General features: G+C 46.6%; 4 protein-coding genes across 6 annotated transcripts in view; 3 read left to right on the plus strand and 1 right to left on the minus strand.

Moving 5' to 3' along the window:
* The first annotated feature begins 8564 nt into the window (after positions 1 to 8564).
* On the plus strand, positions 8565 to 23453 carry cbc (protein CLP1 homolog). Of its 2 annotated transcripts, XM_077659439.1 has the most exons (13): positions 8565 to 8716; positions 9010 to 9087; positions 9169 to 9282; positions 10073 to 10198; positions 10964 to 11077; positions 12348 to 12375; positions 13697 to 13867; positions 13949 to 14038; positions 14293 to 14393; positions 14739 to 14877; positions 16813 to 16893; positions 19239 to 19332; positions 23280 to 23453. In XM_077659439.1, the coding sequence occupies exons 1-13, from the start codon at positions 8687 to 8689 to the stop codon at positions 23389 to 23391; spliced, it is 1278 nt and encodes a 425-aa protein (XP_077515565.1). In that variant the 5' UTR covers positions 8565 to 8686; the 3' UTR covers positions 23392 to 23453. The 2 variants fall into 2 exon arrangements, with proteins under 2 accessions (XP_077515565.1, XP_077515564.1); XM_077659438.1 differs by having other exon boundaries at positions 13697 to 14038.
* A 3367-nt stretch (positions 23454 to 26820) lies between these two features.
* Lsm12a (LSM12 homolog a) lies at positions 26821 to 36524 on the minus strand. Its single transcript, XM_077659440.1, has 5 exons — positions 36355 to 36524; positions 35484 to 35620; positions 31757 to 31866; positions 28742 to 28874; positions 26821 to 27928 (listed from the first exon to the last, which is right to left on the minus strand). The coding sequence occupies exons 1-5, from the start codon at positions 36482 to 36484 to the stop codon at positions 27845 to 27847; spliced, it is 594 nt and encodes a 197-aa protein (XP_077515566.1). The 5' UTR covers positions 36485 to 36524; the 3' UTR covers positions 26821 to 27844.
* A 183-nt stretch (positions 36525 to 36707) lies between these two features.
* Prosbeta3 (proteasome subunit beta type-3) lies at positions 36708 to 37549 on the plus strand. The gene has a single exon (XM_077659441.1). The coding sequence runs from the start codon at positions 36849 to 36851 to the stop codon at positions 37464 to 37466; it is 618 nt and encodes a 205-aa protein (XP_077515567.1). The 5' UTR covers positions 36708 to 36848; the 3' UTR covers positions 37467 to 37549.
* A 7410-nt stretch (positions 37550 to 44959) lies between these two features.
* Positions 44960 to 71137, plus strand: part of HDAC4 (histone deacetylase 4) — a 256523-nt gene continuing 230345 nt past the window's right edge. The window contains exon 1 of one of the 2 annotated variants that reach the window (XM_077659443.1): positions 44960 to 45414. The gene's annotated coding sequence lies outside the window, so the exon portion shown is untranslated. The remainder of the gene's footprint in view (positions 45415 to 71137) is intronic. The other variant, XM_077659445.1, reaches the window with a different exon arrangement.

Consider the following 71137-nt stretch of genomic DNA (forward strand, 5'->3'; position numbering starts at 1 on the left):
CGCTGTCCGCACCTTTGTCCAAGCCAACGGACTCTCCTGCTCCCCTACTTTTATAAGAGCGATTAGTCATTCGCGACAGACGTCCTCGCATATCGGACACAAATACCCCGGCTCCTATTCACCTCCACATTGGCGTGCACCCCATTCCCTCAGTGCCCACCATCGGAGTACTCGGCATGCTGGTGCAAAACAACACACACAACTCGGAAGCATTAAAGCGCCTCCGTACCACTGCGACACAGATCACTGATCTCATTCGGCGCATCTCCACTCGACACAGAGGCATGCAAGAAGCTGACATCTGTCGCCTCACCCAAGCCTTCCTCATTAGCCGCATCATCTACACCTACCCCTGCTATCACCTTCGAAAGAAAGACATAGACGCGGTAGGCAGTGTCATCCGTGTGGCCTACAAGGCAGCCCTAGCACTGCCCTCCTATGCCAGCACATAACGCCTCCTTCAACTTTGCGTACACAATACACTCACAGAGTTGATCGAGGCCTACAAAACAGCTCAAATCCACCACCCCTCACGTACCTTTCATGGTCACCACATTCTCAACCAGTTACATATATATCCTGTGGGCGACTTTCACTCCCCCACACCCCTCTCACAAATATCTACAGTCGCCTGGTGGTCAGACCCCTGCCAAAGAATATGCTACCTGGACGAAGTGACACACGAAGGTGCCTTAAAGCCCAAGCCCTAGACGCCAAGTAAATGGATGACACCCACGTAGTCTATGTAGGCGCCGCCAAATACAATACCAACAGCTAAGTACTTAGCATGTGCTGCCACCCCTCGCGCTACCCTACTCAACGCTGCCACGACGCGGGTTTCGTCTCCCACTGCTGCAGAAGTTGCGATAGCGCTGGCCATCGCTCTCCCTGCCGCTCGTAGAGCCCTTAGCGACTTCAAAAAGGTAATTCGCAACTACTCCAATAACTCCGTTTGGCCTGTCGCGGCACGCATCCTCAATAACTTCGTCCCTCTGCGACAGATCAGCCTAGTCTGGGTTCCTGCTCAGGCTGGGAACTCCGGGAACGAGGGAGTTGACCCCTCAGCCCCTGGTTTTACGAACCGGGCGGCCGACGCGCCCTTTTCCCCCGGGACGCCCCGGCGGAGACTCCCCAGACGTACACTGAAATTACTAAACTATACAGAGAACAACGCCGGATACACCCTTCCCCCTATGCTGACCTCGACAGAGCGCAAGCCACCCTGCTCCGTCGGTTACAAAGTTATTCCCTTATCACCCAATGCTGTTTGGCGCTTATCACCAACGATGAATTCGACCCTTCTTGCCCAAATTGTACCAATGGCGCCACCGGAACAACGGCTCACGTCTTATAGGGATGCGCGAAACAACAGCCCCCACGAGCCCTACTGCCAATGGAGAGGGATGGAATGGACTGCTGACAACCACAGACAAATTGCAACAAGTGCTTCTCACGTCGTGGGCCCAGGCAGTGCCCCCACCTGGGTGCCACGCCACCCCACTATACCTCACTAATTACAATTATGGCAATAGTTTACTTACTCACAAAGCATGTGTTTAGCCTGGCTGGCTCATGCATGTTTTGCTTTGCTGTGTCCTCGACACGTTTTGGCGACGATATTAAACTCAACTTAAGCTGTGGTCGAGGTTAAGCTGATCTAATCTGTCCGCGCCGCAGGTGGAAATTGGTGAAGACTACGATGTGCAATGCACAGCGCGAGTGTGTGTTGCAGTCCAATACGAGGCGTGATAGGCTGCGGAGATAGCATAGTGCTCTCGTGCAGTGGCCAGCGAAGCTGATCTGTTCGCGCCGCCCGAATGGAAGCTGATAAGGCGACGATACCCAAACACAACCCTGTCGATGGTTTGCTTCTCAGCGAACAGCTTATCAGCAGATTCCCCCTGCTCGATTAGGGCTTCCTCTTTCTATTCCGGTTCTTCTCCCCTTTGGGGAAAGCGCCTGGAAATATTGCCTAAATCCAGTGTGCGATTATCTGCATAATTTCATCATTGCGTCTGGGAGACTCCTTTGTTAATTATAATTCACAATTTATTTTCAAGCACAAATCAACCTCGAGTAGCTTAAATGGGTCATTGTTTCCCACTTGTCTGACTGTACGAGGCACCCTGGCCAATCCCTCACTGTCGGTATGTGCCACTCCAACAGAGGACAACAACAGCGACCGGCAAGAGCAAGGTCGGCTCCTGGCGGGTCAGTGACACATCCCGTCCCGAATTTCAGCCTGCTGGCGATTTCCAGGTTTCAGCGGTTCCTACACATATCAGCCAGGTTACGTGATCCCTTACTAAATGTCACTGATTATCAGCACTTAGCATATAATTGGAACATCCGTTCGTATAAAACCGGGCTGTGTGAGGTATCAATGGCGTGGTTGCGGTGCAGGATTCCCAGTTTGATTTTATGTCTATGCAGGTGTGGGTCGGCACCGACAAACCTATGTGACGCATGAGGGGAGGTTGAATCTGTAGGCCATTTTCTCCTCCACTGTCCACATTTCGCACTTCAGAGAAAGATTTACCTGGAGGTCCCTTTCTCCAGGTTAGGGCTCGCGTTATCTCTGCCATTGTTGTTATCGTTCGGTGCGAGCTCCAAAGGATTTGCATTGGGTTCAATTTGTGGGATTCTCCATGATTACATAAATGCAACTGGTAGGTTGATTCGCTAATTGTTTTAAAATTCTTCGAGCTCTTCTTTTTTCACCAAAATGCTGTCTGTTATTCTACTTTAATTATTCTTCTGTCGTTTTTATTGATGCATTTTTTTCAAAATTCCCGCTTGGTGCTAAAATTTTGTCGTAATCTTCCATGGAAATTTCCATGTTTATGCCACTACACATTGGCCAATCCCCCACGTGGGTAAGTGCCATGTCTTAAGAGGACGAAGAAGAAGAAGAACGGCCGCGTTTTTTTATGTTCTCCGCTTAAATAGGTATATGGCACTAGGCCGAGGTGCTGTTGCGGCGTCTACTGTTCTGTCGCGCCTGTCTGTTGGTAAGCTGGTTTTCTACTCCGTTTTTCTGCATGCGTACCTTGCTAGACGTCCCTACATATCGCGCCCAGGACTTCAGAGATGCCTTATGTGCTATAATAGACCGTAGTGAAGTCAGTTTCACTGGAAAGTTTTAAATGTCCCACGGGTGAATGATAATGTGCAAGACAGCGTTAGCCATAGCTAAGCTCGTCAGTTTCGGAGAGTTGAAGGTGAAAAACTGTCGTTGCCTGCTGACTGATCCAGAAACGAAGGCTGTCACACTCAAGCTTCTTTGGCTCCCAGAACATCTGGAGGATATTTACACATCCTGACGCCCTTCGAGCTGGCGGAAAGGTTACTTCCATCACAGTTGGAGCATGGAGTATCGGGAATCAAGGGGATGCGTCCTTTGAATAGAGACGTTGCTTTGGCTCTTGTTGACGGCGCCACTGTCAGCGACGTGCCTCCTCATATTTTGACAATTTGTGGTCTACAGTGCCTGGTTTTACTTACAAGGGGGGAGGGGGGGGGGGGGACCTTGCGTCTCCGCTGCCATAAGGTCGGGCACATGCGCCGTCACAGCCGTACTCCTCGGTGCAATGGCTGTCGGCGTTCCGTCCATTGTACAAGGTGGTGCGTCGTGTCGTATGCTGATAAACTCCACAGTGGCACCTATGCAGCGAATTGGATGCAGAGGTAGCCCTGCAGGCCTTTTAAACAGATTTCGATATATGTGTGTCGCATCGGCGGGCCTTTCGGAGAGTTACTTTCTGTTCTTCAAAAAGAGTATCTCTGTTTCTGATGTGCCAGGCTGACACATAAGAGTGCCTGATATGTTGTTACCTTCGGCTGCATGGCGAATTGTGGAGATTCATCAACGTACATGCGTCAAATAATTGGGTGCAACGAGCAGTTTTCTTTCACGATATTGCAACTCTAGACTGTGATCGGTGTGTGGCATTCATGGGCGACTTTAAACTGCGTGTGCGACCCACGCGACCGTAGAGGGCCTAGCGAAACGCCGATAAGAGCCCTGGTATTTCATCAGCTACCACTGCGAGCGCAGGCTTAATTGATGCTGGATCGTCGTCCGCCTTCACATACATTACAGGAGCCTCACATTCGCGTCTGGATCGGACTTACGTTTGCGCAGGTCTCCTTAAACGGCGCATTACATGCGATCATCATGCCTGTTTCTTTCTCCGATCATGCCATGGTCATTGCACGAATTGGAGAATCTGCCCGTCCCAAGTTTCAGCCCCAGTGGGCTCTATGGAAGCTTAATTCTTCGTTGCTAAACGAGGAAGACTTCAAGCAGCAAGTCAGCACAACTTTGGAATCATGCTTTACCATGAGAGTCCCATGTTTGCAGCTTGGGAGATGTTAAGCAAGAATTTCGTGGTTTAGCTATTGAGATGGGCTTCGCGAGGTCTTATTTTAAACATGGTGAGGAGGAACGGTTGCTTTGGAGTCTTTTTAACTTCCATGAACTTGGGTGCGAGGTTCCAGGCATGTAAACGGAGGAAATCGCAACTGTTCAGTATCACCTTTCGGGCGGCCCGTGTACGATCACGCAGCAAAAATCATGCTTTGCACTCTGAGGAGCCAACTAGACAGGCCTTGCTTGATCAGCGCCGCCACGGGGCTACCAAGGGAGTCTCTGAGCTCTACTGTGGTGGCGCCCTGGTCACAAGTAGAACGCAACAGTTACTGAGTTTCCAAATACCTCTCTTTCTGCTGCCACTTCAAGCACGGCTGATGATGTTCTGGCTATCTATGATTATTCCGCTTTCTGAGGATGATTGCACGGCAACAAGTGGTCCTTTAACCTTGTGTGAATTGCAAGACGCAATTGATCGAGTGCCACTTTCGAAAACCCCGGTATCTGACGGCCTCTCAGGGACATTTTACACGACATTTAAATTTTTATCCCCTGTCCTCCTCCAAATTTTTAAGACCGGTACTGATGTGAAATTTTTGCCACCGCCAATTATCAAAAGTCATTATTGTCCTAAAATTAATACAAAAAATTGACGATAAAGAAAAACTACGATTTGTTTATGCATTATATAGACATATAACGCTTTCTAATGTTAATTACAAGATTTTCGCTAAAGTATACTGTCAAATCGGCTACAGCTTGTAATGTCTAGTTTGATTGGGCCTCATCAAACATGCGGCTTAATTGAGGGGACGGTGAGTGCAGTCCAATTTACATGTTGCGCGCACGGTGTTGCAGTGTTGCAGTGACACTCGTGAACAACTATAGCACTCCTGCAAATTGACGTATAGGCGTTCCATTGAGTATGCCATTAATTTTTTTCTCTATTTCAAAGCACGTCAATGTTGGCTCAGTTCTTTCTTCTGGGATACGCCTATTGTTACAAAAACTGTTCCACGCGCCTGATTGTAAATGGCTGTCTCTCGCAGTTAGTGCGCATTCAGTCCGAAACAAGGTTGTCCACTGTCTCCGCTCCTATTCGCACTATATATACTTCCAACCACTTTGCCTAAGATTATAAGCAGTATTGCCGTCAGCGGTTTCCGTATTATGGGTCACGAACTGACCTCGCGTTTTTCTTTGAAAAGCCAAGCATGGATGAGGTCATTCGTTTAACGGAGGACTGCAGTTCAGTGTCAGGAACTCGTATGAATCTTTCTAAGAGTTGCGATATCTGGTTTGGAATGTGGGGATCGACACCTGCTGAGTATGCTGGTATGCAATGGACACGAAAGCCACCCAAGTACATTGGCGTCCCTTTGAGTGTCTATAAGCGTGTAGTGCACATTACTGGAAGGGCCTTGTGCCAACTCTTCAGCGCTATGCTCAGACTTAATTTTGTCCGCCATGGTCTCTCGATTTTTGGCAGGGTGACCGCATGTAACCTGTTTCTCGCCACTGAAACTTATTGCTTGCTCCAAATTATTCATTGCTCAGGACTATATCCAGCGTCCTCGTAGGGTTTTCGCCACTTTGATGTGGGATTCGCCTTTTGAATCGATGGGGGCATGATAACCCTTTCGTGCCTGTAAGCGCTGGCGGCCTTGGTTTAGTCCGCCTGTATGTCCGACCGACAGTTTCGCGTTTCATGTTTTTCTGTGACACTGCACGCCCAATAGTGCGTGCATTCTTGCAAGTTAATTTGGATCATGTTTTAGCGACCCTCAATGTGTCTTTAATGTTTCTGATCGCCCGTGTTTGCGGGGCTTAATGCATGAGGTGTATTTGGCTGTTTATTTCCTGCTTGTTCGTTTGTACCCTGAGTTCCCTGTTTTTAGTGTCGAGGAAATGGTTGTACAAGGATTTAATTTGTATGCTGTGCGGCTCTGTGTATTTTGGTTTACCGGCCGGGACATGGCGTACTCGAAAGAGTACGTAAAATGCCCCTCTCGCATTGTACCACGACATTTTTCTATAAGCTACAGAGCGAGACATTGCCCGTTAAGACATGGTTGCAGAAAAAGGGCATTTCTCGGCCTACGGCAACCTGCCGCCTTTGTAATATTCCAGAAACGATTGAGCATTAATATTTTTTTAATTGTTTCATCAATTGCAAAGATGCAATACTCTTGTGGAATATCTTGCAAAGAACATTGAAAAAAAAGACTTAATTTGACACCGCATCTGTGCGGTATCTCACTGCACTGTCATTCGTTTATGAACCTTTACACATGTTCTTCTGATTGGGTTACACAGCCTTTGTAAAACACGCTCGATGGACCAACATTGAGAATCGGTTTTTTTCTGGGAAGGACTGTTCATCTAAAGGAACTGTATCCCCAGACCGAGTTTGAACTGGAGTAGAAACCACTCCTAGTGTTGTGCTCTTAATTCCCTATTTTCTAGTGCACCGTGCTTGGTTGTGTACATATTTCATGTACTAGAACATTCCAACATTGTAATAAACATCATGTTAAATAAAGCGGTCATGGCGCTGTGCTCTAATGAAATGGTCAGCGAAGTTAGTCTGTTCGCGCCGGCCTAGGTTCGAAACTCACCTCTGGAGAAATCTTATTTTTCTTTCTTTCCTGATGTATGCACTGTCGATGACGTCATGACGTCACGTGGGCTTTTGGCCCGTCTGGCCACATTTTCCAGATCAGCTTCACTGTCCGCTGCACGAGAGAAATATATGCCATCGCCGCAGTTTCTTTTTCTTCTTGATTGCATGGAAACAGTGCCTAAAGGAAAAATCTAAGCATGTTTAAGCCACAAAACGCCAGGCCACGACACCTCTGCACAACCCCACCTTCCAAAACATCAAGTCTGGGAGGCACACACATGCATCCGGATAGGGGAGACAGCTAGGCGGCTCTTGCTGGGCAGCATATACTCCCCGCACCAAAGCGCATTGCTCACGAAACAAGGATTTCGACGACCGTGGTGAATCAGCGTGGCGGTTCATCATGCGGCTCTTCCAGAGACTGAATAGTCCCAGCAGCATAAATAGATCATATGGCACAACACTGTTTTTCTCCACAGGCAAAAAACGGATACTGTGGGGTGTGATGTCAATGTCCTTCTTAATTGTTCGTTTTAAAATGTCCCAGAAGAATATAGCATCAATGCACAGAATGAAACAATGGTCAATTGTCTCTGATGTATTGCACAGGCGGCAATTATGCTCTATGCCAACGCCGCAGGCGGTCACGCCTCGTGTTAAACTGAAACACACACTCGCGCTGTGCATCGCACGTCGTTTTTAACTTCTACCTGCGGCGCGAACAGATCAGATCAGCTTAACGTCGATGAGAGCTTAACCTGAGTCTAATATCGTCGCCAGACGTCTCGACTTCCCACCAAACCAAACCATGAGCTAATCAGACTAAACACATGCTTTCGCACATGGTTAAAACCCTACCATTTATTTTTTTCTTCATGAACCGCGAACGGAGTCAAGCGGGACACGACGATACAACCATTCCCCTACTACGCGATTCGGGTGTCAACCAAAATATGTGAGACCATGGATTTGTGAGGGACACAACTATACAACCCTTCCCTTACTGCGCGATCCGGGTGTCCACCCAAATATGTGAGTTACTGCGCCATTTCCTTTTCTCAAAACCACGCGAGATCATGAGATCGCCCACTACTGGAGGCCACCCTGGGCTCGCCCCAGCCCCAACAAATCCCTTCCCTTTTGTGGCAGTAATAATAATAATTGGTTTTTGGGGACAGGAAATGGCGCAGCATCTGTATCTGACACCTGAACCGCGCCGTAAGGGAAGGAATAAAGGAGGGAGTGAAAGAAGAAAGGGAGAAAGAGGTGCGGTAGTGGAGGGCTCCAGAATAATTCGTTGTAACCGAGGAAGATATAGGTTGTAACCACACCACCTTTCCTCAAAACCTCTTTTCAAGGATACAACTTCAAGAGTCGCGCGCTAAAGTTGGTTTTAGTTACAAATTCAATTAAACTTCAGAACAATTTATTATAATTCGATATAAGAACGATAATACATAAAAACATAAGCTGTATTATCTGCTGCAGGTGTTGAAAACTGACGTAATCACGTTTTTTTTTTTCTTATCAGAAATGTCGAGTGAGCTAGCTTCAGTCGGTTTACTAAATGCCATCGATATCAATTATAATGTCTGCGTTCGTGTGTGGCTGTTGTGAGAGTACAAACTCGCATTAGACTCGTTTTGTTGCGTACTTAGTTGCTTCATTTGTTTTGTGGACCTCTCTCAACAATGAGCGAAGAAAAGGAGACCAAGGAAGAAGTATGTTTACGCGCGAAATTCTTGAAACAGTTCTTGTACCCATGCTTCTTACGTCCTACCCATGCGTGTGCCTTGTCGTGGAAACTGTTCTTTTGAAACACGTGACTTTTTGTTGTTCACCAATTCCTTGCTGTATCTAGAAATTGGCTGTGCGAACTGTTGCAACGTTGATTCAGAAAGCGTCAATTTTCAGAATGCTGATTTCTTAATAATAGCCATTACAAGCATGCTGACACTTTTCTGTTCAGCTTCAACACCGTCACGCGGTGATTCTGTTTGTTGTTGTTTTACAGGCGGCGCAAGAATTTCGGATAGACCCCGAGTCTGAACTCCGGTTTGAAGTAGAAGGGAAAGAGAAGGTCACCATTGAGGTAATCGTGTTTTCTTTAATGTGATGCTGCTTCTCCTTGAAATCGTGTCACAGCTGGTTTGTTCCCATTTGCTCTCATTAGCTCAAGTCTGGCCTGGCCGAAATATTTGGCGTTGAATTGGTGAAGAATAAGAAGTTCACTTTTGGACTTGGAGCCAAAGTTGCAGTTTTTACTTGGCACGGATGCACGCTGGAAATATCCTTGTTGTCTGTATTGTTTTCATTCCATCGCAACAAGTCCGTGTACTTTTGGGGGCTGTCGTATGCGTTTATCGCCGTGTAAGCAGATTCTGGGAGGTGTGTGCGACTGTTATGTTATTTGGGCGGTTTATAGTGCTGTTAATCATAATAGTAAAAGGGCCCTTGCCTTTATTTTTGTTCATTTTGCGATTCTGTTCTCTACCACAAAGACAACTGAAAAATCGCTGGAACTGTGTTGCCATTGGAAACCCTTCCTATGCAACTCGGCAAATGATGCCCCTTTCCGTTGGTTGCAGAGATGTTGTTGCAGAGATGTGTTGCTGTTGAATTTCATTGTTCTTGTACAAAATTTTCTACAGCATAAATTCTAAATGGAAGAAATTAATCTGGAGTCCTCCTTCACATTGCTGCTCCAATCCCATATGCAACTTTGGGTAATAAAAGTACATGCTTCCAATTTTTTAACAATGTCATGCAAGCGTAGACCTTTCACTTTATCAGCACCCAATGACATAGCACGTTAGGGCGACCATCATCTGCTAGGCTGTTCCTGAAGTTGTGTGAAGCCCAAGCAGGGATTTCATTTCTGGAAGCTTCGTAGTCAAGTCATCAATGGTACAAATTAAAATATTTGCCATGTTGCTTCACCTTAATGGGCTGCCTTATCTTGGCATATTACCGTGACGGTATTGCATGAGTGCATGTGAATTTTTTGTTGCTTTCTGGTTTTGTAAAATAGCCACAATCAAAGAGCCCGCAAAGCACATTTCCTTAGCCTAGCTTACCTGTGTGGAAAGACTGAAGTTGCTTACGTGGCCAAGGAAACACCTATGATCTTCTATGCCAACATACATGCAGTATTGGAACAGATGCGGCAAAAATGCGAAGAGGATGATGCCAAGGGACCCACAGTAAGCAATGCATTTAATTTTGTTGCTACTTGCTTACATGTGCAGAAACTGCAGGTATTTAGAAGTGGTGTTGCTCCTTGTAAGGCACTTTGATAATGCAAAAAAAAAAAGGAGGGTTCCACCTTCACTGGACTAACTTTGTTTGAACTTTTGACATTGTACAGTTCTGGATAAAGTTTTGTGTTGTGCACCAAAAAAAAGATTGATTTATTTGTGGTCAGGTAAACCAGTGCACTAAAAAGCTGGAAGTTTGAGGACTCGTATGCTTCATCTACTGGAACAAATACTAGCTGACTGGGAATGAGGCAGCACAACAATAATTTCTTTGCTGCATACCCACATCTCGTAAAGTAGCCGCCACGGTAGCTCAGTGGTCATGGAACTTGGCTGCTGAGCCAAAAGATGTGGGTTCGATCGCGGCCGCGGCGGTCGAATTTTTGGAGGCGAAATTCTAGGCCCCGTGGTACTTTATGATGTCGGTGCACGTTAAAGAACCCCAGGCGGTCGAAGTTTCCTGAGCTTTTCACTACGGCGTCCCCTATTGCCTGAGCCGCTTTGGGACATTAAAACCCCATAACCATACACCAAACATCTCGTAAAGTTTTGTTCAGCACTGTACTTGGTAGATCTCATTTTCGAGATGGCTTTAAGAACCTGGTTGTAGTGCAGTCTTAGCATCTTAATGGGATGCGTGTGTTCCAAGTGCATGTTTCGTGGGCTCTTCTATGCTGTGTTGCTCATTGCTTGCTTGTGTGCCCTGTGTAGGTGTTGGTTGTTGGCCCCACTGATGTTGGCAAGAGCAGCCTCTGCCGAATTCTTTTAAACTACGCTGTTCGTCAAGGCCGAAGACCAATCTTTGTGGACCTTGATGTTGGGCAGGTAGGGTCCACATTCCCTTTTCAGAATCTGCTTTTACAATGAGTCTGTTGCAGGTCCTAAACTTTTGATCTCTTTTAGAGCATCAGGAGCATTTTGAAATCTTCACTTTTGCTTTTGTAACAGCAGTGAACATTTGTGTGCTTTTTTTTGTGACAGGAAAACTTCACTCATGTTTAGTGGAGTATGCTGCTAATTTTCTGGGAACCTTTGATTTCTGTGAGCTTATATGGGCAGGAGGAGTCTTAGCTTGCATGGTGTAAGCAAACCTTATCTGAACCAATTTGAGTACATTCAACCCGTATTTCACACTCATTCCTTGTGATTGAAGACTAGCATGATTCTGTCATGCCTCTGGCATAAGATTAAATTTTTGCAAGCTTGTGGGTGCGCAGTAATTTTTTTGCCATGTGTTTAATATTAAATTTTTGCCATCACATGTACGGTCCCATTTTTTATTTGAGCTGGGAGTAATGAGAACACATCATATTTTTAGCACTTTTCTTTTTGCTTTAAACAGCCTTCATATTTTCTAAGTTAAAATGTAATTGTCCCTGAGTATTTATTATCGCACAACATTTACTCTCTTGTTCATACAGTTGTATGAAATACAACACTACTGGCCAGGATGGTCCCTGGGCAATAAAAAATTGTTCTAGGTGCGGAAAAGTTAATGAATAGTGGCAGATAAGAAAGACATCACAGGATGGGTGGGGGATAATAGCTAGGATTGATTACAGTGTAGGTAAAGTCATGCTTTTAGTGTGATTAGTGATATTCAGATTTCATACTTTCTCATCATTTGCAAGACTTGCTGCAGTGCTGCAGTTATCTGCTGCTTTAAGGCACAGGTTCGGTACCAGGTTGAGGCAGCTGCCTGTCAGGTCCGACTGAAATGCATGAACACTATTGTACTGATAATTTGGGTGATGTTAACAAACTTCGAATTGTTGAAATTTTTTCAGAGCCTGCTAGTACACTTGTCCTGCATAGTCTGAGTGGGACACAATGTGTTAATATATATATGCCATGTAAAGCTCAAACAGGTGGTGCTTAATAGTGCTAACTGGTTTTACGAGAAATTGTCTTATGTTTGTGCACATCTTCACTCTGAAGCTGGAAATGCACTAAGCTCATTCATCTTGTATTGACACATAGCACGTGCGATGCATCACAGTGTGCTGTCATTTGCTGTGTTTTTTTTTTAGCTTAGCTTCATGTAGCATGTTTCAGTGCTGATCTGCAGTAATGTGTTTTTCCCTTTACTTTACAGGGCCATATATCAATACCGGGAACCATAGGTAAGTAAGAAGTCATAATCTGTCACACATTTTGTAACAGGGTTGACAGGCTCTTCTACATACAAATTGGATTGTGTTCATACCCTGGAGTTGTGCCTTTGCTTAGAAAGCAGTGAAAATGCAGAACATTGCGAACTATTTTGCTATGGTACAGCAAAATTTCCAAAACTTTTTTTTAGTTGAATCTTGGAGCAGGGAGTCACTTCTGTATGTAGGTGTTTTAAATATAGATTGCCTTCGATGGACGCTACATATTTTCAGAGTCTGTCTCAAGATGAATTTGAATTGTTCTGCATGAAGGAACGATGTCACAGGTGTACTGCGAAATCAGAAAACTGGTTTGAAACCTTTTGCTTTCATGTATTCCTATGGGTGCTAAGCTTACTTTTCACTTCCAATCAGAACTGCCTGCCGAAAATCCCCAGTTTGTTTGTAAGCACGGTGTTGGTCTATAGGAGACACATTACTCTTATAGGCCTCAGCTAAATGTGTACCACATAAAGCTTCCTTTTAATCATACCCACTTAGGCTTTTAAGTACACAGCTAATCTAGCCATATGTGTTCATACAGCATAAAGTTCCGCAAGGCTATACCTGCTCATACACATTACACCAGTACCATTGTCACTGCTTTGTAATTTGTGCTGCCAAGTCAAGCCTTATGCCTTGCATAAAATTGCTCTTGACATCGGTTTTTTTTCCTTATCTTTTTGAAGTATTCCTATCATTATTTGGTTTGCGTGCTAGTGTAGTTAAATTTAAGGCCAAAGCTAAGTATTAACGGTGCCTACTAGAGGCTACAAATAATAATCATAATCAGCAGAAGGTGATTAGTTCAACGTAACGACAACAACAGATGCCGCAGCAAGCATGTGGCACCCACAAGAAACATGAAACGTTCACTCATGATTGAAACTTCTCTCTCTCTCATTTCTAATAAATTGTACTGTGACCTAACTTTCATCGTGGTTTGCTTGCTTGCTTGTTTGTTTGTTTGTTTGTTTGTATTTACTTTGCAGAGTAGTTCTTTTGTAATGCATGGTGCCTTGGTGGCACTTGTGTGCTTGTTCTAAAGCGTGCCGTGACAGTTGTTGAAGCTGTTTAAATGCTTTTTAAACCAATGTGAAGATTTTAGTTTTTTTACGTGATCAAATTTTGCCTGTCATTTGTGTTGAACTAGCTCAACAGTGACCAAAACTTTTTTGCTGTCTTTTGATTGCATGATGACCCCGAGGTTAAGTCAGTACAGAACTGTGTATTTCTTTTCTCATGCTTTAGAAGCCTGTGGCACGTGTGTCGAAATTCTTGGACCTGCTTTCAGGTGCCCTTCTTGTGGAGCGACCGGCGGATGTTGAAGAGGGCTTTTCTCAGCAGGCACCCCTTGTGTACCACTACGGTCATAACACTCCAGGAACCAATGCCACTCTTTACAATGTTCTTGTCTCACGCCTTGCGGAGGTTATTAACCAGCGTGCTGAGAGCAACAAAAAAGGTCGGCCTTCATCATGCACAACCAAATTTGTTCAATTTTCACATGGTACTCATCCTTGTGCATCTCTCCTTCGGCCTTCAGCTAGCGTGAGTGGGACCATCATTAACACATGCGGCTGGGTGAAGGGAGCTGGCTACAAGGCAATTACGCATGCGGCCCTCGCATTCGAAGGTACTTGAATGCCTGTTTTGAAACAGACTTGCTGCTTCCACTTGGAGCTAGTTTTTGTTTGCATCTCATTGCTGTGGTTGTCTACCAATGGTACTACAGTTTTGTTGCTGTTTCTTTACTTTTGATGCTCTGAATTCATGGTAAGCATATTGAAATGTCTCAGGTGGTTGCACTAAGTTTGAAACGTCTCGTTGCCAAAATACCCCTTCAAGAGCATTGCAAGTAACTGACATGTTTTTCTTCTTCTTCCTTAGTGGATGTTGTCCTAGTGTTGGATCAGGAACGCTTATACAACGAACTAGTCAGGGACATGCCAGGGTTTGTCAAAGTGGTCTTCACACCAAAGTCTGGAGGTGTAAGCACACTTTATTTTTTTTTTTTAAGTTGACACTTGGTATTGTTGCGCCAAACAAAAGGGATTGGAAATACCCACCTAGCACATAGTACAAGTAACAGAGTACAGAGGTCAAAGCGCTTGTGTCTGTCATTCTGTTTTGAATTTTCGGAGCCATCTTGTAATGGTATGAACTTAGTGTAAATGTGGGTACATACCACCAAACACTGCTTTCTCATCCACCCTTATTCTGACTGAAGTTCTTTGCTGCTGAAATCAGAAGTAAGTGTACTTGCCTGTATATTATCTCAACCTTATTGAAACACTTTTTCACCTCTCCTCTTAATGCTTTGCCTCATGGGACAGGTTGTAGAACGTAGCAAGTCCATGAGATCTGAAGCAAGGGACACAAGAGTGAGAGAGTACTTCTATGGCCTGAAGACACCCTTGTACCCACACTCATTTGACGTAAAATTTTCTGACATCAAACTGTACAAGATAGGTGGTAAGTATTTGGTGGTTCCGGCACTGGGTTAACAGCAGCTTCTTTTTTTATTGTTATTATTTTTGAATTGAAGGAACCTTCAACTAGTTTATCCATTCATCATTGCTAGGCATAAAAGCTTTCAGCGCATTTTACCTTGCTAGTTATAAAATCTATGTTTGCTGTGCAGCTATGTTATTGCAGAATCTCGTGTCTGGGTGTATCTTTTGAAGTGAGCGCAGGCAAAATTTAAGTTTAAAATAGCTATGTTCTTTCTTTTTGTTGTCCTAATTTTTTATTTTACCAGTGTGAACTCAGCTTTACAATACCATATTTGTATTTTTTTTTACACGAATATCTGTTTGTCAAGTTTATTTAACCTCATAAAACGCTGCATTATTTTACCAGGATGTAATCTATAAATGCAGCATTCCTTATTCCTATGTTTTAATGGCAAAGCGGTATATATAATATTTGCATTCAGGCAGTATCACAGTCTGCATTAGTGCATGCAAGAACAGTCTTGACTGAGGTGGAGTTTAAAAGCATAAATGAAACACTTTTAATGTATTCAAGATATTTGAGCAGCCTGGTTATTCTGCACAGTGCTTATCCACTGTCCAAGAGAAGGACTTAAGTTCTTTCTCTGTGTAACGTGACTGGTAGTCGCACATGCCAGGCATGTAGGTCTGGATATTTTTGTGCTGGGTGGAGTAGACAGCTAGGCTGCCCGACAAGGGTACAGCTAAGAGTGTCAAGAAGCGGTGGAAAGGAGGTTCAACATTCATCCCTCTGGCTATTAATCTTTCTGTTTGGTGTTACATGCCTACTTCATAGTTACATGTGCCCTTGCCAGGCCATATTTTCTTCATAACCAAAAAAAAAGCACTTGCTACACTGAAAAATGAGAACTTGTGGTCCACTCCCGCTCTGTTTTGCTGTGTAAACAGAAAAATTAATCTTGTCGGTGCTTCAAAAGAGTGCATAAAATACCTATAAATAAGCTCATCTTAGTCTTGGATGCTCTATCTTAGGAGTCTCCAGAGATCGTGCAGAGCACCGAAGGGACAAAATAAATTAATGCCAATATTTATTTACTTTTTGTCTGTTTTTGTGGTCCTCGAAATATTTATTTCTTATTTTGACATTTTTTTATGTAATTGGAAGAAGCTTCAAGGAGTAGCGTATTTACTTGCGTAATTTGCCCAGTCGTAATTTATCATTCGGGTTTATATAAAAAAAAACTTTTACCAGCATATCTTACGCTCCCGCTGTGCCAGACCACCAGCATGCACATGGGTGTGTGCAGTGTAGGCTTGGTAAGATTGGCGCGACCATGTCGCCATGTGCGGCTGCGAAAGGTGTTAGTGGCGAGGGGCCGAGTTGCATGCCATTTACCCAACTCGCTCGCGCTGGTTAATGCTTTCCCGGACGAACAGTTGGGCGCGCTGAAATCCGAAACTACCCAACCTTTGCTGTTTGGTCTACTGCTTTACTGTTTTATCGCCTGTTATCTCCATTTGCGTCTGACTGCTGGCTTCGCGATTGTATCGCTGAGCGTTTATTGCTTTGAGCTGGCACGCACCGTCATGCCGTTCCGTGAGGCACACAACGTGGGGTTGTGCGGGAGGTGGGTAGGTGTCATATATTTGGAGTCAACATTTTTGGCCAGGAAGGGGTGGGAGTAGGGGGGTCAATGTGTAGGCAGCAATATATTGTATACATTGCATGTTATGACCTTTGCAGAGCCTTTTAGGGCATGTTCGCAAAATTTTCGCGGAATTTGTGATTCCCTCTTTGAAGCCTTGATTTTTTTTAAAATTAAGAAAATTACGTCAGTAAATATGGTATTATGTGCAAAAAGTCTAAAGGCCCATGTAGATCCTTTAGATATTTACCTAAATACTTGTTTTTTGCATACCTGAAACCGCCAAATTAACATCTTCCTTTTTTTAGCGCCATCTCTGCCAGACTCTTGCATGCCTCTAGGCATGAAAGCCGAGGACAACTTCACTAAACTAGTGCCTGTACCATTAGGTAGGTGGTGGTGGTGCATCATCTGTGTATTTCTCTGTTTTATGTGCTCCATTTGGTGATCATTTCATTCATGTGCAGTGCCTACAGTCTCTTCCTCTGCACCAGTCTGTCACTGTAGGAACCTTATAATTTGAACATAGTACTAGTACATTGCTGCTAAGGATGATCATGCATCTTTGAGGCTAACCAATTGTGAATATATATATATATATATATATATATATATATATATATATATATATATATATATATATATATATATATATATATATATATATATATATATATATATATATATATATATATATTGATTTTTTGAAAGTATAATTTTGAAATGGGGGGGTATTTATCTGTTTCACCATGTTTTGCTTTTTTCAGGGCTGTATTTGTATTTCATTTGTAATATCAGTTTATGGAATGTATATGCTGTTTGGCTAAGTCCTCATAAGAACAACTCTTTCATCGTAAAAACTTTACACCTCTAATAACTGAGTAATTACCCATTAGCATCCACCCATGCGCTGCCATACGGCTACAAAGGAAAGCTGTGGAGCTTTTAGAGAAACTTCATAGTTGAAAAAAGTTCGTCCTGGTCTGGGGTTTGAACCCAGGACCACCGCCTCACAGGAGTAGTCACTCTACCGGCTGAGCTAGCTTATGCAAGAAATATTGCTAACTTTGCACTGAATGAATCACAGGTCATCCACATTTTGAACACCTGAATCTAGTGCTATATTAAAGATGTATAGACGCCTGATTTTGGTGCCATGTTTTCTTCTTTGCAGTGATGTGTAACACATTGCTATGCATGCATCACCATGCAGTATATTTGCCTACGACTGCTTAATAATTTTTCTCTCATGCTGTTTCGGTATTGGTTTCAACCACACCACTCTGTAACGTTAAAGTTGTGTTAAGGTCACGTGAGGCACGCAAAAATTGCAATATAATTGCTGCTTCTTCATTCATTGTCATTCCAGCTATTGAGTTAGACTGGATTTAGCAGTGTAATGAATTAAAATGACAAAGCAGTGATTATATTACAGTTTTTTCATGCCTAGTATGACCCAAACACATACTGCAATGCACATACTGTAGACAGATTGTGGATCTCGCAAAAACGTCATAGTTTTTATCTCCTGATTGCACGGCCCACAGCATCGTGTACCCATCTGCAGTGCCTCAGTGGCTGTAGCATACAGCTACTGAGCACATAGAATCGAGTCCCAGTTGCAGCAGCCACATTTCTTTGTAGGCTAAATGCAGAAATGCCTGTGTGCTGTGCAATGTCAGTACATGTTTGAGAACCCCGGATAGTCAAAATTATTTCGTAGTCCGCCACTGTGGTGACTTTTAATGCGGCAGCTGTATTTCAATCGAGGCAAAATACAAAAACACCCATCTGCTGCACGATGGTAGCACAAGTTTAATATCCCGAGGTGGTCTAAATTAATATGGGGCCCGCCACAACAGCATCCATCATTATGCCATGCCGATAAGTTTTTATTTCCCTTCTCTCTTGCGTCTTACGCACAATATCTTATCTTTTATTACCTATGCTGTTGTGCAGACTATGACTACTGAATAAACTAAATCATTTCAGTGGAAATTACTGCATCTGATCTTATGTAGTTCTTAGCGAACACTGCGCTGGTCTGCTTTGCAAATTTGTAAAGCTAGGCTTGCCAGCTTAGCACATGAATCAGCGAAAGCTATCACAGCTTTGGTTTAGTCCCATAGCCGTGCGTTCTGCCGTGGAACCACTCTCAGGTTGCGCATTCTTCCGTCCTCATAACCTCCTCCTTCCACAGTAGCCACTTTCAGTTCTTCCTATGGCAGCCATCCACTCTCGCCATAACCTCCCAAGCCACTGGGCCACCCGTCACTCCCACCCCCTCCCCTCCTCTCTTCTCCGGTGTCCCTCGTAGCCTGAGTCGCTTTGGGACGTTAAACCCTCATAAACCATAAACCAAACCTCCTCTCTTCTGTAAAGTTAAGAGGTCCGAGCGCGCGAGCGGCAGAGCAACATCTTTCTCCACGGATGCAGGCGCTTTTTCTTCTTCTTCCACAGTGGCACGTATCAATATCGACACGCACTTGAATGACAAATTAGACAATTAATAGTGCTGAGCAGCTATGGTAGCAACATGCAAAAGTTGCCACAAGTCTGTTATGTAAACGGACAGTGGCGGCACCAGCCAATTTTTTCGCAGCAGTTTTTTCTGGTCGATGGCAGAGACAGAAAGCGTGTCACACTTTGTCACCCTCCCTAGAATTGATAATTAGACACTGGCATTTTTTTCTCTCGTAATGACCTTGGATTTATTTTTATATTTTGCTTCTAGGGCCAAATGTGTTGCATCATATTCTCAGCGTGAGTTTCGCAGCAAGCAGTGATGAGGACATTCTGCAGACAAACGTGGCTGGCTTTATCTGCGTGTAAGTGGCCTCTCTCTGCTTTTCTGACCGATTGTGTGAACATTTTTGTCTCAGGTCTCATATTGATGAATCAGTGGTGATTTGTGCTGCTTTGACTTGTGTGATAGTTGTGTGCATGGTGGAAGTGAGAGGGTTAGTTGTAAATGCGGAATATTGGGTCATTTTCCTCTGCCAAGGTCTGCACAGCAAGGAATTGCGCTATTGTGAGGAAGGAGGTGCACTGAATGCAGTGCACATGCTGCACTAATAATGAAGATATTAATAATAATAACTACTAATAATACTAATAGTTTCCCTGATAAAATACCCGCTCCTGTTTTAGATGTCATACTCTGATGCATAAAGGCACGTGTACAGCTTTTTAAAAAAATGTAACTCTTTGTCACTCGAAATGGTTGCTCTGCTCTGCAGTTATGGTGTTCAGCTGCTGTACACAAGTGTGCAAGATCAAATCCCACCCACAGTGGCCACATTTCAATGCAGGCAAATTATGAAAGATTATTCTGTGCTGTGCAATATCAGTGCAGGTTAAAGTTTTCCAGGTGGTCAAAATTCACTTGCAGCCTTCCACTGTGGCATTTCTGTCTCTCTTGCTTCTTTCACTCCCTCCTCTATGGCATGCATGGTGACTGTTCACCAGGAGTGAGACATTTACTTCCTCATACAACTAGTTTTCAGTGTCATATATTTCTGTGTTCAGTTTTTTGTGAAAAATGAAACCAGCAGACATAGGGCAAGAGGGCAAACTTTGTATTGCATGAAAAAAAAAAAATCCAAACATTTTGTTCTCTCTCCAAAGCAAAGTGAGAGTAGTGGCTGTGGCCCTCAGCTTGCAAGGGCATTTACCACTTTGAAAGACATGCAGTTGATCAGCGAATTTTCAGGTGCTAATTTGCAATGATCAGGGCAGTGATAGAGTTTTTTTATTCTAAGTCTGACAATGTGAGCTCCAAAGCATTGTACTGATTAAATTGGAGCAACTGCCCAGTATAGGAAAAAGTTGGAAACAGTGGTACGCTTTTGCTATGCATGGTGTTCTTTAGCTTTCAGCTGTTTGCTTCTCTGTGTGCAGTGTATTGTGGGTTAAAACTCATTTTTTAATTCGAGCGACCGTTTTACTGGAACTGATGCTTTGGCCTCATCAACATCACATATAAATGTATATCAATGAGGCTGCGTTTAATTTGGCTAACTCAAACCGACTTGTCATCACCTTCAAAATCAAATTATCCGGAGTTAAGTTCAGCTGTCACTAATGTGCTTTCAGTCTTGACTAGATCTGTGAATAATCATTCTCTCACAGGTAGTGCATTAGCTGTGAAGGCAAGAGTGAGAAAAAGCTATCCAAAAATTATTTGGGGTCAAAGATGAGTGTGGAATAGGAATGAGAAGTTAGGTACGTGTCCTGTTATTACAGTGCAGCACATAGTTGGGGGAGGTTTTGTTTCAGTTTGTCATGGGGGATGACAGTGTGCCCACTATTTGTGTGAATGTGCAACTTTGTTCATTATCCCATTAAAGGGACTATGCAATAAATTAATTGAGATTACGTAAAGGAGACAAGAGATAGGCATTTCATCACTCGTAACCCCAACGCAAGAATTTTTAAGCTAGCATCAATAACAACAAAGATATAGACGATTAAAAATTACACTCCTCCTCTCCGCCCTCAACTCGTACACGCGGGGGACCAGACAAAAATAAAGAAAGCAGGTCTGGGACTGGGCCCCGCCTTTGAGTACGTCATCAGATGACGTTCGCTTTGCAACTTCCGGTTGTCGCTCCTAGCACCCCAGCAGCAGCGTCGGCGGCGTGGCGGCATATCTCCGGTCTCTCTTCGCCTTCCTGGATTGCGACGCGCATCGGGTTTCTTGCTTGTCGTTTGTTGTAGTTAACAGTAATAAACCCGGACCTCAAGGCGCGACTGCTCGCTCTTATAGCCGCGATGGGCATCGAGCCCTATGCGTGCCCATGAAGAACCGTGCGAGTGGCTCCGGAACTCCCGACAGAAGAAGGCGGCAGAGGAAAATTGAAACCATATGCGCGAAGGCAATGCCCTGGCCCGTGCTTGCCCGAGAGGGTCGGGCGGCGGCTCGAGCAGACGATTTTCACGGCTACCGGAAGTGTGCCCGTGACGTCGTGGCTGCCGTGGCTCCAGCGAATGACAGCGTGTGGTGGCCTGGCGACGTCATTGGTATTGTGACGTCTTTCTTCCACGATTTTAGTTCCAAAATCGGTCACTACGAGCACACCAATCGGCCCGCGAGTTTTAAAAAACACGTTTTTTAAGTTTTTTAAGAATTCATAATATATTGCCGGCTCCGTTCCGAAGACTTATACTTGGTGTGAATGCTCATTAGCATCATTTCTAAACATAGAAAACATTTACAAGCGACTTTGAATTCTTTGCATAGTCCCTTTAACTCCTTAGCGGGCCTAGACAAGCCGGCCTCATCATAAGCAGGCTGTCATTTCTACTCATATGCTTTCGGGCACTCTTTGTCCAGTTAAAGCAGATAGCAGGGCCTGTACTAAAGGATTAGTTTGGTGCAATTTTCAAAAAGAAAACGTGTCCGTTGGAGGGTTAACCTGCATGTTCAAATCTTAATCTATGTGTATTCAGTAGGAAACAAACTGGCAAAAATGTGGGCACAGTATGTGAATGCAACAATGATGGGCATAGATTGAAAATTTTCAATGCTGTTGTATTATTACATAGGAAGGCAAGGCATTTTTCTTTGTTTATGTAACTAACTGGTCCTCTGTAACTTAAAGGTGCACCAAAGAGGAATCTGAATTTGTCTTTTTACCGCGGGAACTCTATCTACACGTTCCGGGCATTCTTAGAAACTTCGAATTATTGTCCTGTGCAGCCGGTTGCCCTAATTAAATCGGATTAAACGTCCCGGCTCCTGCCGTTTCTTGAACCCAACGCAGTAGGTAGGCAGAGTCAACCAATGCGTGGAGTGCCTTTCAGCCAGTCCAGTGGCGGCTTTGGTTTCTCTTTTATTTTGTTTTTTTAGGTTTCTCTGAATAAACCGTTTCAGTCGCAGACAATATAGCCGCAAGTTAGGCCCACGGAAATAAAAATACACGGGAACTCTTTGATTTACGTATCACTCCGCCAATGGCAGAGCAGCAAGGCACCTTGGGACTCCTACCTACCGCGTTGAGTTTAAGAAAAAAAGGCGGGAGCCGGCACGTTTAATCCGATTTAATTAGGGCAATCGGCCACACAGGAAAATAATTCGAAGTTTGCCCGGAACGTATAGATAGAAGGTAAAAAGACGAGTTCAGATTCCTCCTTTAACTTCATCTGTGTGTTCTAAACCTTCCATTCCTTCTCACTGTGCATGTGTGAGTGTTGAAATGAGTACAGTGTGACACCCGTTGGTGTACTTGTCATGCCACTGATCCACAAATGCTTTTAGAAATCAATCTTGGAATGCTAGTGTGCAGTCCAGGTGGCAGTGCTTCTCTTATCAAACAAGAGTCATCGCAGCAGAAAGGATTAGCTTGTTAGTAACAGTGAATGGCAGGTGCTTATTATGTGTAATTCTGATGGCTGTGTGCAGAGACTAAATCGCTAAGTTTATAACGACTGCAAACCACATATTTGGCATCTGCAACCCAGTTATTTGCTTTTCTTTCACAATCAATTTAAAATTCTGCTCATCTTTATTGCCCTTATGGGGCACAAATCCAAGTAAATAATTATCAGGTGTGCACTGTCTGGGATAGAGGAATTCAGCATACAATGTAGTGTGTTATGAAAGGGAACATAATGCGCTACACTGTGTGCTATAAAGGGAAACCCTGTTTGTAATAATGTTAATGAGCAGTTGTCCTTCACAACCATTTGCCCTGTGAAGTCAAAAGAGGGCTGCCTCTCAAGTACACCTTCAAACCACTCCTGTTGTTTAACCTCAAGCATCGTGTTTCTTTAGAACGGAAGTGGACATGGAGCGGCAAACACTGACGGTACTCTCTCCACAACCGAGGCCCTTGCCTAAAGCGGTGCTGCTTTTGAGTGATATTCAGTTCATGGATTCACACTGATTTTCCCATCACCTCCTTTGTTGTGTCTCTCACCCTATAAATAAACCATCTCATCTTTGTTACTGCTTTTGTGGTTATTGCCTCCTACTGCACCCCTCGTGTTACGACATTTTATGTTGCATTCAAGGAAATGGATGTTCGTGTTGTGTGTGCCATGTCCTGCCTTACATCATTGTAGTTTCAGAGGGACTGGAGTGCGTGCTTCTTCCACTGCTTCCATTCCTTTCCTTCATCGTGCTCTGCCCTGTATCTTCACAGAGCCATATTAATCATGGATAAAATGTTGGGTTAAATGCATGCAGTGTTTTAAATTTGCTTATTCCTATGCACATTTAGGGCAAGTAAGCTGCAGTCAGGCAGTAGAATTGGTTTTGACAGGTTACTTTGAATACCGTTTTAAATTATGCAAATCATTCTAGCGATTGTTGAGACCATGTAGTGATGCTTTTGAAACCTAGTTTTATTATGAAGCCCATGGTGGCCATTGATTTCTTCAAAAGTCAAGAATTATGTAATATTTGAAAAACTCAGTAACGTGCCAAGCAGGTGAAGAATTCATTTCTGTAACGGAGAAGCGTGCTCTCTTCGTGCGAGTGCAGTTTCTAAACAGTGACATTATGCACACACCATAAATAACAAGGGCACGTAGTTCCTTGCTACTTGGCGAGACTTAGTGAATCAGCTGCTAGTCACATCCATCAACTGGCTAGAGTCAGGCTTAGGCGAGAGATCATGAGGAGCACGTTTGATGCCATATGCAGTCTCCCGATGGCAAAAATCTTCACAATGTCTTTATTGGTGAGAATTTGTTGTTCCTGCATGCATGCTGCAATTGGCATTAGTGAAGTCACAAGAGCTCTCGTGTGGCATACTTAGCGTGTGGGATTTGCGGCTGCACTTGAGATTTATTGCAATTTCACTAGTATGACTAACTCGAGTGCTTAAAACCTCATTCACCGACAGTTGGAAAGTCCAAATTTGTTCATAAAAGTAAAAAATTTGGCTTACCTGTACATATTTAATGTGGCAGTTCTTCAGAGCGTTAAGCATCTTCTTTCATCAGTCCTTGTAGAAAAGCTGCAATGCACACAGTGCTTCCTGCTTGTGTGATATGGCCTTTTGAGAGGAAGTGCAAAAACAACAGTCCAGAAGGAGCACGCATGGCGTCACATAGCTTTACTTGAGGCAGATGAAATTCTACTGGCTCCTTACAATGCAGCCATGGAACACATGCAGATATGATTTGCCCCAGCAGATAAGCCTCCTATCTGCAAAGATTCCATCCCATCTGTATGCACCGCTCAAGGCCTTGCAGCAATAGTTATGTAACTCAGCACACCGGTGATGTTGGTAGGCTAGAATGTTCTTTTTACAGCAGAGTGCTGCACAAAGTACTTTTTCCAGGCAAACTGCACAACTGGCACTATTTACCGTCATCAATGAAAACTCCTGCAAGTGCCTGTTGTCCTGTCAGAAACAAAGCCATCAATGTTGCCTAGTACAGTGGGGGGTTGCGCAGTGGATGCAGTCATGAAATGGCACTTATCCACGATGAGGGCTGCACCTCATCTGCGGCTTGTTGCTGCACTGGCACGTGTCTGCCACAATGTTCAGCGCTAATGCATGCAGCCCACATCTTTCTCCCCACTGCCACCCACATTCCTAAAAGCAGGATTGAGGCGTCCACTGCTTCAGGGACTCAGTTATGCGCCTTCCTTTCTTCAAAATCATCAGAGCGTTTTCAACCCTGAAGTCAATGAACACAAAGAACACTGATGGTCACCGCTGACACAACATTGTGAATGCCAACATGCAGAGCACATCTGTTACTACCCCCACATAGCTTAAAGCGCTTTGGAAGAAATTTAAAGATTGGTTTTTAAAACTGGTTTTAAAGAAAGGACATGGTGGGGTAACATTGTCTCACATATATCGGTGGATATCCGAAACAGTTTTGAGGAAAGGAAATGGCGTAATAACTGTGTCACATATGTGGCCGTAAGGAGGTTGACCTCTGGCTGAGGCGAAATCGTTAGGTAGCATAGTGAAGAGGACCTACTAACAGACAATTAAAATGGTCATACAAAAGATGGCTAAAAACAGCTAGGGAAAGAGGTTTATGAAAACATTGAAAGAGGGTTGAATGTGACAATTCTGATGGGAAAAAGCTCTCAATTGCAAAAACACTGAAGATGCTTGCACACTAGTTTCAGATCATAACCCCTCAAATTCTCTCTGAAAGAATACCAACAGAGTGAGCCCAAACTTTTCAGGCATGTCCAAATAAGTACTCTGAAGAGCAAACCGGCAGCAGGAAAAGATATGATCTATACTCCATCTCAATGGAGTGGAATCTACGAGTGCGAGGTCCCTTGAGCCTTATCAAGTTGGCTCACGGGTGCATAAAAACAGCACGCTCGTGTAAGCAGGCACATTGCTCCAATAACTTCCACTCTACTGTGAATGACTTGCAAGGTGAAGCATAGGGAGTCAACAGCTTCATTTTATTATTTACTGATTTAGCACACCGCACAATTCCCACAGGTGCAACAGTGTGAACCCAGCTGCTTTGCATTTTTCTAGTGACCAAGGTGGTGACAGGTCACTTTCATCAGACAAATTCTAGATGCAACTGGGTATGTTAGCACTTAATACTGTAAAGGAATGCAAAAATAGGGTAACACTTTAGTGCTTCAGTCTTTTGTATCCATAGTAAACGCTGGCTTTACAACGAGGAACACAGACCACAGCTCGTAAGCAGGGCTCCATCTTGGTGGAAAAACTGATTGTCTGCACCTGGTACATACTATGTACATAGAACCACATTGTTCACTTTGCGCTGTATTGGTCAGTATTGAAGAATATGCTGTATAGTCAGCGCCTATAAATTGTTTGGAAAGCTGAAAATTTCGAGTTCTATGCACGTATGGCCCATGGGATGTATGCTGGAATTTATGGTAGTTTGGCAGCTTTTTGTGTTGGACAAAAACATAGCTTACAATCATGAAGGTGTGAATCCAGAGTAGTGTTCATCAATGATGTTTTAGCACTGCAGTGTTAATGTACGGTAATGGACAAAAATTTGAGAGATACAAGTACGAGGAAAAAAATAGTTGATGCAGTCGAATAGAACACCTTATTTTCACGAGACATGCATGTTGCATCCACTTCAATAAATCCAGCCAACCGACTAGCAAAGCAATGCGGAAATGAATTTTTTTCTACGAATCCACATCCCGCAAACGTTTGTCCACAACATTACACTAGTGGCCGATATCTTGCCGCTACTCCTTGGGAGTGTGTGGTGCTGCAGCGAGCATATTATTCTGGGAGTCTAATAATCCAAGCAAGTAAAAAACTTTGACAACTTACCATTCTTCCAAACAGAGTATTTTGCGTCACACACAATCGAAAAATAGTCGCACAAAGTAATCTTCCCATCTTTTATTGCCAAGATACTCTTTTTTTTTTTCCAGGTTCAACCTGTCTTTCCCTCAGCTCTTTTATAGTCCTTTAGTCCACATTTTTTCACATAAAAAAAAAATTGTTCACAGTGCTTGTGCCTTCATCAAAAAGGCAGATTTCTCCACCAACTTGTCCTTTCTGTAGACAAGTGTTGCTTCAAGCTGCAGCTTTGCATAAACAACAAAGATTCAGCAGAGTAAACTTGTGAAAAAAGTGGGCACCACAGCATTGCCCTTTTGTGCGAGATGGAAAGGCCAACGTAGAGACCAAGAAGGGAAAGGACTGAGGAAAGGGATATTTGATGGGAACAACAAAGACGGTAGGAATGTAATGCTGCCCAGGGGCAACTTCGACTGGCAAAAAAAAAAAAAGATTGAACTCAATTTCGCCACTGCTAGCGTCGTCATCTTTATATAATAAAGAGTCACTTTTCAGGCATGTTCAGCTATCTGAGTGTGCCGCAACTGAACTCTGAAGATGGCCCAAAGAAAAAAAAACTTTAAAAGAGGCATGGCCCACTGCAGAAAAAGAACCAGTACCAACTTGCCAACTGCAGGTAATGCATGATTATGCTCATACCAAGGGATCATGGTGAGACCATATCTCCTGCAGTGACAGAAGAGCGAACAGAAGCTTAAAAAAAAAACAGAACACTGATGATATCCAGTGAACAATCGATGCAGTAATTAAGTATGCCGCTTTTGTCTGTTCTGATTAAGTGGAATAAAAAAAAGACAGTTAAGAGGATGCCAAACATCACGCAAGACAGTGTTTGTGCCACCCACTGTGGTTTGTTGGGACCTCCAGCAGTACGCACTATTCATCACTGTTAGAACCTGTTGCTCCTCAAGGTAAGGCCGAATCCATTGCATGGTATCAGATTGTACAAGGCAGTAGCCGTGACAGCAAACAACAGATGCAAAAGTAATGTTCAGAGGGAGACGAGGCAGGGGTATAGGGCAACGGAAAAACAAAAGAAAGGAGCTGTTTAGGCCTTTGTAGAAGGTTGTGTTGGTGAAGTTTGACGTGTCCCTTGGCCCTGCTTCTGCTGATCCCGAAGATGCTTCTCAACCTGCGAAAGAAGGGTTGTCGCAGCATGATGAAGTGGCCAGCAATGGCAATTTTATGAAGCTTTGGCATAAACCTATATGCTCCCTTTCAAAGCTCCCAGTCCACATCCCGAACCTCGGGTATGAGACAGATCATGGAAAGCAGTTTTCTTCCAACATGCAGCAAGTTGGCTAGCATATGCACAATAATTACCAAGCATTCCCTACAAGCAGAAGACAAGCTTTGGCATTACACTGTTCAAACCATGTTGCACAACTTTAGCTAAGCTGGAAGAAAAATTTCTGGTCCAGCAACCTAACACTTCTCACAAAGTGCAGCGGGTTCCACATATTGAAAAAGTGAATATTTAGGAACAGTGAATGCCACTTGCAATAAAGAAAAAATTCTCAGCCTTCTTTCCAAAAATTATTTGAGCCAACACTAGGATATCTAAATGAACACAATGTGCATCATACATTTAGTGACACAAAGTAGGAACTGAGGCAACCAGCAAAGAAACATTCAATGCAAGCGGTTCAGCTGTGTTGCATAATATTTTAACACTAACTCATCACCAGAAAATTGTTTATTGTGACCATGTGGAGGAAAATACGTTATATAAATTCAAGCAAAACCAAATGGATTAGGAAACAAAATTACAAAATTAAACTGCAACATCTGAGCCTCGAAAAAGGACGGGCGCTGCAACTAAATAGTGCTTTTTTTTCTCTCTCTCTTGCTGTCAAGTTTGCTCAATGCATAGTTCAGTTGGGTAGACAGGAGCTTTGACAGCGGTCTTTCGCACCAACTGCTGGGAGTGCAACTGGTTGCTTACAATCTTCCGCACATGCAGCACACTGGCGTCGCTGTCTGATTTGCCCTTGCAATTCTCCGGCCGGTACGGTGGCACAATGGTTACCTGGTTCATGACAAGTATGTTTTTGCCCTGCCACGTCACGTCATCAATCCTGTGAAGAAAGAAAAGACACAGTCACTCAAGCTCAGTTTGTTGGTAATTTAGCACCAACAAAAACCACAGGGTCACTGAAAATAAACTGCAAAGAAGTTAGCATTCCTAGCAGTGATCTGAATGCAACCAAAGGATGATAATCAAATTTATCTGCATTGTTCAGCATTCGCCACGTACAATCACAAAGCTATGATAAAGATGTCCACAAGAGGCTTGGTGGGTATGCCAACAAGAAAAGTGTCATAAGAAAACAAACAGGATGCCCTTTAATAAAACGAGGTATAGCATGTTTTCACACTTTGTACAGGATCCTGGGCAGTGTATAGACATCCCAGCCTTAACCCGTGCCATTACTAATACCCCTGTCACACGGGACTTCTTCTCGGCCTTTGCCGTAAAGTTGTCTTATTGCACTAAAGGAGGAAAACCGAAAAGGAGCAGCGACGCTGCTACACGGCAAATCCAAAGGAGCTAGAACGCGGCCTCCGTGAATGCCAAAAGTCACCGCTGTGTGTGAAGCGGCGCTAGTAACATTATGAAATTAAAGCAGACGGTAGCACTTCAGCTAAGAGTGCATTCGTTTATGTTGGAAAAAGTAGCTATCACGATAATAAACGAGCGTTCTGACGGTGAGAAACGGATATTTTGAAACAAAGTTTCTTTTTTTTTTCATCGTTCTCGGTCCGACCACGGTAGGCGCACTTTTCTGTTCGGCTCCTCGTTGTGTTCGAGAAGCGTGCTTTGTTGCTTGTGTCTTTGTGCACACAAGCAAACTCAAAACACGCACTCAACAAAGAGCAAACGAAGAAAAAACAGCAAAGCGAGATGCGCAAGCACGTGTGTGTCGATGCGGCTGCTGAAAAGCGTTCAAGTCCTTTCTTAGCAGTGTGGATGTCTTTAGTCATAGCCTCCTCTACGGTTAAGTGCACTGTAACGCAAAATTAACCATTGAATAAGATAAATTATATTTTTTACGGTTTCAAAACTAAAAATTGCGTCAATTTTTTATTCTTTGAGCTCGCTAGCTGGCGCTGCCGTCTGGGTTGCTCCTTTAAGCAACTTTAAGGGCGCTGACGGCCGCCTTTATTGCTACGGAACTTTATCGCAAAGGTCTCGACGCTTTGCCGTGTAGATGCGCGTCACGCGCCTTTGGGGCAAAGGACCTTAATTTCTAAAGCCTTACAAGTGTCCGTGTGACAGGGATATAAGAGTATGGCACAGCCAAGGCAAAGGTGAGGGACAAATGCAGACCTCGGTATGCCACGAGGCTCTTCTGAAAGCTATCATGGATGTGGGAGCTGACAAGTAGAACAAGAAGTTAAAAACAGTAATCAGACACAGGCATATCCCAGGGCCACGGAAACCAGACGAAGCTGCTCCTAACAATGCTAGTCTTTACTTGACTTCAAACTTTTGTGACTAGCTACATAGCACATTGACTTTTCTCTGTGTTCTAATCATCTCACCGTCATGAATGTTAAAAGCCTGCCTCAGTGACCATGTACTTCTGTGCAAACAATTTCAACTGCAAGCTCCATGGCCCACAATACTCCCTAATTCACAAAAGACCCTTTCTACCTGCACATGTGCAGCATGTAGAAATGGTAGGAAGAAATGGCCGCTAAAAGCTATTTCTGGTGGAAAAAAATCTAACTCAAAACGTCGGCCTCAATCTTAGAATGTGGTGTGTGTCTTGCTTTGTGCCACTTCACACAAGCTGAAAATGCAACGTGTCTTGCTTTGTGCCACCTGCTAGTGACACAAAGCAGTGACACATTGCAATCTAAGCGTGCAGCTGTGAACTCTTGCGAGCATTTTTGCCCTGCAAGGATCATGCTGGAGCCTGGGTAAAGCAGTTGCGTTTGAAATCTCAAAGTGAAAAGTGTTCCGGCTTTTTCACCATGCAATGAAGGTTTGTCTTCCAGGCAAGCCGAAAGCAAAGCTAAAACCATTTGGGGTTTGGGAAATTTGGGGAGGAACGATCGGTTAGGGGGCAGTTTTCTCCAAAAACACCTAAGCAATTTGTTTACTGTAGATGCAAGGCATGTTCTGACAAAGGCAGACCAAGTGTTTGTGAGGGTGTGACTGCTTCTCAAACTAGCTCATGGCTTCGTACTGTGCTAGACTCGATACCTTACTAGTTGCCTACAACTGCTGGCTATTGTCATATGCAGCAATCCCCGGCAGCAAAAGCTCTCAGGTGCATCTCAAGCAGAGTAGGACTCACTCAAATCACTGAACAGCAAGCCACCTTCTCTAGCCAGTTTCAATGTTGGTAGCAGCAACATAGCCTGCTTTGACGAGAGAATCTTTTCCCAAAAAGCACATCCCGCTTGCCAGTGCTGAGGCTCTCTTGTTTTGAAGTTCACTGCAACATCTGCATTCCCAACAACCTTTTTGCGCTCCAAATGTGGCGCCCCTTATTTGCCAAGAATGCAGGCGGCTCTGCATTATAAAAATGGCAAAATTCTCCATGCCGCATGAAGTAAACAGGGGAGGATACTAGCCAATTTGTGACTTTCACAGTAACAGTAGTCTTTTTGACTAAAAAAAATGTCAGTAGTATTTTCAAATAGTATACTTCCAGCCGCATAACTTCGTGTTTCCCTAATTATTTCCCTTTGGTATCAGTCAAAACTGCATAACGCATATGCAAAGATATGTAAACAAATGCAACACCCTGAAATGCAATGTGCTATACACATTATTGAGTGTTGAACTCAACTAAGATTGTGAAATGTGCAGAGAAGCCTTCCAGCAGAGCACCACTTGAGTCTTCTTGCTCCCATAAGCAGCGGCAAACAAGGTCAGCATCGTTGTAGTAAGTAGCATAATTACAGTGCCAAAACAAAAAATGCTAGAAGACTTCCAGTGACTTACGTCTTTCGAATGGCCAGGAATAGGCGAATTCCTTCATGAGACACACCAGCAGCAATGGCAGCTGCCAAACGCTGGCGCTCATCTATGTTCTGTTTTGCTCTCGTGTTGAGCTGCAACAGATGATGAATGCCACATGGAGGCCAAAAAGCATAGCTTGCAAAGGCCTCAAGTGTAAAGAGTCACATACAAAGACTATTTCAGCATACTCCGAATATTTCAAGACATCAGGCTAGCCATCAAAGAGGCTCTCAATAAAGCTGCGGTATGCCTGGGATGTTAAAGGACACAGCATCACGAATACCCTCCAGCAAAAATTTTTTCAATGCATTTTTAGGAAGCTGAATTATCTGTAGTAAAAGTTTGAACGTCCGCATCTTTGCCCGTTTTACTCTCCTCTCGTCACATTTTGCACCCACTCAGCCCCACTGCCAGCTGCCGACGCGCACAGGAATTCCCCTTGGGATGAAGCATCCCGACCTGCCAGAGTGACGCAGCTGACTCGCCGCTGCTGTGGTAGCTGCATGACTCCTGAAAGAGTTGGCACACCGGACCAATATGATAGCCCTCCACGGCTGATATAATGAGCACAACATTACACGTTGTGCCCAGATTCAGGTAAAAAGCCCAGCACTGCTGGTCGCCACTAGTATCGGAAGCTGAAAATTTTTAAATGCATTTGTAAATTATTGGAGGTGTTGTACACGGCATGAACGCTCAGCTACGTAATGCAAGCATTTTATAGCCAACCTCAAATTCTCTTTTCAGGGACCCTTTAACCAGACGATGCATGATGAAGTCCTAGAGGCATAGACAGTTTGCACATGAAGTTGGACAGTTGGTTTGCACATTACAGATCATAAAGATATAAGTGAAGCGTAGAATGCACTAGCAGCTAGTCGGTAAAATTGTGCTGTTGCTGGTTGATGCACTTTAATGCGGCCATACAATAATGCATCAGTGGATACCCAGACATATCAGTATAGCAGGAAATGAATGTGTTGATGTAGAAGCCAAACTGGCTGATACTGATGTGGCTTTTATCAAAGTAGCATTTTCGCATTGTTACGTTATAGCCTTGCTGGTGCATTCAATGCAAGCTACATTGCAGATGACGCAGACCATCAACACGATTGCCTCTTTAGGCTAAATGCAGGTTTGCAATTTCACCTACCATTTAAGGTTCTGCAGTGCCAAGGAACTTTGCACCAATGGTTACAACTGGGCGTCGCATACACCAAACGCTACCAGCACAACTGGATGACTTACGATTTATTGTTTATGGGAGTTTAACATCCCAAAGCGACTCAGGCTATGAGGGGCGCTGTAGATAAGGGCTCTGGAAATTTTAACCACACGGGCCTCTAATATTTCACCTCCATCGAAATGCGACCTCTGTGGCTGGGATCGAACCCGCATCTTCCGGGTCAGCAGCCGAGCGCAATAACTACTGATCCACCACGGCGGCTTCCAATACAACTGGAGTTGAAGCACCCTGAACTGCCTGCATTGCAACATTCCAAAGACAATTTGTCACACTCAAGTGCCCTCTCTATGTTAATGCGAGGAGAGAACTGGAAGCTACCGTAAGACGACTGAACTCTCGTCCTCTCTCCGAGGGAACTGACAGACGCCCAAGGTGACAGTAACTGATGGCCGGTGCGCGATGAAGGCTGTTCTCAAGTTTTTATGTCAGACAGGCCTAGATACCCATCTGTGACACATCGAGAATCAAGTGTGCTATGCATGATCTACAAGGTTTGCACTGTGGACCACATATGTGCATACGTATGTGTACCAGGACATGCACGTGTGTTTGTTACAACTCGTCTCTGCAACTGTGCATGGGCTGCATTATTCATACAACGAAAGCTGCATAATCTTAAGTGGGCATGCTTAGTTGTGCGTTTTGCATGGACTCTGAAGTATGTGTACGCAGGTGTGTTGTGTAGGACAAGGACTGCACGTGCTGTGCGTCTAATCTATGTGAGAGAACTGGTAGCCATTATGTGAGTGTACACCTCTGTGTACAGGGTCACCCCATGCAAATCATTGTATTAAGACATCACCCTTTGTTCGAACTATGCCATGTCCCTTTCCTTCCCTTTCCCCCATATGGTCCAAGCCAGGGTGACATTACCACTGGCCGACCTCTCCACATTTCCCCTCATTAAACTTTACTTTCTCATATCTGTGCATCAAGTCACAGGCACCATGAAGGAGCACCGACCACAGCTTCCGCAGTGCCAGTGGTAATTAGCGAATTAGGAAAACGTGCTGATTTTTGCTGTTCTGGTCTTTCTACTGCGGCGGTGGCCTAGTGGTTAAGCACCCGTCTCACATGCAGGAGGTGCAGGGTTCGATACCCAGTGCCGCCAGGTACCCACCGGTCATACAGTGGGTACAAGCTTTGCCCTCTGGTCTGGTGCTCGGCTTATTTACGAAGAAATGCTTGGGAAATGGGTCATGGACACCATCTTGAGCAAATGAAAATACCTTATGCCATAGCACTCTTCGGCCGCAGATGCCCTTGCGCCACGAAAATTCATTACCATCATGCTTCTGGTCTCTAACATAGCCATCACTATGATCTCGATGCAAGCCGTCTATTGTGCAAGACACACAGTTTCTAAAAAGCAGACATTGTCATATACTGGAATAAAAATCAAGCTAGCTCATGGACAACACGGTACGACAAGCCTTAAAGTAGAAATGAAAGGTGCTAAACTGTATTTGCGTTAAGAGCAACAGCAGTTGTGCGATACTTGCATGAAGAGTACTATACCACTTGCATGAAGAGTACTATAAACGCCAAATACGAAACAGGTCCAGAACATCAGCTAACCTTCCAAGGATGCTAAGCGTCCCAACAACACCAAAAACTGAGCGTATAACCACTGAAAAGAGTGTGGTTGTCAAGTACCTGCAAGATCTCAGTCCAGTTTTCATGTATGAATGAAGATTTTACAACAGCAAGCTGACTGGCAGTACCTCACAAATTATAGGAAATAACACCTGGAGCATAATAAAGCAAATAAGGGCAGTTTTTTGAAGTTTTGCATGTGTAGTCGTACGCAATACATGAAAAGCGACAAAAAGAAGAACAGGAAGCCAGAGCTGTGTCACCAAACAAGGCTAGCTCAAGAGTGATGTACCAGTCCATGATGTCATGTCTGGTGTTGCAAATTGAACAGCTGCTTTGAAAAATTTTAATTTGTTCCGTTACTCGGTGTTCCTTGGGCACACAAATGGCTTTCTATGCCAATCAAATGGGGAGAAAACTGTCAAATGTTCAGCTGTACGAATGCACAAAAGAAACAAAATGTCAAGAGTTGAGCTTATAGCCATTTAAAGTCAGTCGTTCCCAAGATCCAAAGTGGATGGTGTGCCATTCTTACCATAAAGACAGCATCATGCAGAGTGCAATAAGCAAAGTACCAAGAGAAAGCTGGGTATTTCTTGGCAAGTCAGCAAACTCATGGTAACAGTTTTAACAGCCTGCACTGCTTGTAGCTTGTAATATGGACAACATACTCTGCAGCAGCACTTCAGCTTCACAGCACAGAAAAAAAAAAAAAGAAAACTAGGCAGTTCAGCAGTTTCCTCTGTTGTTGTCCAGTTGACAATCACTGTTCTCCCACACCCAGGAAACAAAAAGAATGTGATGGATAGGCATACGTATGACCCATTTCCGTGGCAAAAGTAGCACAAAACACTTTTTCCCGGGCACCTTTTCTGTGTTGAGAGCCTGTGGAGGTGTGAGGGGGCTGGAGCCGGCTTCCTTCTTCACGGTCAACTCCGAGACGAAGTTGAGATTGACCATGCGTATGTCGTTCACATTGGCTTTGCCGCTGGAACTGGCACATTCTGGGGCAAGTTCGTCAAGGAACACACAGAGCAAAGCGTTACGAGCCGCGTGGCCCATCCGAGCTGCAAAAGTTCAAGGCACTCCCGCCCAGACACCGCGACAAACCCATCCCAGTAACACTACAATAAGTTCTCTTCCCACCCCAGCATTCGTAACGTCTCTCAACTGCAGCGTAGCATTGGTCATAATGGCATCACAAAAAGTACGTGCGCTGCAAAAAGGAGAACCGCTGCGGAGGTGCTACTCCTACGACATGCGAAAGAAGCGGCTGTCGCGTGGAGGCTTGGCATGACAACCACTCCCCGCACGAATGAAAGGTCAAGCATGCCGGCAATTACGACGGCCTGCTCCGGCGCAAAGCGCTGCTACTAATGCTACCGGAGCACTGACAGAGCAATACGGGGCTCAAGCTAAAAGCCACGAGTGCGTCTTAGCCTCAGGGCAACGAGTCAGGTGATTGTATCACGAAATGCCGGCTGAAGTCGCCGCAACGAAGCGAGCACTTCAGTGGTGACTATGCGGAGACCAAAAGTGTCGCACGCTAACGAGCGCCGCACTCGACTGAGTTCGGAACACCGAGAACTCTGCGATGAGCAAGACAACGGCGCACCGCAGCGGTGTCGATTAGCATGCATGCGGCCCCAAGGCAAGGCAGAGAAGCACGTTGCAATTTTTTTTTTCGGCGTTAGTGGCCAAAGTTTCAGCACTAAGAGCCTACTGTCAAAAAGGATACTTAACATGAGAGCCTTAGTATTCTGGTCGAAGGCCAAGACTTCTCCCTCGATAATCTGGTCATAACAAGTTTTACAACTAACGACACTTCCCAGGGTAAAGCATTCTGGCCCATCCGCCATAGCTTTCATTTTCGGGAATGGACGAACGACATAGTTGTTGATGCGGACCTGGCCAAGCCAAGGCTTCGGTCGAAAATAGCGCCGTCGTTCTTAAAGTCATATAATACCGTGAAAAACAAACTGTTAATAATAATAACAATAGCAGTACAATATTTATTTTATTTTACATTTTTGGTGCATAAAGCTAAGAAAGAAAGATGTTGCGCCATGTCAGCCGAAGTTACTTCAATCCAACATGAACTAATCCAATCCGAAAGTGCAGGCTTGGATTCGCGTTGTTGTGAAGGGATCTTGAGAGTCATCGTGAGTCTTTGTGAGGTCGCTTTACGGTAACTACACTTCCCGCAGTGCCGTCACACCCACAGAAGCCAAGATGAGTATAATGTCGTATAACGGAGGCGTCGTGCTGGCGATGAAAGGAAAAGATTGTGTGGCCATCGCGGCTGACCGGCGTCTCGGCGCGCGTGGCCACACCATCGCACTGGACTTCCAGCGCATCTTCGAGATGGGTCCCAAGCTGTACTGTGGTCTGCCGGGGCTCGCTACAGACACGCAGACGGTGGCACAGAGGCTCAAGTTCCGCATCAACCTGTACGAGCTGCGCGAGGGTCGCAAGATTACCCCCAAGACGCTCGGCTCGGTCATCTCCAACCTGCTCTATGAGCGCCGGTTCGGACCGTACTTCGTGCAGCCCGTCGTGGCCGGCCTCGACCCGGTGAGCAACGAGCCCTACATCTGCTGCATGGACCTGATCGGGTGCATCGACTCGCCGAAAGACTTCGTGGTCGCCGGCACATGCGAGGAGCAGTGCTACGGCATGTGCGAGACGCTCTGGGAACCTGACATGGGGCCCGACGAGCTTTTCGAGGCCACCGCGCAGGCACTGATGAACGCCTTCGACAGGGACTCCAGCTCGGGATGGGGCGGCGTGGTGCACGTCATCGAGAAGGATAAGGTCACCACAAAGTACCTGAAGACCAGGATGGACTGAGAACGCCAGCTGTATTGTGCGGCCGAGGAGTTTGCTGTAACGTCATCCTCGGTGCCAGGAATAAATTTTTTTCTTTTCATTTATTCGAAGCAAGTGCGCTTTTTTGCCTTGTGTTTTAAAGTTAGCCGCGTCAATAATTGAGAACTTCAATTTCTTTTCGAGGCCCAAGGAGGATTGCAATGGAGCCCGGGGACGGGCTAGTCACGGTTTCTTGTCATGTAGTGAAAGCTCACACGGACATTGCAGCACTTAGGTCGTATTACTTAAAGGGGCTGTGAAGGGGGCTCTAATAAAGTTGCGGCATACCTGGGATATTGAAGCATGCCGCTTCACGAATAGTGTCCAGTAAAGATTTTTTTAAATGCGCTTTGTAGAAGCTCACTTATCTGTAGTTAAAATTTGAATTTCAGCGTCTTCGCGCCTTTTCCTCTCGCCAATTTTTGCACGCTGGAAGGTAGGTGCTCCTTCGCCGACCTCCCTCTGGGGGCGGAGCTGAGCGGCTTATTGGACGCGGCTACGGTAGCTCCCTGACGTCTGAAAGAATCTGACCAGTAGACACCTCTCACCTTGTCTACGCAGATGCGGGGGACGGAGGAGGGTGCGAGCATGAAAACGTCTCAAGAAAGGGCTCCCGAACTTTGACGCGTGATTGTGGGTCGTCTGCTGCGTGTAGAAGAGTATTATTTGGCTCTGGTTTTCATGGCAACACAGTGCAGTGATTAAGTTAGTTAATGTGCTCTCCTCGGAAGGTGTTTCAGAGCCCCTTTAAGAGTGCAGCTATTATTGTTGGAAGGCGAACATGTGAATACAGCAGGCCAGTCTTCAGCAGCAGTTAATGAGGCAAACGGAAGGTTAGGCAGAGAGAGGCATAACTAATTATAGTGAATGTAACTATGTGATCCGGTGAACCCGTATGTACATTGTGGAGATTGCTCTTCATTGTACTTTTTTTTTATGTGATCACGTTTGCCACTGCATGTTGCAGCTGTCTTGTATATAGGAAGCTACGGATTTGATTCCTTGAGCCACTGAGAACCCTCTGGTTTCCTAAAATGGCACAAGCATCCCCGTCGTGTTTCTCAGCAGTCACAGAGCACAAACACTTTGTAAAGGTGCGTAACGTCCATTAGACAAATCCTTTGATTCTCTGCTACTAACCCACTTTTGCAGAAGTGTCAGTTTTTCTTATTCCATGCTTAAGTAGTGCTCAAATGATTCAATAGAACGAATTTTGTAAGTGGCCAACAATCTGTCATTGATTGTCCAGTATTAGTGCTGTTTTTACACTAAATTAATTGAGCAAATGACACCTGTTTTCATGCATTATATGAAATTAATATTGATTCATGCATTAAACTTGAGAACTGGCCAAGTGACAGCTTTAGTAATGGCCAGTTTCCTTGCCGCAAGCATGCTCATATTGCCAAATATTTTTAATGCAATGGCGTTAAAGGCCCTGTTACGCAGAATATCCGGCGTCGGCATTGCCGGTGTTGTTAGCACCAGCGTTGAGGGCAAAAAATCACAGGCATGACTATGGCAGGTGGTGTCCAGATTCATTCATTTATTGATACTGTCAGCCTTTCTCAGGCTATTACAGGAGTGGAAAATCTAATAAATACATATTCAAAACAAGGTACATTACACAACTACGGCATCGACACAAAAGACATTAAGGAAAAATGAAACAGTAAAGAAAACGCATGTGCTGAGGCAGAACTATTACATTGGTGTACTACAGTCCAGGTAAGATTTCAGGCATTCTAGAAAGGCATCAAGGGAGTTAATATTTACCAACGGAATCAGGCAGCATGTTCCATTCTTTAATAACACGAAGAAAAAAGGTGTACTTAAAACAATCATTATAAGAATGCGGCACAGGAATGTACAAGGAATGGCGATGTCTTGATGTCTCATTAGGGTGTATTGTAAAATATGGTGATATGTTTATATTCAAGTGACCATGAATTAAAAGGTAAAGAAACTTCAGCCTATCTACCTTAGTGCAGTATTCTAAACTTCTAAGGTTTGCTAATTTACATAATTCGGTTGGTGAATCAGTTCGGCGATATTTATTGAAGATAAAACGGGAAGCAAGTTTCTGAACTTTCTCAATTTTTATTTTGTTAGACGCGGTGTAAGGATCCCAAACAATTTTGCCATATTCAATTACAGGTTTTACAAGGGTGTTATAAGCGAGTGTTTTTACATCGGGAGTTGCACTACGGATTTTGCGTTTGAGAGCCCAGATTGCTTTGCATGCCTTGGAGCATACATTATTTAAGTGTGTATTCCAGTATAGGTCAGATGTGGAGGTTAAGCCGAGATACTTATGCTGGTGTACCTGCAATGAATTAAAGGTATATCATTATATTTTTCTTTCTAGTAACAGACATAATTATGGATTTGTCAGAGTTAAGCACCATTTGCCACTTAGCGCACCAATTTTCTGTTGCATGCAGCTTAGCGTCCAGTTCTTCTTGATCAGATAGCAACCTAGGAAGCCATTGGGGCACCTAGGTCACACGACCTTGCAAAGGTGTTGCAACCAGCCCACTATGGTAGGTGGCAAGCAGGTTAATTAATGATTGGTCGCTCGGTGAGAGCATCCTGGACCCCACAAGGTCCACCGCCTGCCATCGCAGGGCAGTGGCACATTGCTTACCACTGCTTCAGTGTACCAGGAGAGGTATGAGGACTACCAGGGATCTATGAATGAAAAGAATGACCTTCTGCATATATGGGAATTAGCCCATTACACTATCGTGTCATACCCTTAAGGCTGAGCTTAAGTGTCTCCTCCAATTGTTTTCCTTTGTTATGTAATTTCATATCCAGCATTATTAAAAATCAAAGGCCATCTACGTGGGCAACGTTTTGATTGCTATGGTAATCATTTGTCTTGTTTTAAAGAGTATAGTTGGGTAGACAATCTTTTTATGCATTTCTAGCATTTGGTGTTCAAGCTGCAGGTTTCAAACCTTAGTACAGTAGTGCATGCGGAGGTTGATGACCTGTTCAAACGACGAGCTGCAAAGGCACCTTCCATCCTTTTGGCCTATTTTTTGGCTCCTAATTTTTCATTTTGTGCCTATAACCCTATATCCAGGAATTTTTGGAGTTCTCTATCTATTGCAGTTGAAATAAAGAACATTTCCTCCCATTTTACATTGTTAACGCTACCTCTGGATGTAGATTATGTATGATTCCACTGTGAGTTAATGTTTCGATTGGTAGACAGGGTTCAAGAGCTGACTACAAAAGCTGCATACATATGAAGTAGCATATTTATCCAGGATTATATTGTTCCAATGCCGGATACTACACTAGCTAACTCTGGTATTTGCAATATAAAAGTAGTAGCACTGTGTTCTATTTTCTATAAATGTGGTTAAGCATCAGAAAAGCATTTTCAGGTTGCACCTGTATCTTTGTATGTAGATATGCATGCCTGACAGTAAATACAGTTAACATCTGATAGTGCTACCTAACTGGAACAGCCAAAATCATTTTTTCAAGATATGGTGTTTATGGTAGGAGATAATTGATTAGTGCACTTTTACATGCTAAGGTAACACTACGGATCTAAGATAAGGCTGTAAAGGACTCCATAGTAGAAGCCTCTAGATCAATTTGGATGATTGGGATTCTTTAACATATGCTGAAAAAATAGTACACGAGCATTTTCGCATACCGCTGCCATCAAAAGGCAACTGTCGCAGCTGTGAGGAAATTCGCACTCAACTATTATTAGTGGGTGGTTCACAGTATAGAATGTGCTACAAAAAATTTGCAATATATTAAGCCTTTTACTTATCTGTCCTGTGATGGGGGCTTGTACTTGGAAATGAGCGCTGATAAGCACAGTAGTGTGCGGCCATCTCTTTGTGCAGAAAAAGCAAAGTTAAATTAAAGACAAATGAACTGATGTGAATGAACAGAAGTTAGCTACACTGCGTGCTTGCTGTTCTGGCACCAGATATGTCCGTGTAACTGCTCTTTCTAACAATACCGTGCATGTAAAGAAAGTTAGCTTTTCTTAGCAACCAATGAATCCATGAAGCACCTACCTCTTACTGCCACTTGGAGGTAGTAACTAGTTGGGTGTCAGAGTTAAGCCCTTGCTGTAGTACAAAAAAAAAAACTCAAAAAGCAGATAATTGCCAATTTACAGACTCATACGCGACCTTAGTACTCTATAAGGGGATCAGTAAAAAACCAATACACAGGGGTTTAAGATAAGGAAACACAGTTTTATATGGTTTTTCTCCACACGTCAGCAAGAAGTACTCAAAGAACCAAACTGGCCACAGAAAACACAGACACAGAAACAGAGGACACAGAAAACGCAGAGACAGAGTAGATGGTAGAGGCCTCATATGGCTTCTACCATCTACTCCGTCTCTGCGTTTTCTGTGTCCTCTTCATTATATAAGTTGTATTGGCTGATATACTCAGCCAGAACCGAGTTAACACTTTCAAGTTCAAAATTGCGCATTTGCGCACTGTGTGCAGCCATATTACTAAGTTCTGCCAACTTAGCAATCATCTGCTCGTTGAGGTTCGACATTTGGTGTAGGTCCTCGGCCATGGAGACGCCCAACTGTTGCAGCTCTTCATGGGCACCTGTATGTGAAAATGGGCATGTGAAAAGTATCATATGGCCTGTACATTATGACATAAAATGCCTGTCATTCCAGCTAAGCCCCTAGTAATTTTCTAAAGTCATAGCCTTTTTATCAATGATGGCAGGTATCAGAAAACAGAATCAAGTTAACTGCTAATAAGGTGGTTAACTAATTTCTTCTAGTTAACTTATCTATAACAGTTAGGTGTGTAGTAATCGCCAGGTAAGTTTTTAGAAATTCGACAACACGATTACCATCAGCGCTGTGGAATAAATTAAGCTACCTCGCGCGCCTTTCAAAAATCGCGTTTTTGACTCGTGCACTGCGACGCCCACCAGTACACATCATCTCGCGACGCACGGACCTTCGCTCTCCATGACTGATTTGGAGCAGCGGCGAGAGAGAGAGAGAAAGCACTTTATTTGCACCCGTCAGAGAGTATGGGTGAGACGCAGCTCCCCTTTCACTGTCTGCCTCCCCCCTAGACGTCAGCCGGAATCAGTTGACTTCCGGCGGCGGCCTGGGCATGACCGATGACTTGTCGCTGTACTTGTTCTTCCTGGCTATGGAGGGAGGATTCCCACGACTCTCTGTTTCCGTGTCGACCATGTAGCGCTGGGCAAGCCCACAGCATGTGATTTAGGGTCGCTATGTCTTCACAGTTTTTGCAAATTGGAGAGTGCACCTCAGGATGCCATTTGTGTAGGACATACGGGTTTGGAAAAGTACCCGTCTGCAGTTTTCGCCAGATTACTTCTTCCTTCTTTGTGAGAGATGTATGGGGGGGAGGCAGGGTTCTCCTCCCGATTCTGTAGTGTTCTAGAATTTCAATGTAAGTGATTAAGTGTCGCTTTTTGGACAGGGAGTATTCTGCCTGCGCTGGGGCCCGGTGTGTGAGTGCTCGGGCGACCTCGTTGGCGATCTCGTTCCCTGTGAGTCCACTATGGGCGGGTGCCCATATTATGCTAACTAGGTCGTTAGGTACGTTCTCCTTGCCTGCTTGCAGAATTTTACCGGCCTCTTTGGACATTTCACCGTTGTCATAGGCTTTGATTGCAGTTTTAGAATCGGTGATGATAATTCTAGTTGATGGGTTTGTGATTGTCAGGGCAATCGCCGCCATCTCTGCCTCCTCTGGTGAAGAGCGTCTTACGCTACAGCCTGAGATTAGCTCGCCTTTGTCGCTCACTACTACTGCAGCGTAGTGGCCTTCTGGGTACCGCATCGGTGTACACAACCCCTTGTTTTTGGAGGAGGGAGCTTTGGAGTCTTTGGACTGCAGCCAGAATACTACAGGCGGAAGTATCAGCCAAGCTGGGGCGCTAGGAGTTTAAACGATGTTGTGGGACGGCGCGGCACCGTTGGCAGTGATCATGGCACAAGCCCGCAAACATCGCGAATATTACAAGGTGTTGTTCTTGCAAAGAATATTTCGGTACAGGCGCATGCATGTTGTAGTCACGAAAGATGTCTAGGCCTCACGAGGAGGCGCTAGAATAACCACTTCTGAGAACGCGTACATCCATCGCCTCCTCTAGCACCTGACCACTGTGACCAGCCTCCCGCATTGGCGCAGATAGATAGACAGATAGATAGATAGATACTTGAGGCCTTGCCCTTTGTAACGGGTGGGCACCACTAGGTTGGGCACCCGACCAAAAACAAAAAAAAAACGAGAAGATGGAAGCGCACAAGGAAAGAAAGAAAGATAAAACGCACAAAAGAGAAAAAGGAAGAAAAAAAGATAGGGAAGTTGCTAGCGCCGTCTCTTAACAACCGTCCGCAACTTAGGGCACGGCGACTACAATGGGAGAGCGAGCGACGCCGCAGGCATCTTTCTAGAGGCGGCAATGGTACATCTCACAAACTTTTGCTGCCGGTAGACGAGGAATTCGGAGTAATTTCGTTTCGGCGGTGCCCTAGTGGTTTGAGCATTCGCCTTGCAAGAGGGAGGTGCAGGGTTCGATCCCCAATGCCAACCCACGTGATACAATGGGTGAAAGCTTTCCGGCGTTCCCCTGGCCTTGTGCTCGGCTTCTGTGGGCAATGCAACTATTTTCATCCCACTTTTGTAACAAAAAAATCCTTGTGACATGGCGCTCTTTGGCAGATTCTGTCCTTGGCATACCAGAATTCATCACTGTCAACGCAATGCGTATAAAAAGGTGAACTATTTCAACATGTAAATGCATCACTTACCTCCTCCCTCTGCCCTATCCAGTGAATTGTCAGTGTTGGATCGGGGTTCGGGCTGGGCTCCTGTTCACATATAAACAGTTATATGGAAGGTGCTTTAACTGATGCGTTTTAAAAAATGATAAAAAGTTTGTTGTATAATGACCACATACCTGAGTCAGTAGGCTTGATGTCCAGTTCAACTTGGGAAACCGGAGTTTGAGATGGCGTGTTAGCAAACTGCGCAAAAACCATGCGTTCATAAAATTGCGAGCACCTCGTGATATCAGGACAGAGTGCTAATCGTACATAATGTATTGCAACATAGTAATTTAAAAGCTGCTAACTTGCCTCGCTGTTTTCTTCGTCGCGTTGGATCACGGCGTCCATCTCAACCACGGCGGTTTCAACGCATACGCTGATGACCAAATATCTGTTGGGGGCAGACGACAGTTCACAAAATATGCATGACACTGCTGTGTGCAGTCCTGTGTTTTGTTAGTTTGGCAGTGTTTTTTTTTTATTCTTATACAGAAAAATTACTCTTTTCAGGTGGTCTGTTGAATAATCGCGGCGCGGTAAATGCGCGCAGACGGGCGCGTAGTGTGTCTTTCTAGCTCCAGATGGCGAGACGCGCGCAGCCCCGGAGCTTACACCGACACTGCGCCGCTGGCGCCCGGCGCAACTTTCGCTTTCCGTGCTTCCCCTCCCCCGCACCTAACTGTTCGAGCGAAATCCTCCGCTCTGACGAAAATATCCCCCGCCCGTAAACCCGCACCCAATTGTGCCGTCGCTCACTGTGTGTTCCCGTGTCCGCAACAACATTCCTTCAGGATCAAGGACCCCCGACATCGCGTGCACCCGAAGCACGCGCGAGGTCCGCGCTAGCTGCTCGCCAGAGTCCCGCGCACCGCCCGGCAAGTGAGTCGCGCTAATGCGGCGCGGACACTTGCTGTTGCTCATTGGAACGGGGAAGTTGCCCAGCACGGATGCACCAAGGTCGTAGAGGATTAAAGAGCCGCCGCATCGTTTCGTATCGAGCCGGATTCGCCGTCATCATTCCGTCGTCGCACGCCGCGGTGGGACCGATCGGCGCGGGCTCGACGACGCCGGGCCTCGGAGGAAAAATGTAACAACGAAGCGAGGTGGGTCCCGCCGACGACAGCCGCGCGACTGCTGTTCTCGCTGACTGTCGGCAGATTGGCGCCAGAGGGTAACAACCTCTGCAAATGCAGTACGTTCCGACGAGCAACGCGGCACACTTTCCCACGACCGGATATAGATGCATACATTGCACACGACTGGGCGCTTCACTCCTAAACTTGGTTGCACAGATTCGCTTGCCGCGTGTAAAATTTTCAAAATTTTCTTCAAGACAATTGCAACTGTAGTACAGTCACTGGCTAATTAAAACCGCGATTCTCTGCTTCTGTGAACATATCAGAGAAATACACTAATCATGCTGTATATGCGCGGTAGCTGTTTAGCAAGCTATCGTTTATTGGGTTTTTCTTTTCACCTGCGTTTTCCACTTTGATTTGGTTCTAGTATCGAGTGATGTATTATATTCTCACGCATGAGTTCCTTCCGCAGTAACACTTTTTTCTCATGTCACGCCGGTACGTTAGTGACAGCTGTCCGAAAGCACGCATTTGCATATGACTATAGTTAAATTCGAGTAATTACAGCTCAGGCGGCCGGCTTCTCTCTTGCCCTGTATGTATGCGTTCAGCTCACGATGGGCACCTGTCATAGATTTTGAGTTGATTTCATTTTACGTGTTGGAAATATTTGTGGTTTGCTGTGTTGTTTCGTTATGTGAGCATTGACCTCCATTTGAGCTCTTTGAATTCTCTATATCTCCTGCACTGTCTTCCTAATAGGTAGAACCGATCATTGTAATAATGTTATGAAAATCTCATGTAAGTTACATTATCGTTATGTTGAATTGGAGCGTGACATGAATGTTAAATATTAACAAATAACGATATATTATATACGTATTAGTTTAACATTCAATGTAAACATTACTCAAATGCTGTGCTTAAGTGTTATTATAATGTTAAAAACCAATAAATAATGTTTGTGGTAACATAAACATTAGTTTAACGTGCTGAATAAACTTTGTTTTAATATAGTCTTCTGCTCATTATTATAATGTTTGAATCACAACCATAGAAGAACATTACGAATATGTTACAGTCGCTGGGTCCCAGAGATTTTCCCACTGTTCGTACAGTAAAGTTGTTTTTCAACTAGCAGTACTTTTCAACTAAATCTCTTCGATTGCGCTTGCCTTATATAGTTATATTGCATGCATAGCCCCATTATTTTGCTAGAAAGCTTTGCTTATTATCCATTCGCCAGTACCACTCATGGTACATCCCCATGTAGTGAATATATAAGCTTGGCTCCCCGGTATGTTGTGTGGTGTATGTTTGGCTGTGATTGTGGGGCTCAAATAAATGTCGCCCTCGTTGTTATTTCTTGCAAAGGGTTAAATTGGTTAGTTGTGAACCTTCACAACTGGCGTGCTTGAATGCTCGTGCAGGGTTGCTTTACCATTTTCGGGAATATTGAATGTATGTTGTTTAAATAATTAATTAATGTTATGAAAATATTTTTCTAGTGTTTCAGAAACGTTAGGAAAAAGACATTAAGGACATTCATATAATGTTTGACCAGTGCTTAAAGCCAGGGTGGGGGGGGGGGGGGTGAGACACCCCATCCCCTCCAATATTGACAAGGGATCTGAGACCCCCCCGGGCTGGAATGCGGACTGCTGGACTGCGTGAATCCGAAGCAAGCCACGATTTTTTATTCTTGCCAGTGGTGGTCGAAACATTCCTTCGCTATCGTGTAGAAAATTTCGTGCGATTTTTAGTAAGAATCATTAACATGTTTTCTGAAACCAGAGGCGGTGAAAAATGCAAAGTTGACAGCACCATACAAAGGGTTGAAGAGAAAGGGGAAACCCGTGCCCTCACGCCACGAGTCAGCTCCAAGGCCACACAACAACAACGAGTACGCTGGCAGTGCGCGGGAATCGTTTGTTTCAGGTCTGTGGCATAAACTGAGCTGACAACGACCTTTGAAAATGGGTTCTGACCTTCGTATAGAACGATGTGTAAAACAGGCCGCCAGCCACTTTCTCTCTCTCCCACTTTATTTCCCTCTCCAACTGTTCTCGAAACACTCGAGACCCCCTTCGATGGAGCAAGACACTGTGTTTGACCAAAAGAGAAACGTAACATTATTGTCATGTTTGGTGCTACCTGGGAACTTTGTGTCGAAGGCGTGTATAAAGCGTAACCTCCACAACCTCAAGCATTGTGTGTGCAGTGTATACGTGTATAGTACGCAAAATGGCCCGCCGCAGTGGCCACAGCTGCTCAGCTGCAGGTTCTTTTCCTCCTTCCCACCGCGTCCAGCCATGGACGGGGGCTGAGTCAGTGCAGTGGCTACTCCGTTCGTTGCCCTTTGCCAGTACGTAACACCGCGTATACTACAGTGGGGGATTGGCCAAGAATCCGGACGCGTAGGAATTAAAGCTGATCAGAAGGATATAGAATTTTGCAATTCCGCTATTAAGATTAAGAACACGGTGGGGATAAGTTCAGGATTGGGTTGGATTATGGATTTTTATGGCGCAAGGGAAGGTGGGGTCAAAGACCGATTTTCCGAGCATTTCACCCCTTACTAGCCGAGCGCCAGGCCAGGGGAAGGCTTGTACCCATTGTATCACCGGTGGGTACCCGGCGGCACTGGGGATCGAACCCCGCACCTCCCGCATGCGAGGCGGATGCTCAGACCACTAGGCCACCGCGGCGATGGGATAAGTTCAGCCAGCCTCTTTGGGAAAGACGTGAAATATAATTTGAACTGACGTCCCCCTGCATGCTGAGCACCGGAAGGATTTTATTGATCAGAGAATTGAAAAGACCGTGTAGATTGCACATAAATGAACTGGGGTGCGTGAGAACGAGGCTAGTGTACAGCCATGGACAAAAGTCTGCGGGATGCGGATTCGCGAGGAAAAAAATATATATATTTCTGCGTTGCCTCGCTAGACACTCAGACGGTAGTTTTCTAGCAGATGCAGCACGCATGTGCCGTCACTTTTCTATGCGTTGCAACGATCTTGTATTCCAAACCGCGCCGCAATATTTTTTTTTTCCGCGAGTCTGTATCCCGCAAACTTTTGTCCACGACTGTATATACGCCAGGAAAAGGGAGAGGGGGGAAGGGTTAATGGGTAACAAAAGATAAGCTGTGATCGGTGCAAGCGTGATTTATGTAACCTGAGGTGTGTGTGCGCAGTCAGAAACTGAAACCGATAGGTAAGAGGGATGTCATTCGGAGGGATGGATTCGGATGGGGAACTCGAAGGAGTATAGACACATAATTTTTGTGGCATTTTTTCTTCCCTACAATGATGCGGAAGACACTACTACGTATGAATCACCGCGTGATATTCGCCTACGACCGCTAAATAATTTAAATCGAATTTTTTTCTGCCATGCTGTTTATATTCAGTCGGGTTCAACAGCCGAACTACGACTGTGACTTCAATGGGTGCTTTTGTGTCACGTGAGCCACGGAAAAACGTCGATATAATCGCTGCTTTATCGTTTTAATTTACAGAAGAGCTGAAGCCAGCCTTCCTCAAGAGTCGAAAGGACGAGTGTGGAAACAGCGATTATATTGCAGTTTTTATGCCTCACGTGACCTGTAAGCACATGTTGACGTCATAATCCTCATTCGGCTGTTGAAACCGAAAGCGAAACAACACGAGAAAGAAATGCGATTATAAATTACGATCATGTATAATTATGCCTTAAACACCATTACACACAAGAAAACGCGCACCGAAAAGTTGGGTGTCTGTACTCCTTCAGGGAGCCCAATGTACGACCGAAGCGCTCCCCGCTTCAAAAGAACAAGGGGTCAAAGGTTGTACGCAGCTGGGCCAGAGAAAAACGCCGATTGGACAGATGTACCGTCTTTGTCAAAAATAACCAGGTGACTTGGTCTGCTTCTCAGCCGCGCAGTGAAGCCTTTACGGTGCCCCCTGTAGACCAAGGAGTATCGAAAGATAAGGGCAAGGGTTCTCCTTACCTTGCACTGAGAATTAGAGCTTAAGGGGCAACTGAAGAGGTTTTCGAATTAGACGAGCTTAAATGGCCCGCAAGCGCAGCATGCGAAGTCTTTCTGGGCTGTCATTTGAAATGGTCACGTGATCGCCGGTTAAAACAGCCACGGGTTTCAGGCTTCTCCGCAGCGCACATCGCCGAGAGGGTGGCCCGCACCTAGGTGGCCCACCTGCCTCCTCGGTTTCTCTCTTGGCACCACCTGCCAGAGCCATGCACGTGATTTTTCGGTCACAACGCCGGCGCCGGATTTTCTGGGAAACGGGGCCTTTAACGCTATCGCGTTAAAAAATCCTTCGAGAAGCAACCTAGGTGGGCCAAACAGGTCACGTGACCGTGCGGCGTCATCGCAACCTGTCCATCGGATAGTGAGCAGACTGCCCACGAGAGACTGCTCGGCCAGAGCAACATGGGTCGCACAAACCCCACCGGTGGCAACACCTGCCATCGCAGGGCTGTGGCGCCACTGCGCCAGGAGCGGCAATGACCAATTCCGCATCTATGGACACCCGTCGCGGTGGCTCAGTGGTTAGGGCGCTCGGCTACTGATCCGGAGTTCCCGGGTTCGAACCCGACCGCGGCTGCTGCGTTTCGATGGAGGCGAAACGCTAAGGCGCCCGCGTGCTGTGCGGTGTCAGTGCACGTTAAAAGATCCCCAGGTGGTCGAAATTATTCCGGAGCCATCCACTACGGCAGCTCTCTCTTCCTTTCTTCTTTCACTCCCTCCTTTATCCCTTCCCTTACGGCGCTGTTCAGGTGTCCGCCGATATGTGAGGCAGATACTGCGCCATTTCCTTTCCCCGCAAAACCAATTATTATTATTATGTTCGAACCCGACCGCGGCGGCTGCGTCTTTATGGAGGAAAAATGCTAAGGCGCCCGTGTGCTGTGCGATGTCAGTGCACGTTAAAGATCCCCAGGGGGTCGAAATTATTCCGGAGCCCTCCACTACGGCACCTCTTCTTCCTTTCTTCTTTCACTCCCTCCTTTATCCCTTCCCTTACGGCGTGGTTCAGGTGTCCAAAGATATATGAGACAGATACTACGCCATTTCCTTTCTCCCCAAAACCAATTATATTATATACAAATATTATTATTATTATTATTATTATTATTATTATTATTATTATTATTATTATTATTATTATTATTATTATTATTATTATTATTATTACGTGGTCCTGCAGTTCGGGACAAGATGATGCGTCTAAGAACCGTAGCTTCTGACAGGTATATCATTTACTATAAATGGACATTAAATGCCATCGCGTCATGCCCTGAATGTGGAACTTGTTTCCCCTCCATTTTTTTTCTAACAATATAATGGGGCTGTGCATGTGACCTGTGGCATGCGCGACCTAAAAGATTTGTTGCTAAGTGCTGCTAGTTGAAAAAAAAAATTTGCTGCAGGAGGAACGCTGGGAGGACTTCTGGCGCACATGCTTGAAATAATATTGTAATGTTTTATTTTTACGATTCAAACGCTGTAATAACGTTTAGATCACAGTATTAGAACAATGGCTAGTTTGAACAGTAACGCAATGTTTATTGTACAATATGTAACAATATTTGTTAGCTTTTAACTTTATAATAGCAATGTTCAGCTATAATAGAGCCTTATAACGTTATTTGTTAAAAACACCTTTTGAGGGGAGTATTCACACTCTATCCTCATGAGCACATAGGCCAAACAATACGCTTCTGCACGCATCATAGAACCGACAAACTTGCGCGAAAGTTGGCTAGTCCTTTCCGGCGACTTTCTCATTCTCGCGCCATCTTCCGTCGCACGCTCCGCGCGTAATTCTGTTCAGAGACGGCTATTGGTTAGATTGTTTATGAAGTCACGCAGCTACCATGGCTGCAGCCAGTCAGCAGCCTCGCCCGGGAGGTCAAGAAGCTCCGGCGTCTGCCTGTACGAAACGCATTTTAAAAAAATATTTCTGTAATATATCCGTGAAGCGCCGTCCTTAAACTTACAAGAAATACCGCACCTTTAGTGGGAGCCTCTTTAATTTATAGCATTTAACTAGCTTTCTAATGAAACACGTAGCGTTGCTGCATGCTATATTACAGAATTTCAACGTTATTTTATTGTTCGTCTCGAGGCGGATTTGAAGCGCGGGAAACGCTTCTGGGCGACACATTCGTCCCGAGAGATCAGCCGCAAGACTTTAATCGTTCAAACAAAAAACGCACTGCTTACACGGGACAGTCCGTTGAGAGAGCCTGCGGCCCGTGTAAGTAATCGGCTGGTGCATATAGCCGTTTTTACAGACGCTTCCCAGCAAAATGAAAAGGCAGCCCTCGGCATTTACTCAATGGCTCTCGATTGGAGTTACTCATTTCGGGCCTCAATCTATACCCCTATTTTTGTAGCCGAGTTTCTGGCCATTGAGGTGGCCTTAACCAGGATTCCCTGCAGTATCTCTCAGGTTATTATACTTTCAGACAGCCTTTCCGTCTTGACAACACTCGAAAAATCGAGGGATACCCCTATGAGCCGCTCCCTTTGATTTTTTTCTTCCACCACATATTACAGAAGTTCGTTTTCACTGGGTCCCTGGGCACTGTGGCATTGTCTGTAATGAGAGGGCTGATTTTTTAGCTAAGTCCGGCCTTGGGGGACCTATTGTCCCAATCGTACCAAATACTGTCTTCTTGACTGCAGCACGCTTCCAACGGTTCCAGCGCCTCCAATACTTGAGCCATGAGCTTCTCCTTGCTGTAGCGGAATTCCTTGGAGAGTGCGCATGTGCACTTCGAGGAAATGTGGGGTGTCCATGACCCTCTTGCGTTGCAGAATACCGCGACTAAACTTCTATTTATGCCAATCAGGGTTATCGCTGACCAACCTTTGTGAGTCTTGTGGCGAAATAGAGTCTATAGATCACTTTTTCCTCTTTTGCCGGCGGCTCACTTCAATCCGTAGAACATACATGGAGATCCCCCTCGCTCGACTGGGGCTCCCTCTATCTATTCCGATACTACTCTCCTTTGGGGCAAGCGCCAAGGGGTATGCCTTGAAATCTGTGTGCGATTTAATTCACGGGTATATAATTGCATCAGGTCGATCCTTATGCTAAAATGTGAATTCACGGCTTTTACATTTCCTTTTTCTTTCACCTTTTTTCTCCAAATTTGCGCCTTATTCACAAAATTATCCAAATAATCCACTCCTTACCCATGTGTGTATGTGTATCAACAATGTACCCTGGCCAATCCCCCACCGTGGGTACGTGCCATTCAACCAGAGGCCATCATCATCAATCGGCTGGTCAAAAGCCGTCATCAAAAGCCGTGCATATTAGAGTTGCAGTGGCAGAGCTTTGCGTGTACAATGCCCGGCACAGTACAACCACATTACTTTTTGAGCCAGAGCCTGTCGCAGGAGGGTTTGCCCCCTCTTCGCATTCTTGGCTTGTGCAGGTATTGCGCGGAGAGTCAGGCAGACGTCGTAGCTTCTCATCTGCGTCTAATTCATTGGTGGACTTTGTGAGTAGCCTCTGTGCTGGACGAAGGCGAGCGTCGATCGCGAAGTTCCCCTCCTCTTTGCCCCGCACTCTCGCGCTCAGTGCAGCCTGCAACACGCGGTATGTGTGTTCGGGACTCACTTCGCGAAGTATTTCAGGCATGCCGAGAAGCTGCGCATTTAGGCGCCGTTCGAAAGTGCACACAGTTTCATGTGCGTACTGCCCCAGGCCATTAGCAGGTGCAAGACGTCGTGACGACACTGGGTCTACACTATGCATTAGAAAGCCTCCTTCGAGGTCTACCTGGTCCTTCGTTCTTGAGCTGTATCCGAATGTAATTCTCGGCGCATTGTTTGGTCATAATGCCTCTCTTTGGAAGTGGTGTAGCGGGTCCGCTATTTGACAAGGGGGAAGTCCCCTTGTGAGCGCAGTGCAGACTTGGCGGTGCCCCCCGTTGCGGGCCGAGCCGCGGGTGCGAGGTGATGGGATGTTCCGCGTAGCGCCACTCTTCACGCGTGCTGAGCACAGTGGTTTCGTTATCAGGTAATGCGGACAGCGTGGTCCGCCGCATGCAACGTTGCGAGAAGACGAGGGGGGGGGGGGGGGGGGGGGGGGTCGTCTCCGTAAGATGCGCGCCAACACAGGGAGAGGCGGGAAGAAATGGGAACGGAGCGAAGGCGCGATGCCATGGGCTGAACGAAGAGAGAGAAAGGAAAGAGGGGGGGGGGGGGGGGAAGCGGGCCACAACATTGTTCGCCCGTGAGTCACAGCCTCGCAGCTGGGTCGATGATGGGAGCGCGCGCCCTGGGTTCCTTCTTTCCCTTTTTCCCTCTTTCTGTTGCCCTTTTCTCCCGCCGACTCCCTCCGGGCCTCCCGGGAACCGGGCTGACGACTCCCGCTCGCTGCGCAGATATTTTGCCTCTTTGCCAGCTGTTGCCGTCGTTGCTAGGCGTTTTTAAGGAGGCACTGGCAGGAACCCTAGAACAGGAAGGTCAAGTGGGGCGGCCGCCTCCCCCCACCCAGCCTCCAATTGCTTGCTCTTGGATCAGATTTCTGACAACTGAAACACTTCAGTTCTAGGAGTCTTTTAATGCAAAGCACAGTGGGGCTGGGCTGCTTGGCTTCGTAGCCAGTTGTAAAGCATTTCGTATGAGTAAGCTAAACCAGTCATATCCCAACAGAAGTTGACTGTCTGACCCGTGTACATGATCATGATTACCAGAATTTAAACAACTATGCACAAACCTTTTTAACCAACTGATCACTCCTCGTGCGCACATCAATAGAGCTGCCCATTTCAGTTCGTTTTATATTGCCGTGAATCTTTGCACCATTTGATCGTTCGCATTCAAAACCGCCGGAACACGGCTTTATCATTGAGCTTTGTAATGCTAGATGCAACCAGACTTATCTCCGTTGATCGTGGCCGCGTGCAAATGCTTCTACATTTTTCCGGATTGTTGTAATTGCTGGTGGTTCTTTATCTCGAAGGTTCCTTGCCAGCTTTACACTGAGCGCGGCCAAGAACTGCATGCAATCAGTTCAATGACCACCCAGTGCGCTTGTGACTATTGCCGCCGCCGAGTCATTCAGTTCTTGGTGGGCAGGAGTCAGCCCCTTAAACAGTTTCTTTTGAAGCCTTTTCGTTGTGTTCCTGACCGCTGGAGTGTCGTCAGCACAATGTGACAGTTTGCATCAACCTTTGAGCATTGAAAAATAAAAATTACGATAATATAAAATTTGTTATGTAAATGAGCATTAAATAAATAAATAACAAAATAAACACGAAGTCCCCCCCCCCCACACCCACACACACTCAAAAAAAAGTTCCGGAGTCCCTGGGCACTGGTCTTTTAATCTCGTCCTTTTGACATATGGAACAATGGACAGCAGCGCTCAAGACCTGGCGCGTTCTGAATTGTTGATGCCTCTGGAGAGGGATTAAATTACAAATGCAGACTGCGGGGACAGTTGCGACTTGTACACCTTTTTAAGAACGGCTGGAGGAGAGATGCGGCGGTTGCGTTTGGGTGCAGTGAATGCTGGGGTGGTTTCTTATATAGTCAGCGGCACACGGCGGCGGTATTAGGTTTCATCATGAGGTGTGGCTGCGCCATGAGCTGAGAAAAAAAAAGACTTCATAGCGTAATGAAAAGTTACTGGACGAAATTTTCTTATAACCGCGAGAACCTAGCATTACTTCCCGCCTTTGCGCACTGGTTTGTGCTCGGAGGTTGCGCAGAGTTTACGTGGTGTGACGCTAAATCTGAACGCACAATTTTTTAATGCCGTTCTCCGGTTTGCGCACAAGTGGTCTGCGCTGACTGCAACGTCAAAGGTGAACGCGAGGCGCTCACTGATTTTTCGCGTGCTTGTGTTTTGATCACGGCGCGATTTAAATAGCAGGAACAAACCAGCCAGATCAAGCTGTCCATTCTACAGTGGCGCTCGCCGTTTTTACGATCACCGAAAGAGGTCCCGGGAATGGCTTTTACAAGGACATTCTGCGCAGCGCACTCTCCAGGAAGGACACTGGCATTAGCTACATTTAATGGTGTTCAGCACTGACGAAACTGCGTACCGTGTAGGTTCATCCGTGCATGCGGCCCGCGTAGCATATATGAAGAGCTTGAAAGTTTCATCACTAGCTGCGGTTAACTGGCGCGCGCGCGGAAATGCCCGTTTCGAAACGAGTTGGTCGAGAACGCGGATTAGGTGAAAGAGCCGGCAATGTGCAAATGTTTCTCTCATTTTTTTCTCCCTCCGGGGCCTTTCGATTTATTCTTCCTTCTTTTTACCTTGCTCTGTATTTGTAAAAGCTTTCTGGTGCATTCTGATGCATTCCGAAATCCTGCATGAAGTCTCGGGTGCGACTCCCAGTCACAACGTACGTGTATTTTGACAGAGGCAATACGAAAAAAAAAAACTGTCGTACAGCGTGCGTGTCTCGCTGCTTCTCAAGAAATCCAGGTCCCCAACGCAGGCACCCGAATTTCACCCGCTAAGGCATTTTTTAAGACGTACTATTCAAAATTTCCTTGGGGTGCGAAATCCTGACCGTGCAATAGAAGGTTGCCTCTCTCAAGAACTGACGAAATCGGGTGCAAGAGACGTGTCCGTACTCTATGACGGCAAAAGCTGCTGACTGTGGTCGTCAGCAGCTTTGAGAACAACAGATAGATAAATATTTATTAGCCTCCCCCTCTCTGATTGTGTGGTCGTCAGCAGCTCCTCTGAGAACAACAGATCGATAAATATTTATTAGCCTCCCCCTCTATCAGGGGAAAGGGGAGGCGGGGGAGGGGGGCGTGAGAAGTGTAATCTAGGCATTAATTCCTAGCTTGCTTAGTATCTTCGCATTAATTGCTAAGTTTATTCGCATTAATTAATACAGCCGTCGCGGTGGGTCAGTGGTTATGGCGCTCGGCTGCTGACCCGAAAGACGCGGGTTCGATCCCGGCCGCGGCGGTCGAATTTCGATGGAGGCGAAATTCTAGAGGCGCGCACAACCTGTACACATTTCTTGCTGTGTAAATATTGTATTGTGTGAAACGTGGCGCGTGGCTTTGTGTTGGTACGTGTACCGAGCTGTACTCGTAACAGCAGCGACAGCCAAGTAGCCGACACGGCTGTTGTCGTCCCCGCACGCGTGCCGCCATTATGTGTGCAACCAGAGAGAGAGAGAGAACAAAACAAAAAAAGTATCTCAGCGCAAAGTTTTGGCCCTCGACCAGCTGCGCACGGACCGGCGCCACGTGCCACGGAGCGAGAGGCAAGAAAGGAAGAAAAAAACAGAGAGCACAGGCGACAACGGGTCGAGGCGCGCCAATCCAAACGCGAGCGCGCCTCTGTGCGAGGGAGGGAGGGAATCTGGGGAAGAAGTGGAACAGGGAGGGACCAGACAATGCAAACTAGGGGACGCAAACTGGACGAGGGGGAGACGGAGGGAACAGAGCGTCCCTGTACCCTATATATCGAACGGAGAAAGAGGGGGGAGGGGTATCCTGTAGTACAAGCGGCGCTCGCGCCCACGGTTCCCGGAAATTCGTCCCGGGCCGGGCCCTGGGCGTCGCAGTTCGCCGGAAGCGGTGCGTGTGTGCTCGGCGCGCTGGGGATCCGCTGCTCTCGAACGCGGCGTCCGAAGCGCTGCCGGAGCTATGCAGAGAGAGTCGAGTGGACGAACCTCGCGGGTTTCTTAATTGTCGGTCTGTCCGCAGCGTCGCCTCTGTTCTCGCAAGGCTCGGCGGCGTGCTCCAACGAGGCGCGCGCACGTACACGGCGTGCCGGACTTGAAAGAAGGAAGGTTCGCGGGGACAGGCGACGATGCTTTGCAGCCCAGGGCGGTGTGCAGCGTTCATTAGGTTGGCACGCGGGGCCGCGTAGATTACTTTTCAAGAGGCAGAAATGGAGGGGGGAGGGCGGGGCTTTAACGACCTGGTCGCACGGTTGAGCCCTCGAAATGGCTGCGCCTGTTTATTATTGTTTTTTGTAGGTGTAAAGAGGAAAGGAGAAGGAATGGTGGTGGACCGCGCGAACGAACTTGAAGGGCGTGGAAAGGAGGTACCGCTGTTATTCGCGGGGGATTCAAATCAGATGTGTCCGAGTACGAAATACCGCAAAGATCCTGAGGTAAAAAAAAACTATTTGGATAAAGAAAAATTGGCCGCCGCGGTGGCTCAGTGGTTAAGGCGCTCGACTACTGATCCGGAGCTCCCGGGTTCGAACCCGACCGCGGCTGCTGCGTTTTTGTGGAGGCAAAACGCTAAGGCGCCCGTGTGCTGTGCGATGTCAGTGCACGTTAAAGATCCCCAGGTGGTCGAAATTATTCCGGAGCCCTCCACTACGGCACCTCCTTCTTCCTTTCTTCTTTCACTCCCTCCTTTATCCCTTCCCTTACGGCGCGGTTCAGGTGTCCAACGATATATGAGACAGATACTGCGCCATTTCCTTTCCCTCCAAAAACCAATTATTTATTATTATTATAAAGAAAAATTGGGGCACGACAAGAGAAGTCCGTATGGCGATGTCAAGGAGGGCGGGAGGCCCTCAGCGGGAGCTCGTGATGGAAATCATGGGGAGGAAACAAAGAAGGTGAATGATGCCTCCCTCCGGGCAAATCCCATAGCCTGAACTTGGTTAAAAACGTTTAAAACGGCAGTCTGAAATCTGTTTGATTCCAAACGTTTGATTTCGAGCATTTTTTTTTTCTATTTGCGGCTTGCCATAGAATGGGGCGAAGCTGAGCAGTGAATGTCTGAACCGTTTGCTCTTAGGCTGATCGGTTAGTCGAAAGTCCCCTGCGTTGATGAGGGATCGTCGGAATCGTAGTGAAAACGCGTTGGACATGGGAAAAACAAACAAACAAACAAGAACGAGGTTTCGGATGATGCTTCCTGTTTGAGCCTATGCTTGTAGGCCGTAGGTGTTGTAGCGTGCGCTGACGCTTTTTAACGTGAATCCACCCGACCTGCGTGATCCAGGGAACGCCGAACAGAATTCTGGGCATGTTGTACAGCACGGCTACCTTCGTATTTTGGGCGGAACAAGTTAAGCCTCTGAACGATGAAACGGTATGAACAGCGACGGGATACATCGTTGTTCCGTTACAGTTTACGTTTGATTACAAAAAAAAAAATACGTTTATGTTTGATGCGTAAACCACTAAATTCAGGATAGTTAGCGTACAAGTTGTCATGTTGGTCTTTAATCTCAGCCTTTTTGACTTCTTGCCAAGCCCGTTCCTTCACGACACGGTCCAGGTGCCCATCCTTTCTAAAACTGCTACCACGCCTCTCCTTATACAGTCAACCCAGATATGCCGAATTCGAAGGGAATCATGAAATAGTTCGATATATCGCTAATTCGATATGTAAAAAATAATGGTAGGTAAGCTTATTAGAATACAACCTATAGAATGCATTGCACCCACGCTATAGTGTCGGAAGTGCTGGCAGCGCACGGGTCGCTGGGCGTTGTTATGCATAACCTGCTTGGCACCGAAGCCGCAGCGGAAAGTTTTTTGGAACTAGCCTACAACGTCTAATCATGTTACCAGTGCATTATAGCTTGACTAATCTCTCGTTAAAATTGCGGTACAGTTGTCTTCCGCAACGCCTTTGGCAGCGAAGCGAGCAACTTCAGACATCGCTGCGTTTAGTTAGTTAGATCGGCTTCAACGCATGGCGGCGATGTGGCGTATGTTTATCGCGCAGATACGCCATGTTGATTTGGGTTCTTATGTTGTTGACACGTGCTTAATTTCCTGGCTCATGCTCACTGAGCGAGAGGTGTTTCTTGGACCACGCATCAGTTGCTAGTGCGCTCTTGTCCGTCCTGTGCTCCCTGTGGTTTTCGGGTTTTTTTGCGCGCCATTTTTAGATGGATCGGAAGGCGGCATACCTGAAGGTCGTCGCCAGGAGGCACGAAGCTTGTTGCTATCCGGGAAACGCTTCACTGCATCTGCTGCGAGGGCTAACATTTATCAATACGCCACGTCCATGCGGGCAGCCTTGAAACTGGACAGTGCTGTGTGACGTAGTAGCTCGTTTATTAAATCTGTAGCCAGTATAGTTTGAGTCCAGGAGGGTAGCAGTTTGGGCCTGTTGGTCGGTCGAGATGAGGTCTAACGAGGCTCGTCCCGTCCGCTGTCATGGCCTTGTATAGAAACTATTCAGACGATGTCATCCGCCTCGTCACTGCTGAAGCCAGATTGACTGTTGAATTTCAAGTCGCAAGTCGCCATGGTGCCACGAGCTTCTTGGTGCTGGGTCTTGTCTAATAATGACCGCACCGAAATATAAACGAAGCAGCTGGCTGCAGATACCCAACGAAAGTCCCCTCGTCACGTTGGTCATGCTCTCTGCCGCTGCTTTGCAACTGCACGGGTGGCGCCAATAATGCGCCATATATATGCGCGCGTGTACGTTCGATCGGCATTCTTGTATTTCGACTGCGTTGTGCCAAGTCGCGCCAACTTGCTGTATCTGCCGTAGCGTGTTGGCATAACCTGGAGTGCTCCCTGTCGAGAGTGAGTTACGCCAAGTTTGGAACTCGTTTGTCATGTGGTATGAGAACGGTACAGCATGATCATATGCACGTAACATGAGCCAGGGCTTTTTCAAAAATATTTCATGCTCAAAAATCGCTAGCATGTGGTGTTTAGCGTCCCGGAGCGACACATGGTCCACGAGGAGGGCTCTGGAATAATCTGGACCACCTGAGGTCCTTTAACGTGTTCTGATGTCCCTACAAGTAGATGTATTCCCTTACCACTTCCAGCACCTCGCTGCCAACTGAGAACTGCTGATCCCTTAATTGCTAGACTGCTGAACATTACTTTGGTTTTTTGCGGGGTAATTTTCAGACCCATCCTTCTGCTTCGCCTGTCTGACGCATTGATATTGCTTTACAGTTCGTCTCCTGGGTGACTTAGCAAGGCAGTGTCATCAGCGAATGGCAGATTACAAAGTTACTCTCCATTAACTCTTATCCCCAACTGTTTCCAATTCCGGCCTCGGAATACCTCCTGTAAGCAGGCAGTGGATAGCATTGGCGAGACCGGCAAGCTATCTCAGGAGGCGAAAGAGCTGATTAAGAAACGTTAAACCGTAAAAGCGCCTAGCCCTACAGGCGGAACTGGCACAGCTATCAAAGTTAATCGATGAGCGCAAGGTAGCCGATAAGGAAGTCTAATGTGGAGAGAATCGAGCATGCTCTAAAGGACCGAGGCAGCCTAAAAGCAGGGAAGAGGAAACTAGGCATAGTTAAAACCAGATGTATGCGTTAAGAGACAAGGTGGGCAATGTCATTAGCAATATGGATAAGATAGTTGAAGTAGCCATTGTAATCCGAACGTTAATGAGAGAGACGATAGAGCGCAACACTGCGGGGCATCCCGCCAATAACGAAAGAGGAAGTAAATGAAGCCTTAAGCCTGTTTCACATGGTGCGACGGGAACGGAAAATTACGGCCCGGTCGCACTGTCGTTGCGACGGTAATCGCAGCCGCCGTTTCACACGACAATGATGAATTCAGTCGGTGCCGTCGGCACCCTAGCGTCGGTGCGGCCTTTCAGTGGCCGAAAATTCTTCGGCTGCAATAAATGTCAAACATCGTGGCAGGCGTTGATTTCGTAATCATGGGTAATAATATTGAGCTGTGATGTATTCTTAAGCTCAATAAAACGTTTTCGAGATTTTCCTGTCATATCGCTGAGCTCCTCTTGGCTGACTACTGTGGCCGTCGCTGCGACCGCACCGACGCTGCGACAATGCGACCGACTTGTTGAAAGTCTGTCGCAGTGGCCCTGCGACGAGAACGACGCGCATTTCTGTCGCACAGCGGCAGAAATCGCACTGCGCTGCGGCAACAATCGCATCATGTGAAACGGCCTTTAGAAGCAATGCAAAGGGGGAAAGCGGCTGGTAATTAAACAGCAGATCTGTCGAAGGATGGAGGGGAGATAGTGCTACAAAAACTAGCCACCCTGTATACGCAATGCCTTAAGACCCTGACAGTTAAGCTTTCCTCTTGCCCTCCTCCGGATGGGAACGACAGTTAGCAGTACGAAGAGTACTTCAGGTCTTCGTCCGGCGACACGTTGCCGGTTGGGGCAGTAATTCCAACTTCTCAAAGCAAAACTTATTTATTAAAGACGGCACTGACATAAAAAGGCAGGTGAGTAAAAGGCAGTTTAAAAAAAGGCTGTTTACAAAAGGCTGTTAAAAACGGCCGAGCTTGACACTCGGCGCGCTCGTCCGAAATCGTTGTTTCCCACGGGTTTTAAACCCTTCGATACTTGGGCGGAGCTTTACCAAACCAGCTCTCGCCCAATCTGAACCAATAGCCATGCAATGTACACGTGGGCGGAGCCCAGTGGACCCCGCTCCTCCTGGAACGTGCAGGGCGCGTGACTCCGCGTACGCAGCTCGCTGCATGCACATTCCATCGATTGCCACGCATCGGATTGACAGCTAAGGAATGTCTTCCCCAGGTCATGATCGCTCCTGGTAACAGGTGCGGGGGGGGGGGGGGGGGGGGGGGGGTGTGGCATTGTCCCCGTGGGCTGTCGCGAGCCCAGTGGAATGCGCCGCTCGCTGCATGCGCATTCGATGCACCGGTTGCCACGCGTCGGGACAGAAAGGATTAGTGCCGCCTTTCACCCTAAGCGCGGGCGACACGCCTTGACGTACATTCCTCGATTCCCCCTCGGGCATGACCGCTCCTGGTAACAGGTGGGGGGGGGGGGGGGGGGGTCCCATCGGCCCTGTGGGCTTCCACTTAACACCTCCCCACCAAGAATGTTGGGGGGACACTTGCTGTACACCCAACATACCGAAGCCCACAATAGCGCCAAGAATGCGGCCTTCTACAACATACAAAACGCGCGAAAGCAAAAGGGTCCGGGCCCCCACTGGCCGTTGTACCAGCACAAAAAAAAATACACTTCTACATCCTACTAACAATTGGAAGAAGAAAAAAACATGCTAGGGAGGATACCTTCAGGCATGCAGACGCCAGCACAACTCTTAGGTACACATTTCAGTTAACAGGACGACAAGCACAAATGAAAACCTCTCGTAAAAGCATTACAAAAATCGCACAAGCAACGGCATGTAAATAAATACTGAATGAGGAAACATTCAATCAATGCATAGCTTCATGAAGTTGCATATACACCGCAACGGAAAACAGTTCACACAGAACATAATTAGCACACTGGCATGAGACTGTCCGATCACTTTCAGAGTCACTCTTCACGTTCCCCCACTCTCACTCACTGCCCCATCGTGTGCTCGAGCCACAGGTCGTTTTCACACTTATCGCAGCCTGGCATTGGCTGAGTGGGTTAAGGCTAGATACATTCATTAGGCGTTCGTAGCTAACCACCAGGATCGAATACGCCGCCCGGTCGCATAGAAGTGAAGATTACTTGATGCAGCGTGCACCATTCTGGCATTTTTCCTGCTCTCCGGTTGCATTGCTCATCTTCTACCTCGGTGGAGCCGCCGACAGTCTGCGCATATGGGGCGCAAGCTTCCGCGAACGGCTCAAAATGCTCATATCGAGAGGGCCTTTTAGAATGTGGCATGGTCGGCTCATTGCATTCATCATCACCGGCCTCTAGGTTTGCGACCCGCCAGCTGCGCAGACCCGTAATGAGATCGCAGCATGGGTCGCGGTTCGCCGCTGTAAGCGGCATTGTAACTTTGCTTCTCTCAGGGCGTGGAGCAATTTTACCGTCGTCGCTGCTGGGACTCCACTCATCTTCCGCCCAACTTATCGCCGCGTTAGACGAGTTTTCCGGCTCCAAACAGTCGCGACTACCCAGCTGTGGGGCTGGCTTCTCCAACGTAGCTGTGAGTGCTGGGCATGCTGTTTGCACGCACTCGCCGCTTTCGCCAAACGCTGTCTGGCCTACTGGCGCTTCTACTGGCAACAACGTGTCACACTGGGCAACCCGTCCGGCAAGGCAGTCCGTGCCGTTTCGCTCATCAGCGCCATTAGACTCACTAACCACATGCCCGGCTATCTCGCAACACTCGGTCTGCACAGTATGACCACTGTTCGAATTTTGCCCAGGCACGTCCGTATAACTCACCTCCACCCTGGGAATCAAGGGCGGTTGGTATGGGTAAACACCCGTGTTTAACTGCACAATGTCTGGCTCCTCGACGCTAACGACAGCTCCGCTGTTTGCAGGAACCCGTGATTCCTCTTGTCTGTTCTCAATAGGAACGGACTGAACTACGCTGCTGCTGTCCTCTTTATTCGACTCATCTATCAGCATTTGATCAGCGTCCTTGGCAATGATACAGCACGGCTGATCGTGTGCCGGCTCCTGCAATACACGCGCTGCTCTCCGCGAGCGTTGCTCCTCTGCAATCCTTTTCTTTGTCTGCCGTAGCTTCTCTTCGGCTATCGCTAGCTGACGCTTGAGGTCTCGAATAATGGCGTCACCTCTCTCCTTTTCTATGGCTCGCTCGGCCTCTGACATTTGCACTCGCTCATGGCCATACCCATAATCACAGTCATATTCACTCTGCCAACTGACTGTAGCCATTGTGGCTTATTTTGTTCTAACCCTACGGCTCAAGCACTCCCGAGGCAAGTAAAGTGAAAATGGGGAAACTCACTCCGTTGTCGGGCGGTCGGTCATGGCACTTGCTTCGTGGCAGCAGCAGGTCACGTCCTGAGGCGCAGAAGGGTGGCCGGAATCTGTAGCTCGCAGCAGGCCCTTCACGTCCTCCCGGCCTTCAAAGTCGCCAGCCGCCGGTGCCGCAGAAGTCGCCCGCCGCAGGCGCCGAAGAAGTCGCAGCGCTTCGCTCCGTCGGTCTCGCCTCACTGGCCCCTCAGCGCTGACGTGGAGCCTTGACTCCGAGGCCTCGCCTGGACTTTGGTCCCCGGGGCTTCTCCCCAAGATTTTGTGCTCCGTCAATCTTCCGGAAGGTACTGCCTCCAACCGCTCTGCAGGAAGCCGCTCAGACGATCCTGGTCACGGCACCAGTTAAACTTTCCTCTGCCCTCCTACCGAAGGGAGCGGCGGTTAGCTGTACGAAGAGTACTTCAGGTCTTCGTCCGGCGACACGTTGCCGGTTGGGGCAGTAATTCCAACTTCTCAAAGCAAAACTTATTTATTAAAGACGGCACTGACATAAAAAGGCAGGTGAGTAAAAGGCAGTTTAAAAAAAGGCTGTTTACAAAAGGCTGTTAAAAACGGCCGAGCTTGACACTCGGCGCGCTCGTCCGAAATCGTTGTTTCCCACGGGTTTTAAACCCTTCGATACTTGGGCGGAGCTTTACCAAACCAGCTCTCGCCCAATCTGAACCAATAGCCATGCAATGTACACGTGGGCGGAGCCCAGTGGACCCCGCTCCTCCTGGAACGTGCAGGGCGCGTGACTCCGCGTACGCAGCTCGCTGCATGCACATTCCATCGATTGCCACGCATCGGATTGACAGCTAAGGAATGTCTTCCCCAGGTCATGATCGCTCCTGGTAACAGGTGCGGGGGGGGGGGGGGGGGGGTGGCATTGTCCCCGTGGGCTGTCGCGAGCCCAGTGGAATGCGCCGCTCGCTGCATGCGCATTCGATGCACCGGTTGCCACGCGTCGGGACAGAAAGGATTAGTGCCGCCTTTCACCCTAAGCGCGGGCGTCACGCCTCAACGTACATTCCTCGATTCCCCCTCGGGCATGACCGCTCCTGGTAACAGGTGGGGGGGGGGGGGGGGGGGGGTCCCATCGGCCCTGTGGGCTTCCACTTAACACTGACCCTACCAGAATCTTGGAAGAAGGCTAACATTATCTTTATTCATAAGAAGGGAGACGCGAGGGACTTGAAAAATTACAGACCGATCAGCTTACTATCTGTTGCGTACAAGGTATTTACTAAGGTAATCGCTAATAGAGTCAGGGCAACCTTAGACTTTAATCAACCAAATGATCAGGCAGGCTTTCGTAAAGGATACTCGACTGCAGACCATGTTCACGCTATCAGTCAGTTGATAGAGAAATGCGCAGAATATAACCAACCTCTATATATAGCCTTCGTTGATTACGAGAAAGCATTCGACTCAGTCAGAACTTGAGCAGTCATGCAGGAATTGCGGAATCAGTGTATAAGAGCCCAATATAAAAAAAAATACTAGAAGATACATACAGCGGGTGCACAGCTACCATAGTCCTCCATAAAGTTATCAATAAAATTCTAATAAGGAAGGGTGTCAGGCCCTCAACTATGCGTCCAAAAATTGAAGGCTAACGGAAAACTCAGCAGGTCTTCGGGCCTATGAAGCCAACTGGTGCGGAAATGCATGTTGCCCGAGATTGTGCGAAACGCTGCGACTCGCGCGAGTGCTGCGTAAAATGCGCCTCACGTGTCGGCACGTTGTGCAACGTTTTTCGTGGGAACGACGACTTGGGGGGCACCTGCGCAGTGGCTTCAACGAAAAACGTATACATGAAGAATCAGCGTGCATGTTGTTTATTCGCGCATGTCAGTCGTTTTGTGGCGATAGCTACATTACGGTAGCATTTCGAGCCTTCAGCGTGGCGGCGCCTCCACGCTGTCACGTGGTGCGGAGCAGCTGCCGGCGGCGCCGTGGCTGATCACGTGGTTCGTCACGTGGTTGGTCACGTGACCAAGTTCCACTCGGCCAGCTGTAGACAATTTTTTTTCTTGTTGCTGTTGCCTCTGAAGGAATTGCACATTTGTATCGCAGTTTGTTCACTGAACTTGGTCTTCCAGAGGCGCGTGATAGCTGGACGAGGAAACGCATAGCATCACCTTGACGGCCACTTTGGTCGCCGCACTGACGTAGTCCTCGACCTTGTTGACCGGCACTGATTGTCTGCTACACGTAGACGACGAGCCAAACGTCCCCCTCAATTCGTCTTCGTCCTATCGGAGGCCTTGCCGATAAATGTTAAGGTTTGGGGGCTAGCATTCGACTTTGTGAAGCTCAATTGTGGCTTGCTTGATCAAAGCGCGCACGTTATATGCCCTTGCATGTAAACGTGCAAATGATATTGTAAATTCAAAGCCCTTGTAAACGCGTAAATGAACATAGAGCTACCGTACGTATAACATATTCCGATTGCTAAACTGCCAAGGTCGGCAAAGAAAAATTGTAATTTTTCTTGCGTGCGCGGCAATTGCGAAGTGGAGCTTGTAAGAATACATCTCTGCACTAAAAGCTTGCAATGCAGCCGAGTACAGTGCACTGTACAGGGCAGCGGTAGGAAAAGAGAGAAAACAGATACAACGCGCCTCGCTGATACATTCTACCCCAAACAGGACTGTAGCGTAAAAAGATTAACCGGCCAGAGAGAGAGAGAGAGAGTGTGTGTGTGTGTGTGTTGCATTCCACGATAACAGAAACGTCGTCGGGAATACGGCAGTGAATGGTCATGAGGAGGGGTGACGTTTATTCAGAAGTTTCCTGGGACAGTCCCACTAGCCTCCCTTATGATCTGCGCTCAGCTCTTCCCGTCTTGTCGTCCCCTATAAAAAGAAGTGCACGTGCCCTAATTCCCCCGTGCACGCACCCTTCCCTCGTAACTTAACCAGATTGGGCGAGGTATCCCTTAGAATGATAAGAGCAGAGGCGTCCCTTACCGTTTGCGCTCTCAGGAAGATGCAGTCGCGGCACTATGGTTTCATATCAGCGCCGGTGCGCGCCTGTTATCGTCAGCTGCTCATGTTGCAACGTGCCGCATTTCCTTCTCTCTTGTTACCTATACTTACCTTCTCTCCCCACGGCTCTATGAACCAGTATTCATTGTTCCCCGACTGTGTGGTTCGCGATTCCGTTCAACAACCGATACAAATGTTAAAGCTGCTGTGTCATCCCTGCACCTTAGCTCCACTGCGGCGCTGACCTGCTCGCCGGTAACTGCGGAGTTGCGCCTGCCCTTTCTGGTCATTAGCTAACATCAACGCTCGCGCCCGTTTACACCTCGATGTTAAAGTGTTAACCGTGGCAGCGGTGGAAAAATTAAGTGGTGTTTGGTTTGGTTTATGGGGGTTTAACGTCCCAACGCGACTCAGGCTATGAGAGACGCCGTAGTGAAGGGCTCCGGGAATTTCGACCACCTGGGGTTCTTCAACGTGCACTGACATCGCACAGTACACGGGCCTCTAGAATTTCGCCTCCATCGAAATTCGACCGCCAAGGCCAAATTAAGTGGTGTAAATCACCGCGAGCTTGCAGACCTTTCCAACCCCGGCATCTTGCTGGCTGGGGTACCTTTTGTACCCCGCGCTGCCAGTTCGTGCCTGCGGGAGGGCGCACAGCAGTTAGTGAACAATAAGGCAGCGCCCCGGTAGCGGCTGGTAGCCCCAGGTGAAAAAAAGCAGTCCAGCGAGCAAAATGGCGCCTGTATATGCTGGAGCACCTGTCACGCTCCCGTACAACTGTAGCGCTGCCGCCCGTATGCGTGCGCAGTCACCCGCTGTGGTAATTAACGCGGATCGCTTGCCAACAAAGCAATCACGAAAGACGCGCCGCTAAGCTCTGTAGTGTAGCCCTATACACCGAATGCCTCGTTTAACGTGTCGCCTCTCGCCCACGGATTCCTCCAAGTGCTCTGCCCGTTTTCTTTCTTCTTTTTTTTTTGCCCCCTCTGTTCATCCCTGTTTGTTGGCCCACTGCCAGCGCCCTCCCTTTCCCTCCCGAGAATCGCCGTCGCTCCGTCCCTTCCACTTAGCTCGTTAGCCGTGGGGGTCCTTTTTTTGTTGCGTCTTTTCCCCTTATTTTCTATCCGCCGTAATGGCGCTTTGAAGGGCGGGGCTTTTATTGCGCTCCGGGGGGAATGGAATGGGGAGGGAAGCGGTCCGCAGAACGTTGCCGTTGGGCCGCGAGTTTTGGCCGCGCTGCCACGAGTGCTGCCTTTCAACATTCTTTCTTCGCCCCGCACGTGGACACGGTTCGAGCGCGGCGCCGTGTACAGCGCTGCCCGGTTCTCTCTCTCTCTCCCCCCCCCCCCTCCTCCTTTTTTTCTTCCTTTTATCCCCCTAGAAGGTAAACGGTGGACGTGGGCGAAGGAGCGAAAATGAGGCGAACGCGGTGAAAACCCCGATCGAACTGGGTCAGGGACGCGTGGGCGCGGTTCATTTTCATGCGGAATTCGCGCGCTTGCTTGCTTGCTCCAAGGATGCCATGGCGGACACGAGAGAGAGAATCAACTTTATTGTTAACCTTTCGATGCACAAATTTTTGCATGGTTGTTCAAGCAGCCGAAAACTTGCGATATAATGTACAGTGCATAAACACAGAAACGATGTCAAAAAAAAATCTTTATATGCAGCTGTGTAGTAAGGATTTTCTCTTTGTTCTCCTTAACCTGACGTTCATAAGCCATTGGCTATGCAGGCAGATGCGGTATTCGGGTTTTTTGCTCTCTTATGAAGTGATTAAAACAAGGTATTTGTAGTTGTACAATGTCCTGCTGTCTTGTTAACAATTACTCGACGCTCACCTCTCGCCAACTTGGGATGGCTGGTCAACCGGCCTCGTTCAGTGCGCCTTTCTAATAAAAAGAAGTGAGAACTGCCGTCTGTTTATGTTATGAAGTTGAAAGGGCCTTGTCTCGGAACAGATGGCAACAGATTAAAGGTGGCGCTGTATGCAAGAAAAGAAAAACAGTATTTCGCCTGTTGCTCCGTAGCAGTGCCAGGCATGTTAAATAAACCAGACCAACATGGGGCTCGTTTGAATGTGGAGTTATCAGAAAAGGCGCTGTTCGGTCGAAGCGTTTCTATAGTGCTTGAAAATAAAAAAAAGAACAAAGGATAAGCCCGGAGCATGCTTACGTGGCTGTTGACGGGTAAAACATCAATTCAGAGGTCCATAGGCCGCTTTAGTGTTTAACTTGGCCGTTTGGGGTGAGGACAAGTGCGCCATTTTCTTTCACACTCCGAAATTTGCGGCGCTGCAGTGTTATTTCGAAAATCCGCCATTTCGGCCGTCTAAGCCAGTAATCGCCCAGAACAACTACCAGGCACAGAAGTCTCATTTGGGGTGAAAAATTTAGAAGGTTCGTGGACGCATGCCACAGAGTTACACGATGTTTGTGAAACAAAATGTTTTTTTTTTCGGCCGAACAGTGATTGTCACCCCCCTTAAAGGGTCCCTGCAACATTTTTGAAGGTGGCTACAAAATGCGTCCATTACGTAGAGTAAACGCTATGGTGCGCTCATGCCGCGTACTAGTCCGCAAAAGCGAGCCGATAATTTACAAATAATATTTGAAGATTCCCATTTTCAGGCGTCGCGGCGACGTCCAGTCCTGTTGTCTCGCACGGGTTCTTGCTTTCAACATCGTAAGGCACACGTGACGTCATCAGCGAGTGGCCGTCATCGGCTCTCCAAAATCCGCAACGTTGTTCGTAATTATTATTATTATTATTATTATTATTATTATTATTATTATTATTATTATTATTATTATTATTATTATTATTATTATAAAGGAGGCAGTGTGCACGGCTGACTGGAGCACTGGAGACGTCCACTTTCTCCTCTCTTGTACCATGATGGGAAAGCCAGTGGCAATAACCGAGCCCAGTTGGCCTAGTGTTTCTAAATATGCTCCCGCAGCATATATACACCATATACAAGGACACTAGGTTGGCCTGGTGACGCTTTGGAAGGCAGAGCCAGGTCCCGGTCTGTAAACTGTTCTTTTTTGTTTTGTTTTTTCTGGCTCGCTCCAGTGAATGAGTTGAGAGGGAAAAGGTGGAGGGCCATCTGTAATCGCCGATATCTGTGCTGCTGCATAAGCTAGATGGAAAATTTTTGCGGGAGGATGATGAGTGATTCAGCACCTATCACCATTTCGGCCTTTCTTACCCTCAGCGGAGACCCTTGCAGGGATCCTTTAACTGAAACGCTGGCATGTAGCGACCTCTAGTCGCGTTTTCTCAACCCATATTTGCGATACCATACGCGAGCAGCAGCACCAGTGTTACGCGGGCATTTCGGTCGTATGTGTTTGCGAAATCCCCACCGGGACGTCATTCCTTTCAGTGCGAACGAATCTAGCGGCGGTATTCACATTCAAGTTCTACGAACATTTCTTGCGACAGCTGCCAGACTGCTTCGCGTGCGCAGTCTCAACGTATACACGTAATAGGACTTTCACGGTGGAGTTTCACTTCGAGTGAAAGCTGCAATGGCGCAACACGTGCTCGACACGTTGCGGTCAGCTGTAAAGCGCTGCTCGACTTTTCACACGACAGCCAAAGCCGTGTTCGGACCCACACGTACACAACGTGTCAGATAGAGAAACCAAGAAAGGCCTGTTCGCGGGAAGCGATGCTCTCCTCGAGTACTGGCTTTCCTTGGTTTTGCTTTTTGTCTTGGGCTGTACGACCGTGTCGTACTGAGTGTTCCTTGTTTTCCTTTTTTTTTTGTTTAGCACGAAAGCACTACTTCACTAGCAAAGCTGAGAAACCCGGGGTATGTGTGAAGCCTCAACCTTTGACGGAGCACCAGCGACGGAGGCCTTGCGCAGCTGCTCCGTCAACGCGCGGACCCCCCCCCCCCCCCCCCCTACCTTTTCCGCGCGCGCGGCTGTCGATAGCGGCTGACGATAAGATCTTTTTCGTATTTTGTTTTTCATACAACACGTCTAGGGGGATGGGGCGAAGCTAAAGGCACAAAAACGCCTGACGAAGCCTTGTCCCCCCCCATACATATGGAGCGCAAAAGATCAGTGAATACAATTCGGCCAGCGGCACC

Source organism: Amblyomma americanum, chromosome 3 (assembly GCF_052857255.1).
Source record: "Amblyomma americanum isolate KBUSLIRL-KWMA chromosome 3, ASM5285725v1, whole genome shotgun sequence".
Classification (NCBI taxonomy): Eukaryota; Metazoa; Arthropoda; class Arachnida; order Ixodida; family Ixodidae; genus Amblyomma; species Amblyomma americanum.

Excerpts from the sequence above, each read along its gene's own strand:
- cbc (XM_077659438.1), top strand. The coding sequence starts at position 8,687 with ATGAGCGAAGAAAAGGAGACCAAGGAAGAA. Across the intron at positions 12,376-13,696 it reads ATCAATACCGGGAACCATAG|GTGCCCTTCTTGTGGAGCGA; the intron begins GTAAGTAAGAAG and ends ACCTGCTTTCAG. Across the intron at positions 14,878-16,812 it reads CAAACTGTACAAGATAGGTG|CGCCATCTCTGCCAGACTCT; the intron begins GTAAGTATTTGG and ends TCCTTTTTTTAG.
- Lsm12a (XM_077659440.1), bottom strand. The coding sequence starts at position 36,484 with ATGAAAGCTATGGCGGATGGGCCAGAATGCTTTACCCTGGGAAGTGTC. Across the intron at positions 31,867-35,483 it reads AGGCTCTCAACACAGAAAAG|CTCAACACGAGAGCAAAACA; the intron begins GTGCCCGGGAAA and ends CATCTGTTGCAG. Across the intron at positions 28,875-31,756 it reads TTCCTGGCCATTCGAAAGAC|GATTGATGACGTGACGTGGC; the intron begins GTAAGTCACTGG and ends CTTTCTTCACAG.
- Prosbeta3 (XM_077659441.1), top strand. The coding sequence starts at position 36,849 with ATGAGTATAATGTCGTATAACGGAGGCGTCGTGCTGGCGATGAAAGGA.